The sequence below is a fragment of the Anarhichas minor genome, unplaced genomic scaffold (assembly GCF_050575085.1).
Source record: "Anarhichas minor isolate MPS153535 unplaced genomic scaffold, ASM5057508v1 ptg000136l, whole genome shotgun sequence".
NCBI classification, from domain to species: domain Eukaryota; kingdom Metazoa; phylum Chordata; class Actinopteri; order Perciformes; family Anarhichadidae; genus Anarhichas; species Anarhichas minor.
This window is the reverse complement of record NW_027466582.1, coordinates 3,802,964-3,875,052: the sequence shown is the minus strand read 5'-3', so window position 1 is coordinate 3,875,052 and position 72,089 is coordinate 3,802,964. Positions and strand designations below refer to the sequence as shown.

Genomic DNA, 72,089 nt, shown 5'->3' with positions numbered 1-72,089 from the left:
CTTTTATGTCGAGCTCCACTTCCAAAATGTTTGGAGCTGATTTTTGTAAGAAATGACCGTGGCCTCAGAGTTGGAGGTCTGACGTCTGCTTTATCACATCCACACACATCAGCTCCTTTATCATTAGTAATGAAGGTCATTTTGCACACTCACACGCTACATTTTAAAGTGCTCTGGCAAATATTCAGCTCAATAGTGTGACCAATGTATTGTGTTATAGGTCTAGAACAGAAGTCAGTCGAGGGGAAGACACTGGAGATAGAAATACAAAGTCCCAAAAAAAGCCACTGTAACAATTCAAACTTCTACTCTATTCAGCTATAAGAATGAAAACAGCAACTCTCTTCTTCCCATTTCCCTCCTGACAAGCAAGTTCATTCAAATAGTAAGACAGCTCGAAGATACTCAGAACCAGCAGCAGTGTAAACACATCAACAATGGGCAGAATATACAAGAGAAACCACTATTGATTGTTGTATCGTCAAGCAAAGTGCTCATATCCAGTATGGAATAACACAAGCAGCAAGAACCCTTTAAGCAGCAGCTACATAGCTGATGTGTCCTATCTGGCTAATACAAAAGGTCTGCTTCGTTACTTTGTCTCACTCATTAACAGGGACTTGATGCTTTATCGAATGGTCTTAATAGTATTAAATATTAGAAATAATGTTTACAAGAAAAACTCTACTACAGGGCACCTTTAAGTTGTTACGTACCAAATTATTTAAAAGTTGCTAGATTCGAAATTCAGAGCATACGGCCTCCAGACGGCCCTCAACATGGAGACGGCTGACGCGGCAGCTTGTAGATAACGGTGCTAACAGTTAGCCTGGAGGGGAACCGGAGGGGGGGCTAGGCTTCCGCGACAACGCTGTTGGTCGGGAAGACGTTATCAGCTGTAACTGTCGTATGAGGGCAGAGCAGCCCGTAAACAAAGCACAGAGAAGAGAACACACACAGAGGGAGAGCATATTCATTACTCCACTACATCTTATATCAGGTAGATTACTCCACTACATCTTATATCAGGTAGATTACTCCACTACATCTTATATCAGGTAGATTACTCCACTACATTTTATATCAGGTAGATTACTCCACTACATCTTATTTCAGGTAGATTACTCCACTACATTTTATTTCAGGTAGATTACTCCACTACATTTTATATCAGGTAGATTACTCCACCACATCTTATATCAGGTAGATTACTCCACTACATCTTATATCAGGTAGATTACTCCACTACATCTTATATCAGGTAGATTACTCCACTACATTTTATATCAGGTAGATTACTCCACTACATTTTATATCAGGTAGATTACTCCACTACATTTTATATCAGGTAGATTACTCCACTACATTTTATTTCAGGTAGATTACTCCACTACATCTTATATCAGGTAGATTACTCCACTACATCTTATATCAGGTAGATTACTCCACTACATCTTATTTCAGGTAGATTACTCCACTACATCTTATATCAGGTAGATTACTCCACTACATCTTATTTCAGGTAGATTACTCCACTACATCTTATTTCAAGTAGATTACTCCACTACATCTTATATCAGGTAGATTACTCCACTACATCTTATTTCAGGTAGATTACTCCACTACATCTTATATCAGGTAGATTACTCCACTACATCTTATTTCAGGTAGATTACTCCACTACATTTTATATCAGGTAGATTACTCCACTACATTTTATATCAGGTAGATTACTCCACTACATCTTATTTCAGGTAGATTACTCCACTACATCTTATTTCAAGTAGATTACTCCACTACATCTTATATCAGGTAGATTACTCCACTACATCTTATTTCAAGTAGATTACTCCACTACATCTTATTTCAGGTAGATTACTCCACTACATCTTATATCAAGTAGATTACTCCACTACATCTTATTTCAGGTAGATTACTCCACTACATTTTATATCAGGTAGATTACTCCACTACATTTTATATCAGGTAGATTACTCCACTACATCTTATATCAGGTAGATTACTCCACTACATCTTATTTCAGGTAGATTACTCCACTACATCTTATATCAGGTAGATTACTCCACTACATCTTATTTCAAGTAGATTACTCCACTACATCTTATATCAGGTAGATTACTCCACTACATCTTATTTCAGGTAGATTACTCCACTACATCTTATATCAGGTAGATTACTCCACTACATCTTATTTCAGGTAGATTACTCCACTACATCTTATATCAGATAGATTACTCCACTACATTTTATATCAGGTAGATTACTCCACTACATCTTATATCAGATAGATTACTCCACTACATTTTATATCAGGTAGATTACTCCACTACATTTTATATCAGGTAGATTACTCCACTACATTTTATATCAGATAGATTACTCCACTACATCTTATATCAGATAGATTACTCCACTACATCTTATATCAGGTAGATTACTCCACTACATCTTATATCAAGTAGATTACTCCACTACATTTTATATCAGGTAGATTACTCCACTACATCTTATATCAAGTAGATTACTCCACTACATCTTATATCAAGTAGATTACTCCACTACATCTTATATCAAGTAGATTACTCCACTACATCTTATATCAGGTAGATTACTCCACTACATCTTATATCAGGTAGATTACTCCACTACATCTTATATCAGGTAGATTACTCCACTACATCTTATATCAAGTAGATTACTCCACTACATCTTATATCAGGTAGATTACTCCACTACATTTTATATCAGGTAGATTACTCCACTACATCTTATATCAAGTAGATTACTCCACTACATCTTATATCAGGTAGATTACTCCACTACATCTTATATCAGGTAGATTACTCCACTACATCTTATATCAAGTAGATTACTCCACTACATCTTATATCAGGTAGATTACTCCACTACATCTTATATCAGGTAGATTACTCCACTACATCTTATTTCAAGTAGATTACTCCACTACATTTTATATCAGGTAGATTACTCCACTACATCTTATTTCAGGTAGATTACTCCACTACATCTTATATCAAGTAGATTACTCCACTACATCTTATTTCAGGTAGATTACTCCACTACATCTTATATCAGGTAGATTACTCCACTACATTTTATATCAGATAGATTACTCCACTACATCTTATTTCAGGTAGATTACTCCACTACATCTTATATCAAGTAGATTACTCCACTACATCTTATATCAGGTAGATTACTCCACTACATTTTATATCAGGTAGATTACTCCACTACATCTTATTTCAGGTAGATTACTCCACTACATTTTATATCAGATAGATTACTCCACTACATCTTATATCAGATAGATTACTCCACTACATCTTATATCAGGTAGATTACTCCACTACATCTTATATCAGGTAGATTACTCCACTACATCTTATTTCAGGTAGATTACTCCACTACATCTTATATCAGATAGATTACTCCACTACATCTTATATCAGATAGATTACTCCACTACATCTTATATCAGGTAGATTACTCCACTACATCTTATATCAGGTAGATTACTCCACTACATCTTATATCAGGTAGATTACTCCACTACATCTTATATCAGGTAGATTACTCCACTACATCTTATATCAGGTAGATTACTTCACTACATCTTATTTCAGATAGATTACTCCACTACATCTTATATCAGGTAGATTACTCCACTACATTTTATATCAGGTAGATTACTCCACTACATCTTATTTCAGGTAGATTACTCCACTACATTTTATATCAGATAGATTACTCCACTACATCTTATATCAGATAGATTACTCCACTACATCTTATATCAGGTAGATTACTCCACTACATCTTATATCAGGTAGATTACTCCACTACATCTTATTTCAGGTAGATTACTCCACTACATCTTATATCAGATAGATTACTCCACTACATCTTATATCAGATAGATTACTCCACTACATCTTATATCAGGTAGATTACTCCACTACATTTTATATCAGGTAGATTACTCCACTACATCTTATATCAGGTAGATTACTCCACTACATTTTATATCAGGTAGATTACTCCACTACATCTTATTTCAGATAGATTACTCCACTACATCTTATATCAGGTAGATTACTCCACTACATCTTATATCAGGTAGATTACTTCACCATATCTTTACCTTGCAAACAGTTGTTTGCTGCTATATCCATGCTCTTAATATCGTATAGAGAACTTCAAAAGCTGCTGTGATCAATAGTTCTGGCAATGGTTTCAAAAAACGACATACAACGTTAAAGGGGACAGTGGTAGTGACGAACTCAGTGAGAACCATCACCCGACTCTGCACTCACATATTTCAGTTGTTATTATACTGCGGTCTGTCGGAGTAAAACGACTGTTATTTAAGCAGAGTGGTTAATACAACAACCCACAGAGGATCTGTGTGTGCCTATAGTGGGTTGTAAAAATGCACTATAACCTTAAATACTTGGTAAGTAGGTCATGCTGATGGGGGTTGTTTTCTTATAAAAAAAAGAGCACAAAGAACTTGTTTTTTACTGACCTGTTTTCAGAATAACAATGTTTATCTTTTACCTTTTAGCATACGTTGTTGATGAAGATCTTCCATAATAGATTCTAAACAATAGCAGCACTGTCAAAATGTACTCTTCATGTTATTGATTTGCCCGACTGTGAAAGATGTTTTGTATTATAATCTCTGCAGTTCTTTGTCAGTTTTTTTTTGTTCTCCCTTTAATGTCAAATTATGATAAATCTGCTTTTCTCAGATGTCATTTGTGATTCAGAGCCAGCAGCCGATATGACCAGAACCTCCGGTCCTTGACATTTTCACACTAATTGCCATTTTTTAGTCCCATCATGCAGGATGAGCTCTCCTGGGTTACGCTGAGCAGCTCGGTCAATGGGCCCACCCCACCAGTTGCATGTTTCCCTCAGACCACCACAAAATAATAGACAACTTCTGTAATTATGGTTCTTTTGAAAAATAGGTCACCCTTTCTCTTGAGGGTCCCCCTCTAAACTGTGTCTGACATTCTTCTTCTCTTGCATTTTCTCCTTCCCAGACCACCAAGGCAGTGAACAAAGGTGACTTCCCAATGGCCAACATCGCCTCCAGACGTGCTTTGTTCCTCGCTGCCCTCTCCATCACTATAGGCACCGGTGTGTATGTGGGGGTGGTGGTAGCTCTCATTGCCTACCTTTCTAAACCAGGACACATATAGCAGCCGCACCTTCCCTCCGACACACCTCCCGGGAGCCCAGGTTGAGAACAACCGCCTCGTGGGAACGCCATTGCTCCTGCAGACTTCGTGGAAAAGTTTTTCGGGGGATGAACAGTCTTTCCCTCCGCCTTCGTTTCTCTCCAGCTTCTCTCTCCCTACAGGCCCTCAGTCAGCCAAGATTAGCCACACTGACTGGAGAGAGATCAAGCTGGAGGGTGAGAAGAGGGGGAATTGGGGATGGAGAAAGTTTTTTTTTTGTTGTTGTTGAGACAGGGAGAGGGTTTAAGTAATGGATGTATTCCATGTTGGAGTCCAGTTTGCATCCCATTGACTTTACCCCCTATTGGCTTCATCCTCTTTTGGCTGGTTTCTAACTTCCAAGACCCCTACAGACACACTGAGGAGAAAGGACTGAGACAATAACGCCGCTCACTTCAGCAATTATTAAAGAGCAGAGGTTGCGGAGGGTTAGAAATCAATGCACATCACTCTCAAACCAACTCTATGTCGTCGTCATTTGAGCTGCAGTTAAAATTGGAGCCTCTCTGTGGATCTCCTGTCATCTCAGTATGCCACCCAGGACTGTCTTTAATAGACCATGAGCTGCCCTCCTCGACTCAAAAATACCATGGCTGCCATTTGTCTCTGGGCTACCTGCCTCACACAGTAGATGACCACGCTCACATGTTCTTGAATCATGACAAAGGAGGGCTTTCGTTTTTGGAGAAACCTCAGAAAAACAAAAAAACAGAACTATTGATTATAATTTCAATCAAAGAAGAATAAAGCTCCAAGAGGAAAACAAATGATGAAACATGATTAGAGGCCGTTTCTGTCTCAGTGAACAATATGCACTGGCATGAATAACAAGAATCTCAATGGAGCCTCAGGCCTGTGTTTTACCTCTGAGGAGGTGTCCGTCCATCAAAGACATTAAATCTAACAATATCTGTCCACGCCAGATATGGTTTGCCTGCGTACATGCAAATGTGCTTTGTTTTTATGTTTGTCTTTTTGTGTTCCCTGCTGTCTAAAGGCACCTTCATTGATCTCGCTTTAAGGAATGTTCATTTATAGCCTTTGAAGTAAAGCACCGTATGCGAGTTGGCCAGATGGTCCGGAATTTCATGGGGAAACGGGGTGTGCAGTGTCTCTCAAAAACGCTGCATCTGGAGGGGCAGTTTGAAACGAAACATCAGCCATCACAATGGGCAAGGAAGTTATAAATCAGGTAAATAATGTCATTAAAAGGCAGGCCTTACATATCCTCCAGGGTTGCACATACGAGTGTCGCAGTCCGACAGCTTTGAATTAATCTGTAATCAATTATTCTTTGCATGACTCTAGCTATGCCAGCAGTGTACTGCTACGCATGATTGATTGGATGTAGAACTTGTTTTTGTCAGTTCATAATAAAAACAGCCTCAATTAAAATTGATCCGGCTGTGAAGAGGCTCATGTTTTGTGCAGCGCTTAAAATCACATTCCCCAATTCAGCAATTAAAACGGAGGGTATTCCATAGTAATAAAGCATTGAGACACTTCAATTTGTTCCTTAAGAATTTCAAGAATTATTACTCAAGTTGACAGACAGACAGTCGGCAGACAAGTTCACGGATTCTCTTTATATGAGTGGATTATTGATTACAGAGACTTTGGATTGTGTTGTTGTGTTGTAGACCCAGGCAGACGCTAGTTCAAGCCTCAAGAGGTGACGTCAGGTCCTGCATTAGTCTACCTGACATTCATGGTGCACAATTAGCTCCCTGTAATGACTTTCTTTTCTGAAGGAATGTGTACTCTCTGGAGCATAGCCCTAAAATAGCACAACCACATTAATTTCACTAATAAGCCTCCTTTGGCGTCGCTGGTTGCTGTCAAACCCTGCAAGTAAACAATCCATTAACGCATCCTCGGCTCTGTGAACATTTTAAAATAACCATGTAAGTCGGTTCTGCTGTACTAATGAAGAGTGATTTTTTTGCCCACACTCTCCACCAGGGGAAGTTTCCAGTGTGCTTTGCTTGAATAAAAACTGCAGCTAAGACTCCAAGCTTTTCTTTTGAATTTTATTTTTGGCTGCCTGTGTGAATAAACAACGAGGCAGTCAGAAGCTGAATGCTGGTTGGTTTCCAGGTGTTTGTTTGGGGGCCTTATCATTCACCTCATTGAGTTTCTGCATATCTGAAAAGCTGGTCATTACACTGTATATGTTTGGCCTTACAACCCCTGACCCCTCCGGACCACATGGTGGTAACTCATGAGCCTACTGATTCCACGTCAGTGTACGCACAGATCATCATCATCACTGTAACTATACTGAAAGACTCTGTGCGTCTGCTTTCATGATAGCGATGAACATGCTTTGTGTTATGTAGCGTGTCATTCAAAATGATGTGTTTTTATCTGGCTTCTTTGGCAACCTGGTATTGTGCAATGTGTTACAACAGTACGCGGGTTTCACTGCTGTTATTTCCTTCTCATTGTGATGAGTTAATGTACACATCCACGCGACAAAGACGTTTGCTCAATGCATTCCTCAATGCCAGGGTGATAGTGCTCTCTTTGTGTCGTGCTCTTTAGCCGAATTAAAGAAGATTACGTTTTTTTGAATACGTTTATGTTTTGGGGATTTTTTTTTCCTATCTTGTGTGAAGGCAACGTGTACATAGTGCAAATAAAGACATGTTCAAATGTAATAACAAATAAATCAGAAAGGAAGGATGTCCTTTCTTAAAAGCAAAACATGTTTTTTTTCTCTGTGGTTTATATAACGTGAAGCTCTATAGTCGGATTCATATCCCAAAAACCCTCCACGACCTGAGAGAACTGGCCCAGTAATTGAGATGCTTGAATTGTCCTTAAAACAATAGCAAACACAGACTGAGTCATGGCGTGTAGGTGGTTTCGCTAGAAGGACGGACGAGCAGCTCTGAAATGTGTGGCTGCAGTGTTCTCACAGCTGCAGGAAAGTGCAGCTTTCTCTGTTCTGCTGTCACCATCATGGTTATTGAGCATAAATGCAGAGCCGCACTCACCCTAACATTTCACACACTGAATTATGCAGGTACAGGACAAACTGACATTTCACACTGTCCCTTTATATTATTTTGATAGTCCCAATCATGCAGTCTAACAGCTTTAGTGGGTTGTAATTGTCTGGTATGTGGCGTATTATGTCTGTACCCCCGACAGCCATATCAGAAGAGAAGTACCTCTTCATCGACACCGTCTAAATATGTTTTTATGAATGGATTATAATCTGGATGAAAGATTTCAACTGTTTATTATCTCTTTTAATAACTAACTATTTCCAAATTTAGCCTATTATTACCTAATTACTTCAACCATTTTGCCTACTTTTAGCTATTTTAACCATTTATCCATTACTTTTACTGTTAGCATAGTTCATGAGGCTACTTTTAGCCAACAATTTCAACTAGTTAGCTGAAAGCGAGTCGGCAGAGGCGTCTATCAACTGCCGACGGATTGCCGCTGTGGTGCCGCTCAGCTCGGCAGTTTATCGAAGGGTGCTGAACGAGTGCCGCTCGCTTGCCACTGTCAGTAATCGCTGAGCCAAGCTCCAAAGCTGATATGACAGTTGAGTTGTTATGCAATAAACTGCACCAACAGCAATATCCCGGTGGGATCACGTGACTTTGCTAAGAACAAAAGGCGATTATGGATCCAGGCCATTAAAAGGGCGGATTGGGGTCACACCAATGATAGCTAAACTAAATAATATTGGTTCAGTTCAGTCGGGCGCAGCTTAACTGCCACTGCCAGTAATCACACTCGCTGTCTCCAGTCCATCGTTTGAATCACACGCAGCGCTAACTTACTCGTTACCTAGCTAGCTGATGATAGCAGTAAACTGCCTGTAGGACCACCGGGACCTCAAGCTGCCATTGTAATGGCCTGGATCCATCCTTCTGTTCTTCACAAATGCACGCGATCCCACAGAATAGTAAACATTTTCCATCCAAAATAATCTTCCCATGTAGGTAGGAACTAAACCCAACCTGCAGTTGAATCGTTCTCTGTCAGAGCTGATTCTGAGGTTATGTAGGTTTAACGTGGCCTGCCAGTGAAGGCTACACGGTACGACGGTGGAAGCCACTGCAGCACCAGCTGGGGAAGAGCTCTCATCACTCATCAGTGAAAAAGGAGTGAGTCACAAGTTGATGTCTTTGTCAGTGAACGCTGCACCACAATAGACGATGTTGAGTCGCTTGCCTTGTCATCAGGGGTGAAAAATGCTCATATAAAACAAAACAAAGAGCATGCTCCACTTTTTTTTCCTTCCCTTCACCGGGATATGTTGAACAGGGCTATGCTCAACGCCAGACACACAGGCAGATTGAATTAATAAGCGCTGTAGATCAAAAGAAGACTGTTGTGTTTCCCAGCGTTCAGTGACTTTGCCTGAGCAAACAAGACTGAGCAGGGAAATATTTTGCTGGTCCTCCGGTGTTGTCTGTCTGATTTGTGCAAGAGGGATTTCACATGCTCTCTTTTAAATGTATTACTTGTGAAGTTAGAAGATCTTCAGAAGAAGGGCCTGTTATTACAGAGCTCCAAATAGAATCATCACAAGCTTTCAATCATTGAGTATAGAGTTTTTTTTTTTAGATTTGACTCTAAAAAGCAGTGCGTCTGACTCCCCCGGAGTTCTCATCATTTCAACAACCATTTCTTGGCCGCATTAGTGGATCATGTCGAAGATTATCGTGGGAGAGGGATGAGCCGGGTTTTATTTGCTTCCCTCTTGTTTCTAACTGGAAGCTACAACGCTAAACTGCAGTCTTTTTCTACAAGTGCATTTGTTGAGATTGGTTATTGTATTTCACTCAAGGATGGTGCAATACCCTGGAAGCCTCCACTTTATATGAGCCCACACATGACAAGAACTGTTCACGGGTGGATGAGGCAAAAGGAGACACGGATCAGCTTCCTCACTGTGCTAAACTTTGTGTTTTAATTAGAGCTTGCATTGCACATGTCTCTCACTGATTGGTTTCTGAGTCTGATTCTTTTCTTAGCTGTTTTCACTGCAGTAAACTTCTTCCTAGAGAGTTGGAGACAGAAGCTTTTGTAACCCAGAAGAAAGAGACAAGGGAGGAAAGAGACTGAATGTTATAGAATGTTCTTTGCTTTGAATCATATTGTTTTCCCAACCAGCCAGATAATTGGGGGCGTAAGATGCGATAATTCTGAGGTTCCAAACTCCCCTCAAATCATTTTGAGGTTTGTTTACCCTTTAACGATTTTATACCAACGAGGAAGCTGAGTAAAATAAAATGCAAGCAAGTATGTCTCCTCCCACTGAGGTAATTTCCCTACAGCTGTAAAATACATTTTCTAATATCAATACTTACTGGTTTCGGAGAGGTTCGTGATGCAGCTTTAGTTTTTCATTGATTCGACAACAAAAAAATAATAGGAAAGATGTGCTAATTTAAGGTTTTTAATGGAATAGCTTGGGGCATTAAAAGGTTTTTGGACAGATTGCAACCCCAGATAAAGAGGCTCATTTAGCTTAAGCGACTCAGGCACTTAAATAACTCAATGAGCAGGTGCTGGTTTTGAACATATCTTTGTGAGTTTGTAATGCAAGACTATTAGTGGGCACTGGCGTTTCTGCTGAGAGGAAACTAAATATCTTAAAAGCCCCAAACCAAGAAAAAGCAGATGTTACGTTCTCTAAACGTTCTCATCTGAGATGACAGGACTAGCCGGGCCCCAGGCCGCTTTGGCTCCATTTTCATACCAGTTCCCAAGGCTACGGATAGATCACAAAAGCATTCTGGTCATGAAAAAAACCCTTTGGTGCAAACTTATTCCGTCTTCAAACTGATCGCTGCTGTGGAACTGTACCTGTACCTCCACAACCAGTCTCTATATTTAGACTGGATATTCTTTGTATTTGACTTTACTTATCTCTTTCAATCAGGAATCCTCGGTGGAGGGAAGGACATTCTGTCCCTGCTGAATAACACAGATTAGAAGTGCTGCATTTGTCAGTTATGCATGAAAAATAACTGGAAATATCGGCACGAGATTGAGAGACGTGAATCAAAATCCTCCCTGTAGTTTGGCAGCAGTTAACACTGAAGCAAATGTGGAATTAGTGCTGCTTTTTGTTCTTAAATCGGCAAATACTAACGCACAGAAAGACAAATCTAAACATCATTGGAATCATGGAACCATAAATTGCACCTGTAACTGTGATTTCAGGCATCTTAAGAAATAATGTGGAAGCTTATTGTGAGTCTGGACTTCTCTCTTACAGAAATGCCTGCACAATAATAAATCTGTGGGAGTTTGAGTCAAGGGGAGATGCATGACACAGCTCTTGAATTAAATTGTGCAATTATTTGAACATGTTAACGGTCTTCCTCTCAGTGCTGCATCAGGATCGTTGTTTACCTTGCAGCAGCAGTTTCTTTATGCGGGCAAATATCAGGCTGTTAATGCTGTTGAAGAGCGAGTGAATAATGCAGGTCTGCCTGGGAACCTCTGATACAGAGGAAAAAGACTTTCTCTCATCCATAACCTCTCGGAGAGTATAGGCCGGGCGTTTCCTGGAAAGCCCATTCAAATGCAATGAAAGCGTTTTCCCATAATAATGTTTTCACATAACTTTTATCTTGGTTCTGCACTTGTCAGTTTGTCTCCAAGCAAGGGGGTAAAAAAAAGGGGGGCGAGATGGAACTAATGTTATGGATTTTGAAGCCTCCAGGACTGGAGAGAGCCAGATACCTCCGTAAAGATATATGTATCAACTCAAAAGCAAGCAAGGAAAGGCAGAGTCAGTGAGGGGGAAACATGGGATTGTACAGAGGAATCGTTGCATGTACAGCTGTTGAAAGTTGGTCAGAGGAAGCGACTGGGCAGCTGAAGGGAACATGTCTTTTTCTGGAAGATAAGATGAAGTAAAAAGCTGACAAAGCAGTTAGCAATGTGGATAACAGATTCATACTGCGAGTTATATTCATTATATTCAGCTTTACGGGCCTGCGGACTGTAATAATATGTCTAAACATGCTACAAGATACGAGTGTAGACTTCTTTTGATGATTTATGTCACAAATACAACTGATCAACAGTTGCAAACTGCCGTGCACACACACAACCACACACACAGCCATTTAAATCTGTTGCCTGTGGCAAAAGCACATCAGTTCATATTTTAGCAGAAGTGAAAACTAATCTCTTTTCCCCTCCGTATTGGCTTGTGTGTGCGCTCAGGATTGTCTGCCTCATAAACATTTCCGAGCGGTCATGACTGTCTATGAAATTTAAAAGCTATCTTCCTCACGGCAAAGAGGAGCAGGGCACGGATGAAACATAATAAAATGGACAACTCAAAGCGTCCTGCTCAGAGTAGACCTGCGGATGTCTGGTGACAGATGCTGAAGAAACTGCCTTAAAAAAAAAAAAAGCACCCATTTTTCTTCCACATTAGAGATAAAGAGGACAGGATGGACTCTTCCCTCAGTTCACAAAATGAATGCTTTTCATGCCAGCATGGAAGACAGACGCAGCAGTCTCCATGTGTCACAAGTTGGATTAAAATGCTTTTTCATTAACTGAAACATTAAAAAGGAATCAGCACAGCAGTTAAAGGGGCAAAGACCTTTCACATCGTCAGAGGTATGGCAGAGCTGCTGCTAATCAAAACCAGCAGTTTGCCTCGAGCAGTGACACACTGCAGGGGAAATATGGGCATCCATTGCATTTACGACTGTATGGTGTCAATTTGCACGTGTTAATTGAGAGCATTCGAATGTCTACAAGGCAAAAGTGACTTTCGAATGTCAAGGTTGCAAGAATACCACTTCCATGTGAGGGAAGAGTGAGTCAATTAATTCGTCCCTTTTCTCACACAACTTTCCATCATCTGCACATATCATCAAATGCCACTGTGTGTGTGTGTGTGTGTGTGTGTGTGTGTGTGTGTGTGTGTGCCAATTAGATAAGCGACCATGCTAGATAGACTCATCTCTGTAATAAAGTGGTCATGAAATGTCATTGGTAAGAATGATGACATGCAAAGCTCTCAACTAATAAATCTGTCCACTTCCTTTAACTCCAGCCAGACAACTGTCACATTAATGATTCCTGAAAGATTGCAGCATTTCAAATGACATCTGGACCTCCTTGTCTTCAAGTGTGCTCATGCTTGATTGAATTCACAGCATCTCGGCGGGTGTTTTACTACACTCTCTCTCTCTCTCTCTCTGTAGACGACATGACGCTTACAGTAGCATGCAGCTATAGGCAACATGAAATGGAAACAGTAACACTTTGAATAATGCACCAGCCACCCACCCATACACACCTTCTACTGTCATTATCTTTAACAATACACCCGGCTCTGTGGGAACACCTCCTGCAGCCGCCACTCGCAGCTTCTCTTGTTCCTCGACTCGTAATTTCTTCCTTCCAACACGAGTCTTCCTTTAGTGTTGGCAGATTGGGCCAACTCCGTTATCTCAGCCGGTGAACCAGTGCACAGAGACTAGTTCCAGATGAGATTTCTCTCCTATATTGATATGGAGCTGCACTTGATCTCCCAGCTTACAGCTCAAGAAACAAAAGGTTGTTTGCAGGAAGCTGCACATACCACTCAATTTTTCCAGCTGAAATCAACAGTCTGATTATGAGCCTGGATAATTGCCTTATCGCTAGAGTCTCTTTGATTAGCATCAGCACTCCATTCTAAACAAATTAGGACTCAAACGACACAGAACTAAGGAATTTGCTGCCTCATGTGCAAAAGCAAACTTCATTTCTGGGAGACATGATGTGCTGTATATGTTTGTTCCAGCTGAAGCTCATAGACCGGTCTATTTGAACGTCTCTTAAACTTATCGACTGCTTCACAGCACTGCGTCTGTACAAAAGCCAGCAACTCAATAGAGCTTACCGGGATAAATGCCGCTGCGGTGCCACGAGCGAGCTCAGATCACACAATGACGAGATAAAAGAGGGGTTAGCAACATACATGAGTCAATGTGTGTAGCCCAGAGAATGTTACTGAGACTTTTTGGCCTTTAAGCGGGGGGGGGGGCGGCTTTAAAACGGGGACCACTCACTCAGTCGTCTTGATGGGGCATAGCTCTGAAAGGTTGCACGGTCATACGTACTGTAAATACCATCAGGGGGAGCAGGACGAGATGATACGGGGGAGAGTGAAAGAGCAGGATACTTCAGAGTGAATCGTGTATAAGCTAGAAATAGAGATGGAGAGTGAAGGGAATGAAGAAGAGGCTGGGGCAGCCGATGGCGTCCGACAGACAGGTAGTGATTTACTGCCTTCTTGCTGACTCTAACGTTGTTGTCTCCGTCACCTAATTGACAGTCAATTATCTCCCGATGACAGCCCCATCCAATGACGAGCCTGTCTGCGTGAAGGCTTTGTTGACTCCCCGAGGGCACCGTCGAGTTGACAAGGCTCGACTCCGGTAACAAATCAATCCTGCTTGTAGCCATTCTTCCTTACTGCTGGAGGATCGGGAGAAAGGTGTGTGAGTGATGTCTGGAGACACACCTACACCACAGGAAGAAAGAAAAAAAGGTGCTTTCAAATTTCAAACCGGTTGTAGGCTGGGTGATTGGCCTTGATTATTATGTTTCAGAAGAATGGATGACAATGACTAGGAGGAGAATAGATGTCAGGTAATGGCGTGTTTGGGGGCCACCCATCCATGGCTGCATTGAGCTAACATAGCTGTTATGTTTCTAAATAAATCTACGCACTCTTAGATTCTGTAGGCTCTGAAATGGGCAAGAAAATAGAGATGAAGACCTGCTGAAAGCTCCAGAACCTGGGGGTTTTGAGCATGATGCATTAGCAGACCAGTTGGCTGCTAATCAATCCTTAATTATGCTGTGGGCAGAATAATCCAGCTGTTAGGGTTATCGTAGAAAAACTCTTATCCCAAGTCAAAGGCTGCTTGTGAAGCATGGCGGTAGCACAATCGATGTATTGATGATGTTGCAGCAGCAGCAGGATCACAGCAGTGTAAAGCACTAAAAAAAGCACCCTAACATAACTCTGTTACTGGGAAATGTTAGCCAGGCCTTGCTTTGCGGTGTGTGTGCTGTGCATCTATTTTGTGGTCCTTGAGACGCAGCTCAGGTCCCAAGGACCCCTTCATTCACAGCTGTTGTTGTAGATGACTGTTTTATGCGAGGTCTCATCTCCCATCATCGACGAGAACAGCTTGATAAGGCTGTGTGCTCGGCTTGGTAATGAAAAGACGGGCTGCGTGCTGCCAGGCAAAGAGAGCGCTCGCAAACACCCCCCAACACCTGTCCAATCAGCCAACAAGACCCAGCCTTAAATGTTTTCCATCAGTGCTGCTGGTGTTCAGCAGCTCTGAGCTCACAGGGAAGCGCTATTAATTGGCTTCTGTTTGTTCCTGGCCTTATCAGTGTATTACTTTCATGGATAACTTGGAACTAATTAATCAGGGTATGGAGGGAGGGATGGGATTTGCCTTTTGCGCTCGCTCTTTTTCATTTTCTTTCAAACACCAACTCCTCTCACAGTGTTCTACAAGCCCTTTTGGGACAGTTGGAATTCAGATATGGGAAAAGTAGTCGAGATACACGCTTTGAGTATTTCCCAATTTAAGACGCTTTGTTTTTACACGCCTAATCCTATGTTTGTTTTTTTGTCTAATACTGCCACCGCTGTTTTGTTTGAATGTTTACAATATGTGCCTGCTGGCTGCCCTGCAGCACTTCACACTCATTTGAATAAAAAATAGCATGATTTAATTTAAAAGAAAAATACACACACACACACACACACACACACACACACACACTATGCAAATATTTGCTTCGATACAATCTAGAAATTCCATCTTTTAATGCCTGAGAAAGCCTTTTAATGGAAACTGAGTGTTGTTAAAGAATGATGCTTGAATAAACTCAGAATCACATTGTTACAGATTAAAAATGTGAAAAATATACATAGCACGTCCTTGAAACAGGGGAACTATGATCAAACTTGGTGCTTTATTCTACAATCATCAACAAGCAGACGTGACTCACTCCTCTTCCGTTGTGTCTTGTATGTTTGTATGTGGCATGTGTTCTACATATGGTAATATGAGATACATCTGAGGGTTATATGTTAAGTCACTCAGACTCTCTAATCGTAATCTCGATGCTCTGGAATTATGTCCAATATATGTGCCAAATATTGTAAGACAAAGGCCTATATAAACTTGCACTAAGTATAACAACACATGCTCTTATAACCTTGGTATGTGAACAACCATTGTCCTGTGACCACTGCAGAAATGACGTGTCCAGTCTTTTCCCGCAGTGTTGACCCTTTATGGAGCCCCGTGACCCCCACTCTGCATCCACGAACTGAGGGCCTGTGACCATACAACTAGTCACAATGGGTAAAATTGTATCCTCTCAAAATATGCGCAGGAATCCATTTGGACCAAAAGTGACTCCATATCAAATATGGGATTGTTCTACTCGCCAGCTAATTGAAGTAAATCGGGGGCTAATCTGGTGTCTTATAAATATCCACTTAATGTCTCTAGTGCTGCAACTTATCATGGAGCCTCAGAAAGATCTATTCAATTTCAACAGATAGTAAGAGATTACAGAACAAGACCAAGGCACTGCCACACAGATGTCTACTATCGCTGTTGCATTGAACAGAGCCTCTAAAGTCGCCACACTCTTGGCAGAACGCCCTCCCTCCTTCACGTAGCCAGTGTACGAGCTGTTAGCGTCTTACCCACAAGCTCTTTCTCCATATAAGACGAACAGCTGCTGTGAGATTCTCAGGGACGCCGCATGTTCTGCACAACATGCCAAAGTACACACACACACACACACACACACACACACACACAGACACACACCAGACAAAAGGGCTGCATTTCCTCCGGCGTGGGTTGGAGAGAAAAAGCATTGAGGAGCACAACCGTATATTGAACAATTATGCTCAATGTCAAGTTTCTTCAAATTCTCACAATTTACAATTTCACAGCATGGCAGCTACCGTATTAGGGAAAGATTCATATATGGTCAGAATATGGTTTACAAAAAAATCTTACTTAGGAAAGGTGAATTTAAGGACTGTGATAGGATGAAAACTGGTCTCTATCATAAAAGTCAGACTTGCTACACAGCCAACCACTACTTGGTCCTACACACCCTCATATGTGCTACCTAAAGGGCACACTACCTACAGTGATAACTAACAATACTGGATGCAAATCACGAGGTGCAGATTCATGCAAATTAACATGTGATGCTCTTGGCCTCAAACGATGGATTTGCCCCGTTTGTCCAATCAACCTAAATTAAAGGGGTCGTATTATGCAAATTTTCTGGTCCACACTTGTATCTTTGGTTTACATGCTTTCATGTTCAACAGGCACATTATTTTTCTAATACTGTCCGTCTGAATATACTTGTATTCCCACTCTGTCAGAAACACACGTTCTGCTCTGACTGGCTTGCCAGAAAAATATTGCGCACCTTTGCAAACCTGTGTTGTCTTGTTTCAGTGTGTGGGTTGGAAGGCACTCCAGATACACAAATGTACGTGCACCTTTTCATAACACGTCCCCTTTAACAAGCAACTTGGCTCAAGCAACAGGGCTCATATATTGTGTGCCTGTTTCCACAACAACAAGAGAAAACTCTTCCCTGTGAGAGGTGAAATGGAAAATTGTCACACAACTAAGCCGAATATTATTGTTGAGCGGGAGACATACGTTCGCTGTGTCAGTTGCCATTGTAAGCTTGATGACCTCAGAAGGCAGCATCTGGAATGAGTCCAGGGGTTCTGGTTAAAGTGCTATAGGTCAGCCTGCTTCCTTGTCAAAATGATTGCAGCAAAGGATGCTGGAAAGAGAAAGCTGAAAGCACATACCAGGTTTATTGCTTCAGTGGTTAACCCGTCGCTGCCCAGCAGGGAACCTCGCAGACGATCCATTAACTGGAAGGAACAGAGAGAACGTGAATCATTAAGCATAAAAAAAAAATGTGACCGGAGTTCAATAATTCTCACAAATGTAAATTCAGCTTACAGGCACTTTGTCTGCATTTTGTTTCATACCGGTATTTGTGGCGCTGTCTGAGGAGCTGTTGCATTCCGAATTTTTGAGGACGCCTTTTCTCCTCTCCATTTGGTGAGCCATTTTCCTTGTGTGCCTTCACTTTATAAATATGCAGTATATAAAAACATACATTTTACATAAGGTACTATACTAAGTAATGAAAAGGATAAACACACTGATGCTGGATACTATTTTTTTATGTTTCTAGTAACTGTGGGAAAGAAATTGCATTTGAGTATTCTTTCATGCTTCATTATCGAGAGGGAATTCCAGCCTTACGAAGGTCTATTTAAGAAAGAGCAGGGATCATATTTGGGGTATGAAACACTTTGACACATTTCTTTGGTGATGAAATGTATCCTTATGCTTCTGCCTAACTTCTGCTCTCGCTACAAATCTAGCATTTGAGTAGCAGCTCACGGGAGTTATGCCTTGTCATTTCCTCCCTTCTCTGTCTCCTCAGCCTTAGAGTGTTGGAGGAGTGCAGAAGGGCCTCGCATTAATGCCTCGCGCTTTCAAATGGGAGTTCATCGACTGGGGATGTGTGTTCATTTCATATGCTTGATATCTAACTCGAAGGGAGGGATGGGAAGTGTAAGGATTAGCAGGCAGACAGACACACAGCATGGAGGTACGTCTGGCTCTGTTGACTCTGTGGGATCCCAATAGACTCTGTGCACATATATACGGGGGCCGGAGGGTAGCAACGAGGCGGCTGTTGATGCTAGAAAACACACATGCCGATATGTGATAGGGCCTCCACACATTGCACACAGATAAATGTTAACGCCTGTGAACACATTTCATTCGGATATGCTGCTGTTATAATAGGCTCCCTTACATTTAGAAGTAGCTCAATGTCTCGTTTTTCATGCCCACCCTAATATTAAATGGATTGGTAGCTTCAGACAGGCAGATTGACTCCCACCTACATAAAGCTCAGGGAAAAACTCTCAGCACACTGAGTGTCAGAATTAAACACACAGTATCACAGCATTTGTGTGACAGTGAGAAAACATCCAGGGCTGCACAATTAATCGAAATTTTATTGAAATCACAACATGGCCCACTGCAATTTTCATATCGCAGGAAGCGCAATATTTATTAAAGACGTGATGTGACAAAATACCATTTTGAATTTTATATAACTTGCACATCATATTCTTCATCATATACCTTTATACAGATCCACACAAAAATCACACCATAATCATTTTCATATGTTTTTCAATGAAAATAAGAAATCTTTTTTTTCCTCTCCAATGTCCCAAATCATATCGCAATTGTAAAACCTGTCAAAAATAATCGCAACTTGATATTTTTTTTATCGTAAAGTGTCAAAATATCATTTCGAATTAAATACAGCCAGCACAGATTTGTAGTCCTTGTTGTGTTACGCTTAGTAGCCCAGCCCTCTGTGGCTGAGTTATGTTAGCACAGAAAGCACATGTGGGTGTATATAGAAAGCATCTTTTGCTCATCTCAGTATGCATACTATCATTTGCATTCTTAATGTACTAACTACTTAAATAATTTATCAATACATTCCAATACAATTCATTTATTGGTCAGCTGTAACTTCAATTGACAAAATGTTTGTTGCACGAGCACCCAACCATCGTACCTGCTTCCATTGGCCCAAACTGCCAAACAGGAAGTGAGAGCTTTCAATGGACTTTATAGTAGGTTAACTCAGACTGTACCATTTTGAGTACAGAGGGGGATTTTCATTGTTTCGAGGAATAGTCTTTTTTCAAGTACACTAAACCACCTGTGGTATAAAATATTTGTGTTGTTTTTAATTATGTTGTCATTTGAATGACAATTTAGAAATTGTTTTGTTGTTTTTACATAGACATTTTATTTTCATGTCTATTGAACAATGTTGTGCCGGCACTGAAACATACATATGGATACATATGGATGCTTTTTAGTGCCTTTAACATGCTGTTATTTAAGTGCAGGATAAAAAGGCTGGAATGCAATTTCACCACTGGTTACCCTTTTGAATCAAAATTGACATAAATCGTTTGTATATGTGAGTGCAGCCACGTGTGAATTTTGCACGTTTAGGCTTGCGTGTGCAATGAATATGATCCATGTGGCACACGTGTGTGTGTGTGAGCTAGTGATCATGAGCACAGCTGTGATATGGCAGTATACACAGCATCAGGTTCAGCTCAGGCTATCCATACATCATCCCCACAGTTGGAAGACCCTACAGTCATTTGTGAGGATGCACTCTGGTAACCAGCTCCATCTTCAGAGCCACTTGTCATCCGTGCACTCGACACTGAGATGATGCCTTTGAGGCCCTTTGGAAGTAAAAGTGTGACAATCTTCCACAACACCTTAACCTTAACAGAAATCCATACATTTCTAATCTCTTCTTGGATTATTGAATAGCATTACAAGTTAAATCTCATTGTGTGTAGGTGTGATTTAGTGTCTGCATACATGCGTGATCGTGGTGCTTGATTCTGCGTATATAAGTATATGCGATTGTGGGGGTAGTTGTGTTTTTCATAGCAAGGATGAAAGGCTTTGAGATGAGAAGAACAAGCCCTTTATTAATACCTCACAGAGATTTATGTGCAATCTTCCACTGTGGCTCAGCGGGGCCACATATTGCAGGACAGTAATCTCAACCATGGATTTAGTGCCACAGTCAAAGGGTCAACAACCTCTCCACCCACACAGAACTCTGAACATGTGATTGATGATCTAGACCACAGCAGGAAACAACAATGCTCAGCCATATCATTTCCGTCCGCCAGTACTGACAGCCGCCGAGTGAGCATCATTCATTTCCACTTATATGTCAGCTTTCTGAGAGATTTAGACATACAACAGCATCACAGCAGATAACTAATAAGCACTCTGTCTGAGGAGCTCGGATGTTCTTTCCTCCCACTCTCAAAAAGACATGTTTGTTGACCCATGCAAAATATTATCCGTATCATTGCCTAGCTATCTTTTATACAGTGAGTCATTATTTATGTGTCATATAATTAGTGGTCGGAATCATTTTTTTGTAAATTAATACTAATTTCAGGCACACACTAGAAAAGGCACAATGAGTAGGATTTTTCTTTAAAAACATTGTACAGACAGAAGTGATCCCTTATAACCCACTAGAAGTGTGTGGGGGTGTCTGTATCTGCAGAGACTGCCCTCAGCCGTATAGTTTGAAAGCCCCTGGGACAATTTGCTGAGACACATTGACATGAAAATGTAATTATAATGTCATTAAATGATAATCAAAAACACAGCCATCATAATTCCCGCAGGGCCACTACCTCCACATAGCCAGCTCAGTGCAGGGCCTGGCAGGACCTCAGCTTGGTGCTATTTAGCAAACGTCAGCATGCTTCAACGCTAAATTTAAGATTAGCATTATACCTGCCAAACAACAGCATGTTAGCATTGTGAGCATGTTAGCATTGTGAGCATGTTAGCATTGTGAGCATGTTAGCATGATGAGGGAGCATTAAGATCACAAAGCTGCTAATATGGCTGTAGAAACTGTATAGCGTGTTGAATTTCAATAAATAATATTTAATGACGTTATTTAAACCCAAGATTTGACTGGTGACTATCTACTCATGAATAATCAATGTTATCAAGAAAAATGGGAAATCATTGGACAACCTTTCAGCACATTGTAGCCTAATTCAAGGTCTGAGAGAAAACTAGACTTCTGCACCTCTCCTGGATTCTGTTGTCAGGCTTTAGAAGATCTAGCCTGTGACGGGAGACTTTGGGCAATCGCAGGTCATTTCAGGGAGAGGGCGTTCTTATTATTGGATGTTCTTTTCCAGAAAACTGCCGACTCTGGGCTACCACGTGAATAACAATATGCTGAAAGGTTATTTTGGAAATTTTACCTAAAAAAAAAATTCCTCTATAGCTCATATTCCATAACAATGATCATTACATTACATTACATTGCAGTCATTTTTCAGACGCTTTTATCCAAAGCCACTTACAATTCAGATCCTATCACATACACCGTAGCACAGCTACGGGAGCAGCTACATTTATGCTTGGCAGGATAAACAGTTGATGCCAGTATCTACAGTAAAGTTATGGCAATCCTGGAATAAGCATTTAGTAAACATACAATAACCCCATCTTTATTAAAGAAAACCATATTCACCCTTCAATCAAAGACCCACATTATACTGCCAACCTGGAAGTTGGATATTGTTTGTTGACCCGCTCATTAACCTAAAAAATGGGTTCATCCTGGGTCAGTCTGCAAGTGGTATTACTTAAAATGACCATTACAGTATTGCTTGACTGTTTTTGTCCTCAGATCTCTTTTATTTGTGTGAGTCATGTAGTTGTAGATGCTGATTTTTTCATTTCAAAGTTTCTCAAGCATTTGCTTTTCTTGTCACTGAAGCAAATTTGGTTCAGTTACTATCATTTATAAGTCTTGCATGGCTTGAGAAGCAGCTTTAGGCCTCATCGATATTGACCTAACGTAAGCTTTAGATGTGTTGCTTCTTTGACGAAGATGAGAGAAAAGCGATGCAGCCGTGGAGGAGGCAATTCTCTCTCAATGCTTCTCTCACACTGATTCTCCAGCAGCAGTTTGACAATTTGCCCAACAACAGGGGTTGGCAGAGGCAGGGAAGCATAGATTTTTCTTGAGTGAAGATATAAACATCAGATCATTCAATTCGAGGAGGAGGTTTTTTCTCAGTTTGTTCGTCTCATACCTCAGGCAGATCGGCCCGGACATATTTGTAAACCGAGGAATGCGCTTTTAAGAATCAGACAAAAGGCACTACAGTATTAAAATCCTTCCTTGTTGTGTTTTTTACCTACCCACATACCTTGATCTCTCCAAAAGATATTTATCAAACAAGCCTGTGTGCTTGCAAGCCAAAAGCTCCGTGTCTCATTACTGCATTAAGTTTTACAACAAAGATGTTAGGGATAAAACCATGTGTCTCCTTTGCAGGACTTTTCTTGGACTCTGCAGGATGATTTACTTTAGAAAGTAATCCTTTCAACTAAGTTGTGAGCACATTTTTTATCTGGGTAATTGCCATTATTAAAGTGTGCCACACGTGGGCACAAGCTTAGTGAGGAGAGAAGTGTGTAGAGGTTATTAGGCATTGTGTAGCTCAGCTGGGATTTTACGTAGCTTGTGCCACAACATCAAGTCACTGCCACTTATCTGCTCCATTGACTGTTAACAGACTGCAATAACACTGGACATTGGAATGGGGAACAGCTCCTGGTCTGCCCATTTGGTGATGAACAGTATCTGGCTCATTTCACAATCTTCACATCATTCTCCTGGCTCCTATAGCCGCTCAGAACAAGAGACAACATTCATGTACAAAAACTACACACATGTAGACATTTTCATGACTTGAACCTAGGGACCTTGATCTATGAGGTGTATCCTATGAACAACATTTTAAAACCCACAGATGTTAAATTTACAATGGAAAAAAAGCAACAACTCGTTAAAGCAACAAATAAATGGCCTTTTGCTTGATAAATGATTAAACAATCATGAAGATTTTTGTTGAATAATTGTGTAAAGAACGACTTATCTATTGAAAGAAGCTGTAAACTAAGAACTGACGTATTCAGTTGCTTGTTTACACATGATCCAACAGCTACAGAGCAACATTTAGATGTGTGTCTCTGACCCTTTAGCTCCATTTTGGTCTCCACCACCTCCTGAAGGAGACCTTTGGCTCTGTAGCTGCTAAATGCTCCACTATGTTCACTAGCTAGCTGCTAGTATAGTGTATAGTGCGTACAGTTTTTTGAGCTGAAAACATCTGCCGAAAAATGAGGCTAGAGAGCAGAGAGTGTTTTAAAACAGTAAAGTTGCGGCACAGAAAAACGAAATAGTAAAAGTGAAATGTTAATTGGCTTCATGTATTATGACTTTTTATGATCCAATCACATTACTGAGCTGTCCTGCAGTAGCCATTGTGGCCTCCATTAAACTTGTTGTGACTGTGTCTCATGGTATTACTTTGGTTATGGACATTTTCAAGTTTTGTAAGAAAATGCCCAAACTGTGCTACTGCTTGCACATTAGGATGAATAGTGTGTCCTGTAGTCTGCAGCCTGTAGCAAGGATTCATATGCAATGCAAGCTTTGTTGAGACTGGATTTCAAATACAATACATGTCTATATACAATACGATTATTTGGTTTTCAGCACCTCAGCACACACACACACACATAGAAATGCATAATCGTGAGCAGGTGGCTCTAAGTTTATCCTCCCTCTCTCTTTCTCTCTCATAAAATACAATAACTTCTTCTACTGTGTCAACAGCTGGAATGTCTCGCCTCTGCAAGTGGCTGCAGAGAGCCTCTTCTCACGAACATGGTGGATGTGTGGAGGAATAACTCAGGCAAATGGAAAAGTAAACAGCTGCGGGTGGTGAGGGTATTAGAGGAGATTATGCAGGTGGCGAGCTGCAGGGCTGCCCCATTAGCATCAATACCGTCCTGGCTTTAGAGCAGAGGTGGCATGCTGCTCTTAAAGCCCTGCTCCTGGGGCCCCTCACTCCACTCTAGGTGTGTGGCTACGCTAAGCTCGCCCACATCCAGCGAGGGGTGATATTGGCTCAGCATCCTTTTAAAGCTGGAAATGGGGGGTTGGGTGTGTGTGCAGCGATATTATAAAATTAAAGTTGTGTGTTTATCTCACATTTCATCGTGGGTCCCCGAGGGGAAAAACACATTCACTGCTGAGGCTTATTAAGCAGCTGGTCGAAATTTGGAGGCAACTAAATATCCAGCAGCCTCTCCTCACCTCTGTGCTGGATAAGCAGTATGGCATTGTGGCATCAGATCAATGCAAAATGTCACATTTGCTACAGTATTTGACAAGCTGTGTCATTCTTTCGATGTGGCTAAGTGCACTTAGCTGAGAGCAGCATGTTATATTGACTTATTTATTTGTAAACCATGTGATGCAAATTATTTAGCACAAGACTTGATTTGATGATGTACTCATTGTTTTTGCAGAGCCTATATTTTCCAAATACAATCACAAGGAGGAGCGAGGAAAGAAGGAACGGAAGGTCTTCCAAGACTTCTGTGTGTGTAGATTGATTGCCAATTAGACAGGAAGACAGCACTGTCTTGGTTCAGGTTTAGGGACAGGTATTGACGCCCCAGGCCCTCTCGCTGTGCCTTTGTCTGGGATTTTTTGATAAGGTGCTTTTGTGTTACTAGGGGGGCATAGAAATGAACCGCTCTCCTATTTGCACTCTTCTGTTCTCTCGGAGGGAGCTGCTTTTTGAATGCTAAACAGTGTTGCTATATCTTCAAAAGGCGACATTGGATTGATCCCTCCGAGCAACAGAGAACTTTTCCATCAAATCTGGGATCAATTTACCTCCGTGCCCCACCCAGCTCCCACCATCTGACGGTGAAAACGCAGACCTAAAATAGATCAAGATCTGGAATCTCGGGGTGTTTGCTTTTGTCTGGTTCTTTGAGATTGTCTATTAAGAACATGTGAAGACATGCATATCTCTCTTTTCAAGATTACTCTACTAATCCAGCATCAAAGCAGAAAATTGCAAAGGAAAATACAGATATGTCCAAACGGAAATGGCTCGCATAGCACTTGGGTATCTTAAATAATATTTAATGTTTGAAAGAACCAAACCAATTGCAGACACAATATACAAACTATAAGAATAACTTAGGTCTAACTAACGTATCTATCTTGAGACATGAATAAAGCAGATGATATAACAAATGCAAATGCTGATAATTATATGAACACTTTCATTTTCCAAGTGTTTTTATTTTCCGATTCCAAGTTACTGGAGTAGACTTGGAGTAGACCAAGTAGACTGGAGCAACATTATTGCTATTTCCTCCGTTAAAGTGGTTCCAGCTGTTGGCAAGTTGGAGTAAACAAATGGCTTCATCACATCTTCAAGTGACGGAGTTCAAACGGATTAGGGAGAAGGTGCTGTAGCCAGCTAATGTGAGTCAATTTCTACTGACTGGACGAGTTGAGGAGGGTTGAATATTGAAGTGTGTCGTGAATTTGGAGCCTGCCTCTTCTCTGAGAGGTTGATGAACTATGTTTTCTCGACCTCCACCAGAAGAGTGGATGTTTCAGGGGCCATTGCGTCGAGCAGTTTTCGTGTAGCACAACGTCGCCGGCAATTGCTTTACAATGTGTGCATTTGGTGCATGTTTAGCCATTGTTCACTGTATGCTTCTACATTGTGCCCATGCATGGATGGATGAATCAACGGTACTCAACTTGGAAAGAAATCACTCCTCAAATCATTCATTAAATGCTCAAGGATTTACAAGCATGTTGGAGTGGTTTGTTTTACAGCCTCCATTTCACATCAACAACATCATGCATAATGGTAATTGCAGTCATCTGTGCATTCTAAACTTAACTGATTGCCGTCTTCATAAGTATCCATACGTATGCACCTTTAAGGTAACTCTTCCCCTTGCCCACGTTGTGCCATGAGAGGAACGGAGCGAGGCCTTTGTGGCATGAATGAGGAAGAGATCCTGCTTATCCTATTCCTTTTGGTTGTTTGGTTTATTCACGAGGAAGCATTATGTTCTCTATTGTAGCTCAGATAGTAGCGATAGACTCCTTTATCATCCAAGTGCTCTTCTTCTCTTTCAATGCTCTCTGCAGCTTTGTATGTTTGTCTCTCCTCACCATCTTATGTGACATTTGGAGGATGCTATTCATGGAGACTTTGCATTCTCGTACTAGAATAATATGATAGTTCTTTGAAGTTTAGACTTTGGAGCATTAAAAATATATATTTGAAGACTCATTTGACAGACTAAGTAATTACTTTTTTCTCTTTATTTGTGTTTATCTAAAGACGTTTCTTTGTTCTTCCTCTGTGTTGTTTGGAAGACGACGATGCCGTGGTGGATATGCAGCACAAATAAATCATACAATCTCAGTGTAAACAAAGGCACTAGATAGGCATAGTCATGAGACAGAGAACCAACTGGATGAAAGAAAACCTTACCCTGTTTTTATGTTTGCAATTCCTGAGAGCGCTTCATGGCACACTTCCCAGACTTTGTTTATGTAGTTCAACAGGTAAAAGACTAGATGAGATACATGTTCAGTGGTATCTGTGGGGACATCAAGTTATAAAAGCAGGCAACAGATGCATTACATCTCATTAAGGATCAGATTCTAAATTGTTGAGTCTTTATTAAAAGCTGAACAAAGGGATTAGGAAAGACTTTTGAAAGCCAGAGAAAAGTTTACAATACAGTCGTATTTCGACCTTACCAAGGAGGCTGGAAATAAAGTTTTTGCTAACTACCACCAAAGTTTGACATTTTGGGAACTTCACCTCATGCTGAGAGTTAAATGAGAAGGTCAACACCTTATGTTCTTATAAAGCTACAGCCAGCAGCTGCTTAGCTTTGCTTAGCTTTAAGAGTGGAAATAGGGAGAAACAGCTAACTGGGATGAACATGGACAAAGAATGTTCCTGACTATGTAGTTTCACTGTACATTACAGCACGGAAAATCAGTTCAAACATATTGTAACTAATTGAAGATGTCTTGATTTTCAAATTCTTATAAATTTCATATTTATTAACTACAATTTTCAATGAACTCCTGTACAGGATGACCCTAACTACTGTCTGAAGACATTTAACATCTCATTCCAAACTAAATTGATAAGTTGGTTGGCAACTCTTTTAACTATAGACGGAGCCAAGCTCGCAATATTTCTCCGTTTCCAGTCTTTATGCTAAGCTAAGCTAATCGCCTGCTGGCTGTAGCTTTACAGTTAGCATACAATCGTGAGAGTGGTAGCGATCTTCTCATATAACTCTCAACAACAAAGAGAAGAAGTGTATTTCACCAAATTTAAAACTGTTCCTTTAAGCTTGTCTCGTATCAAAACACAGTTCAACCTATTGTGACCCGTCAATACAAAACCATTTCTTGCTGTTAAAGTATATTACATTTATAGATTGCTTCAAGTGTTTATTATCCAAAGAGTCTTCTTTATTGGAATGTAGCGATAACTAAATTTCTGATTGCTCTGAAGTTGATATCTTGTTTTCTCTCGCTTTCTGCCTCTAGAAGAGCAGTACGAAGACTTGATAAAAAAAGATATAAAGAGGGAGAGACGGACAGAGAGAGATTATTTAAGACAAGAAAGATAGACAGAGAGCGATGTAGCCTGTGATTGCACTGGGATCCTCCCCTCATGCCCAGACATCCTCTTGAGTATTGCTTTTGATAGCTGACTTCATTGAGTGTGAGTTTACTCGCAGAGACACTCTCGGCTGATAATGAGTAATGCAGTCAATATTCTTTTGACAGACGAAACCTTACGGATTGGACACAGCAGTGCAGAGCTGCTACCGCCGCTTGCTTCAAACGAAACACCTGGCCCAGGGGATCGGTTGGTCATCTGTTGCACGGCTCCCAGAGTTTGTTTCCAAGGCTAATAAATCAAGACAGATTGAAGCTCCAGCCTGCAGGGGAAATGCAATTTAATTTACAGTTAATGAAAACAAAGTGACGCCCTCCTCTTCAATGTTCTTTCCTCCTCTCCCGGAGCTATAGTGACTATATTTATATAGAAAACAATTGATTTTCAGCCCACACACAGGCGGTTATGATTGCTTCGGATGCAGTTGTAAATACAGGTGTACTGTAGATTACTAAAATATTGTGGTGCAGATTCAGTAGGTGGAATATAATATTGTTTGAAGTGTTGTTCCTTCTTGCAAAGAGCAGAGAAAAATTCTCAATTGAAAGAAACGTGTCCACGCTCTGGTTTTCAACATGCATTTACTTTTAACCTCAAATATCAGGCGGCCATCTTTGTGTACTAAAGCCAACACAAGCAGAAAGGTCAACTGAGAAACTAAAGTATCCTTTGCTGTAACTTCCTTGGTTTGTTTCAAGTCCATTTCAAAATCAATCTGACAAATCTATTTGCTTGTCCCGCCCTTTGAGCTGTCTGCAATCATTCTACATCCTGCATTACATCCATCTAACTGTGTATATTTGTACATGGGCCTAGAATCTCTGTGGCAGTTGGGAGGAAGTTAGGCTACGTCCACAGTAATACCTTTCTGTTTTGAAACAGGGTTTTAAAACGAAAACAATCTCCATCCACACGGGCGTTTCAGCATCGTTTTAGAAATGTTTTCCGTCCATGCTAGCACACCTGAAAACGAATATCACATGACTATTCACTGGGCATGCGGATGCCGGTGTAAACAGGAAGCAGATTGGTTGCTTGGTTCCAGAAAATACAACAGAAGTTATAGTACTCTTTAATAATAAAAGGTCGTGCTTGATACTTGATCTTCCTCTCAAAGAGACAAATTTCGTGAAAAAGTTTTCAAACTTAGTTACAATGCTGCGGGTCTTGCTCTATCTCTCTCACTCACACACTCACTCTAATATTAACACTTACAAATCAAAGTTTTAATCTATTATGGGTCAATAAATTCTCACTCGTTTCATAATCGGTTACTTCTTCGTTAGCTCTTTGTGCTACATAAATATACACATCAGAAGCTTTGTCCTTAGTTCAGACAAAATGAACACAACTACAGATCAGCCGCTCTCCTTAAAACACGTGTCAAGCCTCCCGATTCCTCAGGAGACTCCCATTTGTATTGGCTTCTCCCGGTTTCAGTTTTCCGATTATTTCTACCGATTCACAACACATTTTCACACCTTTGCTTCCTTTGTGTTATCACAACCTGTTTCTACAACTGTACATTGTGTAGCTATTAGCCCTATGACTCTAGAAGTTTACAGTTCCCACTCGGACAACAATACCACTTCACCAAATGTGACTTCTCATGCTGGGTCTGCCTGCAAAGCGTTGCACTTTTAGCTACTAAAAGCATTTGTAGACGGCGACAGAGCATGCACAGACTCTCTACGGGGCAGGTGCAGAACATGAATAAATGAAAGGATGAATGATTCATACCAGAGGGTAGAATTATTCTTAATTCTTTCCTGAGAATTAAAAATAAAATTAAAAGTACTCAAAATAAAAATGCTATTTCAGTGCATTGTTTATTTTTTTACTTTCATTTTTTTAAAGTCACATGAATGCAGGAAACAAAGTCTCTGAAAATGAAATCTGAAATTCTCCATATTATTAAGTTTATTATAAGTGTTATTATATCCATATCTACCTGTTCTACATTTTAAAAAGAAGTTTGGGTATTTTTTTCCTCCTTATTAATGATGTTCAGGAGCAATATGGTCCAATTCTCCAGACACAATCAAAGAGTTCTGCTTTTAGAGCAGGCAGATGAACAAATGCACTCAGACAGAGGATTTGGGACTCCTCAGCCTTCGTGTGAAATATTACAGACCTGATTGGAAGTGACACAGCTATAATTCAGCATGGTGAGAGGGACCAGCCTTTGCTCCAGCACACTCTCACTCACTCACTCACTCACTCACACACACACACAGACCACACGGTACTTGGAAATTACAGCTAATTGTCTCACATTTGCATCAGTATATTGTCATTTGCATCAGTATATTGTTATGCTTAACCTATTAGAACTACATCATCAATTATTATACAGCCTGCTGGCATGGTGACAGTGCACGCAAATAAGCACTAATATACCCCTAATGTTTGAGACAAACAAAAGCACCGGATGATGTTTCCATAGATGCGGTTAGAGTTAGAACGGGAATAGTCTACAGCGGAGGAGTGTGTGTTTTACTCTTTTTGCTTGACATTCACGGTCTGTGTTGGTCGTATGAAATTTACAAAAATGTCACACAATCCATTTCTAACATCTGCGTTGTGGAGCGCAAAGTTCCTTAACCTTATATGGGAGTTTTTCTGCATTTAGCAGATGCACCTATTAATATGTGGAGATTTTAGATTACACGAGAGTGTCATAATTAAAAGGGATTCATTACAGGCCAAGAAATGACAAGAAAGAAAAAGGCAGGACAGTCTTTTTCATAGGATCAATGTACTTTGCAAGTCGTACGCCTGCATTTTCATTATCAGCAATACAGAAAAGCCTTAGCCCTAATGTTATTAATGTTGTAATCTCATTGGATTGATTATGTAATGAAAGTCACCAGATATTTCTTGGTTATGGATTATGTTGCAAGGAATATGAAATAGTATTTTTTTACGAGTATAAAAAAATCCATAACCTTGTTTGTGTGAAAACCATAGAATCCCTTACACACAGCCTCACACGCTTATCACAAGGAATGAAGCTCTCACAAGGGCAGTCGTGTAGAATGCTCAGCCTGTAGGTGAAAAAAATTTCCCCAATCGCACGTCTAAGATCTTCATAGTTCCCTACATTTCTTTAATTATTACAACCCTGAGGCGGTCTGACTGAAGCTTGAGACGCAGCAGGACTACAACACCTGCAATAATTCAGCCTGATACAATCAGCAAAGGACATAAATCGACACAAGGCACTATTTGATTCAGCTGATTCAAGTCGGCTTTACAGAGGTTTGTTTCGTCTAAAACTCTGCTGCACAATTTAAGTGCAGTCTCTGTTAAAGCTTTTTTTTTTTAACTGCTATTGAAATAGGTTGATCTCAGAACAGCACACATCGCTATTAATTACCTGAAAACATCTGTCCTTCTTGCCTCAGGACTCTTTGCTCTAAAAACACAAGAACAACTGAGCTCATTTGAAGGTGGAAGCTTAAAGAGCAGAGTTGGCAAGACCGGGTCAATTTCAGACAAAAAAATGAATCAGAATCGTTCTGAATTATTTCACATTCCATTAAAAAGACACAAGATAATTAACAGTAACAACTATGAGGTTGTGTAGAGACTGGCAATCATGCTGTCACAAATGCAAAAGCTCTGAATTAAAGTGTTTGCTGGGAGTTATTAATGCAGACAGCCAGTTATTACCCAAACTCTAATTTCCCGCCCCGACTTCATAGCTATCCCCCTGTACGTTGCTCGTCTTTTCTTGTACCGACACTAAATCTGGCAATTAGCTCTTATCTTCTCATTTTGCAGACAGAAGCGGTCGTTGAAATGAGTTCTTGGTTAATGGTCACGATGCTTTTAGTGTAATCGCAACCCTGGACATTAGCCATTAGGGGAACCAACAGCTGTGTTACACCCATCCAGCTCACAATAGAGTTCACATGGTCATTATGGGAGGTTCCTAATAAGACTCTCTTATTGACACAGGGGATCAAAAGAGGACATTAGTAGTGGATGTGGAGGATAGTTCTCCCGCCATTTTGACAAGCACACTTATCCGGCATTCAGCCGTCACCTAGAACACAGTAACACTGAGCCCTGTAGGCAGCTGAGGGCATGTCATTGATGGGCGCGCTTTAAATCTGCCTGTTTCACAATATTTAACCATGAAAACTAGTGTGACATCATGGCACTGTTATGTCTGTATGGTGAGCTGCATCCAGGAGAGGGTTAGCTTAGCTTAGCATAAAGACTGGATTAAAGGGGGGGGGGGGGGGGGGGGGGGGCCAGGCAATCACAAAGGCAGGAAGTAAAACTAAGCACGGCACTTAAGGTGAGTATATCAAAATAAAGGACTAAACGTATGAATGAAACAAGGAACACAAAAGAAAACCCCCAAAACAAAATCTTCAACAAGCAATTATCTCCTTGTTGCCTTAATTTCACTCAAACTCAGTTTTCCCAAGATGTCAGGGTAAGACCCAAGATAGATGGATGAACAGATGGATCATAGAAGTTTCAGTCTGCCTTCTAGTCTTTGGATCCGACTTTATTGAATTTAGCAGTCCGGCTGTTCTGCTCTCTGACTTGCAGTTTGGATGTTGCATTGAGGGATGAAGCCTTTGGCTCTCCCTGGCTTGCGTTGAATCAAAATTGAACAGGTTGTAGCACTGTACGAGACCACGGAACAAACATACACAAAGGATTATGTGACCGCAAACATGGATTACCCATCGAGGCCTTTATTTACCTGATCTGTAGGCCTGGTTATCATCTGTCGACATGTGGTCTGGTGCTTTAGCAGCAACTGGGATCAGAGTTGCTTTAACTGCTCTTTTTAATCCCTCATATCGCTCTGTCTTTCACACACAAAACATACTCACTTTCTCTGTCTGCCTTCATTCATCAGCGAAAAAAAAGAATCACAGAAAGATTGATTCAGCGCAAAAACAAAGCGTGAAACAGCTGCAAGAAAAACAAGTCGCAGGAGGTTGTCAATGCAGGTCTCTGATCAGAACCTATATGTATGTGTGCGTTTGATGACATAGGAGTCTCTGGATGCAACAAAAATGGCAAACTTCTAAATAACTTCACAATGAATGTGAGAGGAAATTGATCGGAGCAATATGAGGCAGCAGTAAGTAAATAATAGTTTCTTATTGAATTAACTAATGCTTTCCTCCAATGGTTTGCGATATTAGAATGCCTTCGAGTAATGCCTTCCACAGGCACAACATTGTGCAAAATTAAGCATAGAAATTGCACATTACTCATGGAAAATTCACAAAAAGCTTCTTGTCTCCTCGACTGACATGAACAATTCAGAACCCCCATTCCTCAAGACGTGCACCTAGAGGGAAATTAATTCACATCAGCCTCATTTTTAAGTCAAATATAGTCACGCTGTCCCTGTGTGACTGCCCGGGTTTAATCTCTTTCCTTTTCACCATAACATCTTCTGATGCTGCTAACAGAAGACTACATGTACAGTCTTCTGCTTTTGCCAGCTAATGCGACATGATGCTGAATCACATTCAGCTGTGCCGGCTGGTAACGACAAAAATATGGATATTATTTATGATGATTGAAGGGTATCTTTAAAAATGGTCTCAGACTATCAGACTATGGGTAATCCATCGAGGTTCAACCAGTAAAACTTTAGTTTTAGGGATGGAATAGAAAACTTGGGGGGTGTCAGACCCATAATAAGCTTTGTATCTACCATCTTACCTCTAGCTCACTGTTAAATCCTGGCATTTGATGCAAATTATTATTTTAGTTTTGCATTACTTGCATTTAATAACCTTAAAAATAACAAATACAGGGAACGAGTTTGGAGTGTGCTGGGACAAAATAATCCCTAACTAGATCTCACAGATGTCGTCTCTTTATTTGTCTCCTTCCTGTACTCTTTAATCCCTCATTATACAATTTGTTTCCCAGACCTTATCTGGTTTCTGCATTACTGGCTGCAAAGTTGGATTATGTTTATTAATGGAGTTATCACCAGAGATATCTGCACTACACACCCTGAGCCATGCAGTAACACATTTTCGGTCCAATCCAAAAGTGTGTGCCAGAAGCGAGTCTTTTTATAAAGGCAACCAAAACCAAGGAAGCGTCTGAAGAGGACCACTGCCACCTAGTGGGCAAACTGTCTACATGTGTTTGAAACAAAGAAACTTACTGAGGCCATTTGTATACATGAGATGTACTTAAATGATTGTTGTGAAACACATACATGTGGGATCTGTACATTTATAGTTATGCATGAAACGAGGTTCATTTAGAGACGGCTCAATTTTGGAGTTGTGGTCATTATGTGCAAGGATAGATTAGAAAATGTCACCCTATTTCAAAAATGTCAGTTTGAAATTGCATTGCTTTTCCACTTCTCTCCTTCTTCACTTTACACAAACCGGGGTCAAATATCAGAGTTCTTGTGAGTTCAAGTCGCTGCTCCTACAGAGGGTAATTGGCAGCAAACCACGAGCCTCGAGAGTCTCACAGGTCTGTTTTGTTTACTGAGAGAATGTGGCATCCTTGAGATGCCTCTCTGCTTCATCGCCCTGTCTTTCTGAACCAACTGCAGTATGCTAATCCTTGAAGACGTTCACTCCCACCTGCCAACCCTCATTATTTTCATGCTATTTTTAAGATAAACAATGTAGAATAGCTCGGCGCCAGTGAGACTTACTCCTATCATAAGTAATGAAGATGGAGATGGCAAACTGGGGAAGAAAACACAAAGATGTCATCAAATATTTGCTCATGCCAAGTTGCCCTGGTGATTCTGAGACACCGACCACATGAAAATAAACTGTTTAAAGTTGAAATATGTCTTAATTGCCAGTCAATAGTTCTCACGTGGCTATTGACTGATCCAGTGTATGATAAATAATGTGTACTTCATATCACATTTTATATTACTTCATATGTCACCAGAGCACTTAAAGTATAAGTTAAACTCTGCCATAAAACTATTAGATGACTTTGTAACATGAATGATGTATTTCTAGTGTTTTAAACTAATATATACCACCATGAGACTTCCCCAGTTGATTTACTTTGATTACAAGTTTTCTGAAAACGTATGTTTAAATATGCAAATTATATATTATCTTATTCGCCATTTAGCATACATTTCCAGAACAGAAATCTGAACATTGGATGAAGCCAGGCTGAAAATTCCTGTTTCACTTTGTTGACATTTTAGAATCATAGGTTTTTACTGAGGGAATTTTGAATATGTATTTGTATCACTCCATAAATCAGAAAATACTGACAAAGGCCATAAAGAAAAATTTAAAAAAACATCTTTACCATGTTTTTAGTAATAAAATGTTTAAATGAACTCCCCACAACTCATCCGACTAACCGGACGAGCTACACGAAGTTCAAGCCTCGCATCTCAATCACGTTAACCTTTAATAAATCCTTTTTTTGGTCCTTGCTTTTGAATCGGGCTGTAAATTATATATAAACAAACCCCTCTGCAATAACCTTCAGAATATAAATAGGAATGAAACTGGAGAGTAAGGTGTGTGTCAGTGCTACTGGAGGGGAGAATTAGCTAGCTCAGAGTCTGAGAAAAAGCTAATTTAGAGAAAACTTTAAAATACATGTCATTTGAAGATAGTTGAATAAGGTAAAACATGTAGCTTGAAGATGTTACCATGAAACTACCCCAGTTGATTGCCTACAATGACAATTCTTTTTCCAAATTTTTATGTTTGAGTGTGCAAATGAGGCATGAACTATTGCTAACTTCTGGTGAATAATTTAAAATAAATCTACGGACGTAAATAGACAAAGTAGTAAAAATATAAAAACACCCAAATGTATATTTTGAATGTTACCTTTCCACTAGTCTGAAAGAAAACATGTTATGGAAGCCAAACAGCCCAAAATTGTTGTTTTTGCCTGTGGTGTCTCGCATTAAAGACATTTATAATTGAACAGGTGAAAACAAGGACGACTATCCAGACGTATTACTGTAAAATTCTACTCAAACACATTAAGTGGTGCAGTCACCGGTATCACCTGATCGGAACAATGGTTTGCCCCCCTGGCCTTCTCTCTACACCTCCTGCCCTCCCCCCAAACACTTGGATGTTCTTGGCCTTATCTCAAACACCTCCAACCCATGCATACAATTAGACCCTTCCCCCCTCTCTCTGTACTCCACTCTTGACCATTACCTTCATTAGCATGAGCACAATTGGCTACACAGAGAAATGTCAGTGGGCAAAAACCACAAAACCGGTCTCAAAGCTCATTCCTATTCTTTAGCCGCTGGCTCGGTTTGATCTCGTTTGCACATTTGGATGTGGTTACACAGTGGGAGTGATTTGTTCTGTTTGTTTCTCTTTTTTTTCAGCACACTGGTTGTCAACATGAATTAACTTAGCAAGACCCGGCATGTCTTTTGGGTCAATAGTACTGCAGAACTCTGCTACTAATGTGCGATGTGTTAAACTGTCCAATTTATCCCAACAGAAAATCAAATCAACATGCAGCTGATGGGGCATGAGATTAGGAGGGCTTATTGGTATGCTTCAGCAAGAACAAGGGCTCACTGACTTGGAAGGAGGACCAATTGATTCGAGAAAATTACAGAGATGATATACAGCGTTAGATATTGTGGAGAATAACACAACTGTTGGCTTTAACAATGTTAATGGTCTGCGTGAATGAGCTGACATGATGAAGCAGCATTAAATACCCCGGGATATGAGAACTTTACAAGCAAGCTCGAAGTAAAAGGCTGATGGTTTACTGGTATACAGCCTAACAGGACACCTTACCTACAGACCGACGACAATGCAGACGGCCAGTTTCAGACATGCAATGATTAAGAAAAATAAAAACTGAAATATGATATTTAGGGTTGGAACAAAATGCGTTGGTTCACGTCGTGAGAAGAGGAACTGGAACTTTATTTACTGAAAAACATTGCATAGTTAGGCAAATATTCCCCAATATCACAAGGAAATAGGTCGTTTAGAAATGAACGTAGCGGAAAAAAAATAAACTATTATCATTTATATTCAGTTTTCAAGACATTTTTTCAAAAATAGAATTGTAGGAAAATTCAAACTTCACAAAAGGGTGCATGGTGGTTTTAAGGCAATACATTCAACAGTGTCATGGGAACCATTTCAGTGCAAATACAGTGTGAGCGTGACAAAACTCAGTTTCTATAGTGTTCATCATCGCAAGTCAAGGAGGCATTTTGAAAGTATGTCATCAAAAAACATCCAAATCTTGAGACAACCCACTTAAAACTTCACGCACAAAATGTGAGTACATTCAATAATCAAAAGTAGAAGTATGAAAAAAAAAAAAAAGGACAGGAACCCTGTTTACAGAGGATGTTTGAGGAAGGAGTAAACTCATCTCCGACATCAAATACTGACAGCCCTTTACATTAAAAGAACACAACAAAATAAAAACATTAAATCTCCAGGAACCTCCCAGATCAACATCACAAACATCGACAAAAGGAAATTAAAAAAACAAAAAAACATGCATTTAAGCATCGATAATCCCACTACAATGAAAACAAAAAGTACAATGCTTAGCAAGAATTAAAAGAGAACGGAGGAGAAACGGCTTCAAACTAAATGCCATTGAACAGCTTTGAACTGCCCTTTTGCCTGGAGGGCAACATGCAGGGTTTAAACTCAGTTTCTTTTCACACATGTGCAAATGTCCAGGAGGGAGGAATGAGCCGAGGTGTGGCGGGGCAGAGGAAGGACACAAAGCATTTAGATGCTAAACCAGTGTACTTAACAGAACGTGAAAACATGGCGACTGCAATGTGTAGGTAGTGTGTTTACAGTTAAATGCACAGGCAGAGAGATGCATGAGGTTTTTGTGGCTGAGAAGTTCTCCAACAAAGCATTCAAGTAGCTCCTGACATCCAATTTATTTTATTAGATAAAAGCTTTTACACATTTACCCATGAACCAGTGACACCCCGTGATGCAAGGCTCGCTTCCACATGTAGTATGTCGAGCGTGGGGTGAAGGGGAAGTAGGACCTGAACTCTTTGAACGTGGGGAAAGATTTCTCCTCGAAGCGTTGCTGCAGGAACAGCTTGGCCTTGGCCTTGAAGTTGGCCAGAGCCACAACATCCATCGCAAACATCTGCTCCTGTATGGGTGCCTTGCCGGGAAGGGTGTGCTTTGAACTCGGGGCATCAACGGGGGACGTTTCTAGATATTTAGGACGTTCAACAAATGGGAGCACATGCTGACTATCCATCCTCCTCTGCGTCATCTTGTCTTCTGTAGCAGCGATCTCCAGACTCTCCGGGAAGTTGATCTCTGCGTTCTGTGTGACAATCTGCTTCTTGCGTTTCTGACTGCTACGCCAAAGCCAGTAAAAGCAAGGGGACATGGAGGGGAACTTGAGCTTGAACTTTGTCAGGGACCATTTGGACTTTTGGACATGAAGCTTTGCAGCATCTCGGAGCTGTTTTTTACTCATGTACGCCATTCTGAAGATTTCGTGTTTTCGCCTCCAGATTCTCCCTCTGGGAACGAAATGCTGGTTGCCGTTGAGCAGGACTGGTGACAGACTTTTTGGACTTTGGCTCTTGTCAGCATCTGAGCTGTCCTCACTGCTGCCAACGCCGCCTTTGTAACCGCCGTTGAACAGCATGGCCTCTCTCCTCCAGTTGTAGTAGGTTGATCTGGAGATCCCCGGGAAATTCCTTTTGAAGATCCGGAAGGGGAGAGAGGCGTTAATGGAGATGCAATTTTGCAGACAACGCTTAGCTTCCTGCATGTGAGCTACATTCTGGGCCCGCTCCAGATCCAGCTTGCCGAGGCTGAGGCCAAACATGCTGACCATGCTCTCATGGGGGTCCGGCTCATCCGGCTTGGTTTCGGGCGAAGACCAGGCCTCCTGTTCCGTGCTCTCTCCGGGGCTTATCTCTCCGGTCGACGATGCGGTGGAGAAGTTACCGCCGGATTTCAGGAGCTCGTGCTTCCAGTTGTAATACGACGACCTTGATATCTCAGGGAAAAACTCTTTAAACTGGTGCAGCGGGATGAGCTTGCCTTCTAAGTAGCAGGCCTGCAGGAAATACTTAGCCTCGTACCTGGCTGCTGACTTTTTGCAGTGCTCCTGCGTCTGCCTCTTCCAGCGGTAGAAGGTTCTCTTGGTGATGTTGTACTTGTCCTTCAGACCTGGGTAAGAAAACTGCGATTCCTGGTTCAGCAGCTCTTCGCTCTTATACTCACTCTGCTCGCTGTCAAGACTTCCAATCGCGAGGTCACTTGTCTGGACTAGTGCCACAAAGTGGTTCGGCTTGAACGATGACCCGGACTGCAGCTCGCCAGACCACATGATGTGGAGGGTTAGCGTCTCACAGCCGTTAGGCCAGGTCCTTGGACGTATGATGCGGTTGAAATAGGGTCGGATTTTGAGGTTGAACATGGGGTAGATGGAGTAGACGTTGAACTGTAAGACTGATGAGAGCGCGTACACGTGCCACATGTTGGCGTAGGAGCCGGGGAAGCAGGACGCTTTGACATCTGCATCAAAGATGGCCTCCAAGACTGTTACAGGCAGGTTCAGCATGTCCTCAGACTCTTCAGCAGAGAGGCTGAAGCGAACAGCTTGAAGCATCATTTTTGAATCGATCATCCCAGACAGGTAGTATCTCTTCCACAGCACCATCTCCACTACTGTCCGTACCTGTGGGGAGCAATATTAATATTACAAAGTTCACGTCTTAACAGATAGAAAGAGACCGTATTGATTATATAAGTGCAACAGTGTACATTTAGATCATACAGCTCAAGATTATAAACCATCACTACTCACCTGTAGCTCCAAGCTACGTCCAGTGTTGCCCACTAACAGCATGCTGACTGCATCAAACAGCAGGTTGCCCTCTCCATGGCATTTTAGAGGCAGGAGGCCCAAAGGTGCATCGGGTGGGTACAGGCTATGAGCTGTGCTATCCACGCCTGTCCACTCAGGGAAATCCTGACAGGGGGTCTCTGGGAGCTGGAAGGGAGCGAGGAACTGGTCCACCTCCAGGGCCACTGTGGTCAGGGCGTCCAGGCCGGAGCTCTCTGTGGCATCCTGGAGATTCCCCAGAACAGACAACACAACCTCCCTCCTCTGAATCATACCTGGTTATTTGGTGGGAGATGGAGGGAAAAGGGGGGGGGGGGGGGGGGATGGTGAACAAAAGGTAATGGAGGAGAGGGAAACTCTCTGATTCTGAGAAGTTTAGTGATACAAAACAATAGGGGGTAAAGTTTAGAGAATATATTCATGCCCTTGTAATTTGTAGAATAGATTATGTAGATTACTGTGCTCTATCCACACTCAAACAACAGCTGCAGCTTAATCACTGTGCTGCTGGTGCAGTTTAGTGTCAGAACAAAATAAATACATCTCACATGTTCCGAATTCATTGAACTAGATCAATTCCTGCACAATTAAACTGATCTACAAATGCATTGGCTCCGTCACTCACCTCATTGAGCCATGTCTAGCCAGTTTTTGTTTCATTTCAGCAAAAGCCAGTACAATTTGATTATAGTGCTGTGTTTTTTTTTTGGCTGTAAAATATTACATATTGTGATATTTAAAACTTAAAACTAAGTATCGCTTCCAAAGTCATTACCTACAAGGCACAGTTTGTGTTGCCTTATGATTAATAGGCCAGTTTCTGTCATTTTAAACACTCAACCTAACCTCCGAGGTTTAAATCAGGCGTTTAACTTATTAACCCCTTACAAATAAACACAACATAAATGCGCGATTTAAAATGAAGAAACCGCAAAGCAAAACGATATTCGAAATAAACATTGTCCTACCTGATCGTCCAGACACTTAAAAATAGACTAAAAAAGAAAGTCACTTGTTTGTGGCGGGGGAGGGGGGGGGGGGGTTCACAGCTGAGAGTGTGTCTCTCTCTCTCTGGGAGTTTTTAGTCCATTGTATGCGCGCAGCTCCAGCGTGCCCTGTCCTCCGGTGAGCACTGGAGCTTTTGGGAGTGATAAGCAGCACCTCCCTTCAGGAAATGGTTAATAGCCAATTCGCTTTTTTTTGTCTCTGCGTCGAGAGACACCTCCTTCCTTCCCTCCCCCTCTTCGCTCCTCCTCAGGCAGACTACAGCCAGGGTCAATTTCAATGTAAAGTGTTAACAAAAGCCAACGCGTCAGGGGCCTCCAGAGCACAGAGGCATCCTTGTAAGTGAACAGGTATCGGTGCTTTTATGTTTCATCAACACGCTTTTGGACTTTGTGTGAAAACGACAATAAGGGTTATGTTTTGCCTCATAGCTAAACTATCTATGTTCCCTATGTGGTTTGCACACATATATTCTGAAGTTACTTTCACGGCTTGCTAGCCTCCTCTTCAAATCCTTAATGCAAATTTGCAGCAACTTAGACTGGCACAAATAGATTTTTGTATTTATTCTTCAGTCTGCGCTCCACGGACAGTTTGTGGATTGAAGTCAATGTATGTGCAGACAGGGTGTGGACATGAGCTTCATGAGAGGAGAGGAGGGCTCCAGTTCTGCTTGTTTCTCCACTGTATCACTTTTAACACCTCCTCTCCTGCCTTTTGCAGGATTTCAGTAATCAAGGCCTTTTGTTCCACGCACGCACAACAATCCCAGTGACTGTCCCCAACCCCCCATTGCCCCACTACTGTAGACACACACACACACTCTCTCTCTCTCTCTCTCTCTCACTCACTCACACACACACCAGGGGACAGCGGCATTTGTCCCCCACTGATCTGTCCACTCCAAGCGCTTGGCAGACAAGCTGGTGCCTGAGTTCACTGAGGTTCAAGACTTTGACCTAAAGCGAATCAGCTATCTAGACAACGTGTGAGTGTGTGGAGGAGGGGGTTACAAAAGAACGGGCCCGATTTCACCACTTTGGTTTGTATTTCTGACATTGCAAGCTGAGCCACTGCGTATAGACACCCACTTGTTAAAAGGTATGGTAATATGTGTGGTAATTTAGAACTCCTCTGTCTTGAAAAGAGCTTCCTTCCCTTGCCGTCATTGACCTGAAATATTTTGTAAATCACAGTATGTTAAAAAAAAAAGTACTGTAAGTGTTTAAATGAGGATGACGACATGTTTTGTAAGGAAAGGTCAAAGAAAGTGTGTAAAGAAAGTGTCAAAGGAGTGGAAGAGGGGTCACACTGATACCTATTTCATTGTAGATGTGTCAAAGCCTTTTTTACAATTTACTATTAATATATACAATAATATTATGTACATTAAAATAATACTAATATAGGTATGCTACGAGGTGTTCCCATGTTAGGAGGCAATCAAAATGCTCGCTTCATCCTCTATTCACCCTTTCACTTCTTTAGACAAACCTTTAAGGGACATATCATACATCACTCCTCTTACCTGTAGTGCTATTTACCAATCTAGGTTGTTATAGTTTGAGTTACAGATTGTTGGAGATATCAGCCGTAGGGATGTCTGCATTCTCTCCAACATAATGTGACTGTGTGGCTCTGTTTTGGCTGAAGAAGATGGTTACAGAAGATAATTCAAAGACCTTGTTGTGAGCAGTTTCTATTTCTTTCAACCAGAGTTCCTTGAGTTCTTTGAGAGAAGGCCGACATCTCTACGGCCGATATCTCCAAAACAAGGCAACTCACACCAAAACAATCTAGATTGATAAACAGCACACATTTCAGATAGAGGCAGCCGGTATGCTTTTTATTCTTTGCATCCTTTTCTTGAAGGATGAAATCAGGAAAGGAACATCTTCCATGTGATATGTAACAAGGGACCTTTAACCCACCCCGGTGAGGCCTCTCCACTTTTATCATCTCCCCCCTTTTTTGTCAATGTTTGTGTCTTCACCGTCTCCTCAACCCCCTCAGACTCTTGGCTGTAGCCAATCACACGCCTTAGGTGTGTAGATTAGCTGTGCTGCACTGCACTGTGAACAGAGTAGTGGGCTGGCTGCAAGCATTTAAAATGCAAATAGGGCAACACTGGGACCGGCTCCGGCAGTCTCTCACCTGCTGTGGCTGTGTGTGTGTGTGTGCGTGTGTGTGTGTCTGCGTGTGTGTGTGTGCAGGTGTGACTCTGTGTGTACTAGCAGGGGAAAGAAGAAAGAGATGAAGCTTGAAGATCTCCACACTATTTAATTCAGCATGTTGACCACCTGAATTGTTGAATGCCAAAACACTATCGCATGCAGAACTACCATGGCACTGAACAATGGCACTCACACATCGTGACTGGTTAAGATTTTGCACAACAAATTCAGTGTTCTTTGAGCTATGTTCCTGCTTTTTTAGTCAAGTTGCCTGCCACCACTTCTTCCAAGTTCCTCCACCTGGTTTGGACAACAATTAATAAACAGACCAGTTGCAGTCAGTTTACTATAGTTTGCTTACGTAGCTGTCTTACCAGCTTGTCCCAATATCCCAAATAGGATTTTGTGCAGAGTTATTTCAGTCAAACAATAGAATGAAATAACATGAATAGGACGACATATTATCTTTAAATGTAACACAATGTTTCACCAAAGTTAGTTTACTGGAATATCTTTCTCTCCACAACTACAGTAAGGCTTTTAATAAAATAACTGCAGACTTAATTGCCAAGATTGTCATCTTTACATTTATTTTAGACCTGAAGACAAGTTTTCAAACAAACACCATGAATAACAATTAATGCTGATGTCAGTGAGAAGAACATCCTCACACGTGAATGTGAGGATCCTCATCCTCACATTCATTCAGGAAATACTTTGCTGCATTAATTACCATATCTGAAAAAAGAGAAGTCAAACATGTTGAGGTAGACTATTCAAATTCATGTCACATTTTTCTAACGTTAAAATGCAAAATAGCAGAGTCAAAGGGAAAAATACTTGTTAATTGACGACGACAGTTACATAAAAGGGATTTGGTGTGGAGCAAATCCCTTTATCAAAAAACACATGGCAGTAGCACAGTAGGAGCTCGCAAACAAAGGAATGATACACTGCAGTTTATATGTTGGACTATTTGTATCGGACACAGGTGTATTCAGTTGACTCGCACTCATGGAGCCACACTCTGTCAGGATCAACAGGAAGAATGATGTCAGCGTAGACCACATCGTCTGCGTCCATAACCTAAAGACGCGCACGGCCAATTAACTTCAAAATTGGCCAAAACCACAAAAGATTTTGTTTTTGAAAGAGACTTGACTTACATTGTTGGTACTGGTCGTGTAACAAGACTCATCCGGCAGCTGGCTCCCTAAAATAAAGATAGCAATGCACACATTTATGTTTTACTACTATTGTGTAAAAAAATAGCCACTAAATACAATGGTACAGACTACAGACTGGTGTAGATTTCTCAAGTTCAGTTATGTAACTCTACAATTGCAAAATAGTTACCATCATGTTCGGAGAGGTGAAAACAGAACTTATAGGTTATTTGTAGCACATCTCCCGTAAGTGATTGCCTCAAACACCACAAAGTACATTGTGCAAGGAGACGTGTGTGCATGTGGAAGTGATTGTGTAGCCTATATGTATGGATGGGCGAGTCCGCGTGCAGGTATGAGACAATTCTCTGCAGCAGCAGTTTCAACAGACCCTTTCTATAGGTTCAGGATGTTTAGCAGAACTTACTTGTTCTTCTTCTGTTCACAACAAACAATGCAACCAACGTGACCAAAACCACACATCCCACCACCCCCACAGCGGCGCCGATCGTGTCCTGGTTGCCACCTGAAAATGCTAATTATAATCATTCAACAAGTCAAATTTTTGTATGGTGGAAACCCTAAACGAGTTAGATATGAAGATTGTTACCACTCTCATCATGTCTGCACACTAAATATGAAACTATAGCCAGTTAGCTTAGTTTAAATAAAAGCTGTATAGAAGAGGAAACAGCTACCTTGATTGTGTCAAACGGTAAGAAAATCACTTACCAGCACCTCTGAAGCTCAGGAATTGACATTCAATTTATTTAGTACTAAAAATCACATGCAAAGATGACATTATTGTAGTTTTATATGGGGTTATTTGTAGTATTTTGGGGCCAAGCATAATAACGTTGTGGATTAAACTGAAGTTGCTCATGATAAGATAAGATAACTACCTTATCAACTGTCTCCAGCTTCATATTTAGTGCACAAATGTAGAAAGTGGTAGCGATCTTCCCATTGGACTCTTGCCAAAACAGTAAATAAGTGTGTTTCTTTTAATATTTCAATTGAAATGAACTGGAAACTATTTAGTGAACCCTTAGTATAATAGCATCACTCAATAGGCATACGCAAGATGTGTATAATAATACAGACGATACCCTGAATGTAAAAATAATCAGCTGGAACATTATTAAAAGCTCTGCCTTTTTGCTGTAGGAATATTCATTTACATATTCAATGATATTTATTGGTTATTCAGCATATCTGTAAAATAAAAAGTTAAGATATGAGCAACAAAGCTTTTTTGTAAGAATAATACTGTACCTTGATTTCCAGGTTCTAGTTCTAAGAGGATTCCTCTTCCCTTCCCTTTACGAGCTTCAAAGAAAATACCATTTGTTATTATTCATTCCTTGCATTTAAAAGCTAGGAGCCCACTGGTAAGAATATATCATGCAGACCTGGGACTCGGACCTGCAAGTTTGGACTTCTTCACCCACAGTCGCCTGGCACCTAAACGTCTTGTTTTCAGGACTTTGAAAAGTGACAGTCAGGGTGCCATCGCAAGGAGACTCCTGTTTGATCTGATGTTGTGAGTCCTCTTGTATCTCAGCGCCGGCTTCATCCACCCACGACAGGCGGTGGATGAAGCGGTGATGAATGCAGAGTGCATTCTGAGTCCTCACCCTCTGATGTAGGCGTCTGGATCGCTCCATTACTGACAATCGCAATGTAATCACTTGTTTGGCTCATCTTGAGCTGCCATATATGAAAGCAGACTAGATCTTCCTTACATGGAACTGTAATATCATAAGCCCGTTCAGCAAACACCAGACCATCTCCTCCATTTACACCTGGAGGAAGAAGAGAAATAGGGTCAGATCTTCTACTAGATGTCCGAGATTAGATTATAAAACTATATCACAAGATCAGATTTGGTAAATGTTGCACTTGCCCGTTGTGATAAAAGATAACAGCAACAGCCTCATCACCATGTGGACAATTCCAGGCATACTGTGTGCAAATGTGCACTGTGAAAGGGAACCCTATAGGTTCACTGTTCTTACCCTGAACATTAGTCAATAGAGGTGTCACTTCCTGCATTTGCCAACTTCCTCAGCTAGATAAGGAAAATCAGGGTTTAGTTTTGTGTTTGGTGGAAATGAGTCAATAGTTAGGTGGAGTAGCAAATCCTATACCTTTTCTTTTTTTTTCTTTTTATACTTGATATTTTCAGAAACTATATTTCCACACAAGAATAAGAAGCAGAAGCAGAATAACAAGGAGAAAAAGAAGACGTAAAAACAATGTAGGGATTGGGGATCATTTAAATAGAGGCCCCTTCACACAGGACATTGTCCAGTATCCTTTGTTAAAGTGTAAATGAAAGGATTGATAAAATGGTGAAAATGTTCTCTCAATTAAGAGTGAATCACTGTAAAAAACAACATTTTAGACGTTACATGTTATCTTTGTAAACCAGCAAATATGTTTTTGTGATTCCAACTTCATATCTGGCATTTATTTGGATATCTACATATAGACATAATAGTGTTGTACAATATGTGTCATTTACAAATAAAAAGTGTCTCCACTAAATGTTGCACCGGTCCAAACAATACATTGAGGTCAGATCAGTTGATGCTACTCAACATAGACAAGAGATTAGAGCAATCCTTGTCACAGGAGGGGCCCATGGTTATCATCATCTGATAATTATGGGGACTACTTTCATAACCCATAAGAACAATAGATTCTGTGAATGTGGAATACTGTATTTATCAGTAAACATGTAGCGAGGGTACACACAAACAACCAGCTGCTGAATCTCTTTTATTTAGCCATTTGTACAGATCCTCAGTGACAAATAGGTAATGTATGACTCTGTCACAAAAATATCACGTCTCAGTTTTCCCGTTACAATCTCTTCAGTGTAACAGCTAAATCAAACTGGTCAAATAGAGACTTTAAAAACTGCTTCAACACAGACATTTAGGGAACCAAACAACTACATTAGAGTGAAAAATATATGTTATATATGTATATATTTACACCACCACTTCAACACAATCTCACATTAACAGTTACATCCTGTACATATTGCATCGTTCACATCAGCTGGACTACGTGTTAGCTGTCAAATGGCAATCACCAAAAGTTTCAAGATAAAATCTGCCGTAAACTCAGATAACAGTCGCTGTTCTAGAGGTGGAAGTATCGATTCAACTCAAGCGACCTCTACAGACGTGCCAAAGAGCTCCACTTTCGCTTCTCAAGCCTTGGAGAGTTCCATGGTTCTCAGCAGCATTAGACAAATAAAGTTAGTGACATTTCAATTTAGACAGAAGTTTCACATTCAAAACACCCGTGAGTGATTACAGTCTTACATTCAACATACTGAAGGTCTAGTGCATCTGTGACTCCTTGCTCTCAGTCAGCCCGTCAAGAGATTCTTTATAGACAAATGAACAGCAGGCATTCAGCAGTAACCCGCTGACCATTTACTGCAGCGATGGGCACCGACACCTTTTTGCACGGGGAAGAGATTTGATTGCTTCACAGCGAGATATTCAACATTCAGGCATAAATATACAGAAAAAGAAACATCAGATACTGACCACACACACACACACACACACATGCAGAAAGCAGACAATCCCCACTCATTAACAATACCTGTACATTATTAAACAGATATAGTCACTCACGAAATAAAGAAGTTGCATTAAAGCCCCAATCCAGATGGGGTACAGTCTATCTACCATGGGCACATGCGTCAAGTTTCAGGGAGCAATTCCTTAAACATCTTACACAGGGGCATTAGACGGACGTCTTTCTGCTCAATAAGTAACTTTATAAATTATCTTTATTCAGAGGGCAGTTTTCTTCACATATTAATATGTGAGTTGAATACGAACAGAGGCAAGTCAATTAGGGCCATCTTAAAGGATAGATAGATAGATAGATAGATAGATAGATAGATAGATAGATAGATAGATAGATATATATATTCCACTTCTGGATCAGGCCTTTGATACAGCAGTGAAGTTACAATGATAAAACGTCAGTTTGGTCGAACACAACATGCCAAACGGACAACTTAACATAACGCCATCAGTCCCGTTTCACACACAGATACGCTTTACATTCCCCCCCCACCACCACCACCAGACCAGTGGGTTTCTGGTCACGGACATGTGCTGTAGTGAGGAGTAGATTTCAGCTGCAACATGTTTTGGTTTGAAAGCAAACGCGCGGTAAGAAGTTCCACGCACATATTAAATGCTACATTCCATCCCTCTCTCTTTTGTTTGGCTCCTCATAAGATACAGTGCAGGTATGCCAACAGGTGCTTCAGCTTTCTTTCCCAAAATAAAAGTATTCATACTATATTATATACATATTTCATATAAGGCAGGATGTTTCCAGTCTACATTATAAAGAAAATAATCTAAATCAATGATATGTACAAGGAGAGTGGGGGCGACTGTAGCTAAGTGGATAGCAGGGCCGTCTTTCAATCAGAGGGTCGGTGGTTCGAACCCCGGCTCTGGCTCTGCAAGTCGCATGTCGATGTGTCCTTGAGCAAGACACTTAACCCCAAAATTGCTCCCGTAGCTGTGCCTACGGTGTAGAAATGTGATAGACTCTGAATTGTAAGTCGCTTTGGATAAAAGCGTCTGCTAAATGACTGTAATGTAAAAATGTAATGAGAGTTAAACACTGCACATTTCAACAGATGTAGATGTCAATAGAGATATCAACCTTTGTCTCTAGACTGTGCACACTATAGCCACACCTTTAGTCTACTGGATCAGTAACTAGTTTAGATCAGTGGCTTGTCAGAAATGTCTTACAGATAAAAGCTGCTGTTAAAAACCGGTTTCCTTTTTGACATCAAAGTAAAAATAATATAAACCGGGTGTTTTTTGACTCAAAATAGGGAATGACTGATCTGATGCGAGACAGAGTCCGACAGTAATAAAGGGTTTGTGTGTATTTTGTCTCTCCATGCTTGTAAAGTGCCTGGGCTGAGGCCTCTGTGCTGTCACAGGCTGGAGGGCTGGGCCTGCTGCTGGGCCTGCTGCTGGGCCTGCTGCTGGGCCTGCTGCTGGATCTGTGCGTGGTGGTTTGGCTGAACCGCCTCACAGTCTATAGGTCCCTCCTGCACCCCCCGAGAGTATATGAGGATGAGGGTGACGGTGGCAAAGGTAGCTGCATTCACAGGGAAGGCTCGTAGCAGCGTGGAGGTGAGGCCTCGCGTGAACACCATGTAGCCCTCTCTCCTGACGCTCTGCCGCACGCAGTCGGCGATGCCGCTGTACTGGTAGACTCCACCCACCCCGTCCGCCTGCAGCCGCGATTTGATCACGTCCACAGGGTAGGTGGAAAGCCAGGAGGCGATGCCGGCCATGCCCCCAGCGAACAGCAGTTTGGGGATCATGTAGCGGTCGTCCGGCTCACAGCCAATGCTGCGCGTCAGCACGTCGTAGGACAGGAAATACACTCCGAAGCCAGGTGTCTCGCGGATGAACGTGGTGACCATGCCTCGGTTTACACCCCGTAGACCCTCCCGGTTGTAGATGCGTGCCAAGCAGTCCAGGGAATTCTTGTACAACTTCCTAGAGGACTTCTTCTCTCCAGTGCCCTGCAATTGCATGCGGGTTTTGGCCAACTCCATGGGGCAGCAGATGACAGACTGGATAGCACCTGCTGCTGCACCAGCGAGAAAGTGGTTCATGGGGGTGTCATGTGCCAGCATCCGCATGGTGTTTCCCTGAACACCAAACACTATGGCATTGATGAATGTCAGGCCCATCATGGGGGATCCAATGCCTTTGTACAAACCAAATGCCTGCAGAGGAGGTCAGAGACGTCACATTAGACAAGATAGTTTTACGCATCACGAGAATGTTTTTAAATAAACAAAAACATTTAGGTTCTTACTTTAACGGTTTGACGTTACGCAACTTATTTAATAGATAAAACGCAGGTTTTTAAATCACCTTTTGTGCTCATAATTTCAAAAAGGTTACCCAGCATGCAATGTTTTCAGAACAAACAGAACAGCCATTATCATAAAAAAAAAAATGTAAGCGCTCCTCCTAACAGCTGAATATGCTCCAAAGTGTTTTAAAGTAAACAAAGTTACAGGCTTCCTGTAATGAAGATGCCTGCAGTAAAAGCCCCGAGGCTGCTTAAATATTCATCCTGGAAACAAGTGCTCCTTCAGTTCGCCCAAAGCAGTGATCTGCTACTGGTTATTCAGTCAATTTGGATAACAAATTCTATGATGTGTATACTTCTCAGGCTGACAAAAAGTTGTCCTTATTGCTCGGGAGAAAACATAATAATAAAAGTTATTAAAAGAAATCCAGAATTATACCAAAAGTAGAAATAAAAAAAGAGACTAAATGAATCAGGTCAACAGAGGGAAACTAATAACAAAGCTTGTAAATAACCAAACGTGTCTGAAAACAGTTAACAGAACTACATTTCAAGTTAAGGTGAAGTACTCCGTGTTAGGACCAAGAGGGACATAACTCTGCTATCAGGTCCCTCTGACCTCACAGACTTTTAACTGGAGACCATAATAACAGCCATGGTGGCTGGACCTGGCTAAAGTTAGCTTCTATCAAACAAAGCGATTGCATAGGTGTCATCGTGAGCAACAGGCACAGAAAAGTAGATGCCACATAACAATGAGTCACCTGAAGAAAGAACAGGAAAACCTTCACATGCTTAACAAGCGGACATACTGTACATACCATAGCCACTTAGTAATATTACTGCGTGGCATATATTAGCAATAAATCCACGTACCGTCTCCTGCCGTATGATGGACTGGAAACAATGAAAGGTCCCACGATACAGCGGCTTATCAATACTCTGGACCTGCAGCCTCACCTGGAAGAGAAGACATTCAGTGATCATTTAAACCATGGAAAGACAAACCGTTCATAAGAGAGGACAGGGCGTAAGAATTTGGTTGGCTGTCTACAATGTACAGTGACGACATGGCAACTCAATGTAAAACATTTAGCATGAGGCATTCAATACATATGTTGAAAACAGATCGACATATCTGTCTAACAGTTAATGGAAAGTTTCAGTTTTTAGTTGTTTTTTTTAACAGAGAATTACCTAAAAAAAGTCTATAAAGTTGTTATCAAGTTCTGTACCAACATGGTGCCTGAGAAGAAAACGTTTCCCCACCTTGACTGTGTCAAAAGGATGTCCAACCAACACTCCAGCAGCACCTGGAGACAAAGGAAACAACTGTGAACATATTCTTAGTCTTCATTACCCTGACAGTGTCTACACATTCCAGTTTATCCGATTCTTTTCAGAGATCTGGACCACATCGGGCCTTTTTAACTTTGTCTTTACAAGACAATAAAACTCTTGCTGCTGGCACTGTTGTGTAATATTAGAGTGTGCCGCCATCTCCTCCGGGGTAACACTGCCTTATTGAGCCTGAGCCAGCTCGCTGGGCCGACCTCACCCTCTGAAACTTCCGTTAGGGTGCCTTTGAACGTTACATAACCAGGAATCTTGCAGCGCATGCCAACGTTCTGAAGTCTCATCTCAGTCTATGATCAAACCTGACAACAGTTCCTGGACAGACCACAAACAACACTAAAAGAGCTAGCCCACAAACAAAGGAATGACAGCATTAGGTTTTTACAGGCAAGGTCACGTACAAATTTGACATTTTGCAATACTGTTTATTAATAGTGTGGTAGCTACGTATGGATGTGTCAATGAGTAAGACGGCTTTATGACAGATTTTCATTGTATATGATCATGATATCAGATAACGGTTTTCAATGGATTTTGTACTATATCATGATATACTATATCAATATTGTGACATGATGATTACAAAGAGGATTTTATCTATATCTTCCATTCCAAGGAGGTTAATAACATCTAATGCTGCAAGTGTTTTCATTCCTGACAGATGTAATGTTTAAATGAAATAATGAAAACAGTGGCATATATCCGTCACAAGTTGGTAAACAAAGAGTTGAATTACCGGCCCGCCTGTGTCACCCACAGTAAACAAACCACGGCCAGCTTATCCGTCATAAGCAGCTGCTTTGTCACCTGCCCCATTTGTAAATAAGAGCCAATCATGAATGAGTCCCAGCTGTAAGACAGGAAAGGAACACAAGCAGGCGTCTGACACAATGAGTACAGGTCATTGACCTCGATGCACTGGGACGATCCAAGTACAGGAAAACAAGACGAGGGTGTTGCATCACCATGGCCAATGTGTCACCACCCATCTTTCAATGTCTGACCATGAACACAAGTGTGACGCCACTTAACTAAACTTGTTTTGAACTAAGCACAGACTAGGCCGTCCTAAACTGCAACAACCAGTTCCCCATTTGTCTGCCAAGCCAGGTCTCTGTTAAGAAAAGAAAGCATGAGATTGGTCTGTGAATGGGGTGTGTACTGATTCATGATTCATGGCATCTGACAAGCCATAGCTTGAATGCTCAGGTTGCACTTGCGTAATGTTTGCATCCTGTTCTTAACAGGGTGACACCAGTAATGCAGAAGGTTGGAGCACCCTTGGTTAGCAAGGACATAAATATTTATTTTCCTAGAAGACCATAATATGCTGTAGACCTGGTAGGCTCAATTCATTACAAATTATGTATATGACAACCTAATCTTCTGGATATCTTTACACTCCCTCAAAGATAAAAGTCTGCCACTGTGTGACATGCAATCAGTGGTATTTACAGCATTTGCTTTGATGTGCCGACTTGCGGTGGAATTTGAAAAATGCAATCTTGTGAAGGAGTTGCATCACATTAGTTAAGGAAGGTTTTTTGCTACCTATAAAGAGAACTAGAGAGGGGGGGCGTTTCACCACAGACAGGGCACGCTACAGCGTCCAAAATCAACTTTGGCTATATGTCAACTTGAACGTTAAACATATAACAAAATACAAGATAAAGGGTCTGACAGAGACTTAACGTACCTCCGATGCATCCAGCAACGAAGTCCATCACCGCTCTTCAACGTCACCGAGCTGGAGGACTAAATATCACGTTACCTAACGTTGACTGAAGAGGCCCTTTAGCAAATCTGTGAAACGTTGTTTTAGTTTCTCAAACCAGTTTCCTTCGTTGTGCAGCTGACAGTCACCGTCCCTAGCTGTTTAATCTCGCTAATAGACTAACTGACACTTCCCTTTAGTTTCTATTTAGCTAGCACTGGCTAGCTAACTCCGAGTCCCGTTATTATGCCCTGACAGTCCACAAATGCTAACAATTGTATTTTGTTTTTCAATGTATTGTTTAGCTTGTTCTCAATCCTCTCCTGTTCACCTTAACGACCTCACAAAGCGGACACCCTCTACACTTGTATTTATCAACGGGTTTTTTCTTCTCTATAGCACGCAAACTAGCGTCGGCAGGAAATTATTATTGGAGGGGCGGGAATTACCGGCCTTTTTATCCAATCAGAGTGAAGCAATGACGCCGACGCCCCACTTCGGACGTAATGCTCGTCATTCATTGGCTGCTTAACCACCAGAGGGCTCCCAGTGTTGAAATGCGTCATAGCGCTCGTGATGTGTTGCTTTTGAATGGACTGTCCCAGAGCCGTGTTTATTGAATCAATTAAACGGCTCGTCATCCACAAATGTGTTCGATACGTTTATGTACTGATCATAACGAAATTGTATAATATGATACCTGGCAATACGCTTTAACAGTTCCGCTGAAAATGATTTGAAAAGTGTCGTTTTTTCGTGGTTCATTATGAAATAATTACAGTGGTAAAATGGTGTATTTTGTTCAACTTTAATCGTTGTTGTACGCCATATCCACAACTTGCCTACGCTGACCGTTATGTATTTCAGTTGAAGGCGGGACCAACGATTATGTAACGACCCAGTTCATCCAGTAGTGAGCTGCTGCTACGTCTCATAACAGCAACACATTCAAGGTTACCGATCCACACTCGAGGCAGAATGGGCTCACACCTGAACAGTATCTGTTGGTCAGTCTCCATCTGACAGGATGCATATCGTCGATTTTGTGTCTGGATCATTTGCAGGTAACAGCTGACGCTAGTTTGTAGTTACTGTCAGTTAGCATCAGCAGGCACGTGTTTGCTAAATGGCTAACTACGGTATTAGCATGGACCGATAAACATGTGACAGTTTATGGGAAGATTAGATTAACCGTGACGTTAACTTGTGACGTTATGTGTCTTGTAAAACGGGTTCTGTATGTCCTCTTATACATGGTATATCTGTACTTTACCCTGTAAATGTAGCCTGAAGAACTTAAGGAGTAGCAGAAGTAGTATTTGACAAATACCTGTCATATGCACACTTGACAAGTATCTCACGTGCATGGGGTAACACAGTTAGGTCTCACGTTATTCAGCTCAAAATCATTTCTTAGATTTGCTTATTTTGTGTTTTCAAGGCTATATGTTTGAGATGAAGATGGTCTTCCTGACAGCTGCACATTATAAACAGGTTTTCAGTTAAAGCCCATAACCTTGTGCATCACTGTGTTTCTGCTGTGTCCTTGATGCTCCCTTTCCTCTGGACACACAGGAGCATGTGGAGTTGCAGTGGGCTACCCTCTGGACACTGTGAAGGTACACTATTTGTATATATAATAAATTATTATAATATAATAAATTGATGTCGTTTTTACGTCATATTCTTGTTTTTCTTTAGGTCCGGATCCAAACCCAGAGACAGTTCACCGGGATATGGCAGTGTGTAGTGGCGACATTTTCAAAAGAAGGGGTAAGTGGAACAGGTGTAGACTACATACCAAGTGTGCCTGCTACTAAATGTTGTCAAATGACTCTGACAAGAAACCAGAACCAGGACTGAGTGGAGCAGTCTGTAAGACCCTTGCTGCAGTAAAATTAGAGCTTTTCTAAAGGGGCTCTGGTGCTCGGAAACACTACCCCTTTCGTCCACAGTGACAGCTTGAATCAACACAAAGTGAGAAATCCTCGCAGTAACACATGGTCCAGGGGGTCAAGAGCATCCTGCTGAGGTATATGAACATTATTCAGGGTGTCTGCACATCATCAGACACCCTCTTTAAAGTCAGAGAAATTTGATCTTTTAGCAATACAGGGAAGATTACTCAAGCTTTTATTTCCTCATGACTGGACTACTGCAATGCCTTGTTTACCTTTCTCAGTGCCTGAGATGTCAGCCAAATGTCAGACTGTGTGCAAAAACTCTGCAGCCAGACTGCTGACAAAGACCAAACGCTCTTCTCACATCGCATCAGTTTTAGCCTCCCTGCACCAATTTCCTTTAGAATCCATTTAATCATTACTTACAATGCTTTGCATGGCCAGGAGCCAGAATACATCAGTGAACTTTTAACTCCCTATTGTCCAAAAAGGGACTCTCAGATCCGCTGGGTTAGGCCTGCTAGCTGTTCCAGAGTCCAGGTTAAGGTCTAAGGGTGATCGATTTATTTTCAGAAAATGCTCTGTTGTGCAAACTTGATTTTAAGTTTGTTTTAATAGTTTCACCTGTCCTACCTTATATGCTTCGGAATGATTCATTTGTAAACTTATTTTATAAAGTCTTTTTTAATATTTTGTATTTGTATTGATCTGCTGTCTATGGAAAGCACTTTTGTGCTCCCAGCTTGAAAAGTGCTATACAAATAAAAATGATTATTATCAGATTAGATATGGACTTGGATGCCAATTAGCTCGCATCAGAATGTAAAGACAATTTAATTGCTGACAACAAAGTCAAGTGACAGATGGGGAGTAGGGTGCTGTGTCTGCTACGTCTCTGTGGTTCATCATTTGTTTTTCCTCTTTTGTGTCATCAGGTGCACGGCTTCTTCAAAGGCATGACCTTGCCCCTCATCACGATCTCTATGACTTCTTCGGTGGTGTTCGGCACATACAGGAACTGCCTGCAATGTCTGAGTCAGGCGCGCGGAGCTGGTTATGGTCCAAACACCAAACTAGATGTCTTCCTCTCTGGTATGACGGCGGGGGTGGCTCAGGTAACAGATATTTTTACAAAAAGTGCTGCATTATTTGCATCAATAATGTGTTTCATTCCACCTGCAATAGAGGCTGTGAAAGGAAATGCAATGCGGAGATTACATCCATGTGTATATTTGGCATATATGCCAGCAAAAACACAAATAAAATACATTTTCCAACGTATCCCCAAATGTTTATAGCTTTGCGGTTTTATTTACACATGTTTTGAGGTATCTGCTTCTGAGATTTCTGCCTTTGCATCTCTCCTGATCTGCCTCCAACAGACATCAGTGATGTCTCCAGGTGACATAGTGAAAGTGCGTCTGCAGTGTCAGACGGCGTCAAAGCGAGGAGGAACCAGCACGCCCAAACCCAAGTACCGAGGTCCAGTTCACTGTCTGCTGAGCATTGTCAAAGAGGAGGGTCTCAGGGGGCTTTACCGAGGAGCGCTCCCACTTATGCTGAGAGACACGGCGTCGTACGCCACATACTTTCTGACTTACGCAACGCTCTGTGAATGGCTGACAGACAGCGGCAAGGACAAACCAAGTGAGTGAAGTCAACACCGCATTTTCTTAAAATATCTGCTCTAAATTGAAAATGTTGCATAAGCTGTAATGTAGCTCATATCCTTGAGGAGGAGCACTATCAAGGCCAATAAGCACTTCATGGGGCAGCTTAAAGGCAGATAACAAAACTCTTTCTTCTTTATGTTACAATGTCCTTCAGGATTAAAAAGAGAAGTTTACATTTGAAATGTTAGTGTATCCCTTTTAACTTCAGCGTCTTTCTTTTAACCTCCTCCAGGTTGGAGTGGCGTGATGCTGGCCGGTGGATTAGCAGGAATAGTAGGCTGGACCTTAGCAACCCCCATGGACGTGATCAAAGCGCGCCTGCAGATGGACGGAGCGCTGGAGAAGAGGCGATACAAGGGTTTCTTTCACTGCATCACTGAGACGGTGAGGTCGGAGGGTGCAGGGGTGTTCTTCAAGAGCTTAGGCATCAACTGGCTGCGCGCATTCCCCGTCAACATGGTGGTGTTTGTTACATACGAGGGTCTCACCAAGTTTCTCCGAGATAGCACTCGCTGACCCCGTTCTCAAAGCCTCATATTCTGTTTGTAATGGGGATGTAAGTTTATACATAAGGGCAAAGACGTTTGGCAAGGAAATGTCTGGTGCAATGTAGTATTTCCATGGAAGGATTGTGTTTACAGCCGTGTGTAATATTTAGTTAGGTCGAGTAATGTATTCTAAAATGCTCAGGGGGTTATTTGTCAGTAATAAGTAATGTTGGACCAGCAAACCTTTCACCACTAGATGGCCTCCCTGGCCTGCTTGTTACATTTTTTTTCTCCTTTTGCTGTATGCTTATGAGAAGAGAACATTCTGCACGACTGGTGTAGTTTTTCACCAGAAGAGAGTTTTTAGACTGACAAACCATATCTGTATTCGACTGTATTCAAGAGCCATTTAAGGCCTTGAGGTTAGCGTTGATGAATGAGCTGCTGCACGCACACTTTACTTTGTGATACCCGTCCAGTCCCTCGCTGCATGTATACATATATCATCCATGACTCATTTCCAGCTCACTAGCAAAATGGAAAAGCTGGACAATTGAAATAAAACATATCTTGATATTTTCTTTTGAGTACTGATGAACTGGATTTATGAAATTATTATTCTATTAATAGAATTATAAGAAGAAACAGTGGACTCAGGATGATCAGTGAAGTGGTTTATCACTGTTACACACTACAACCACCTTTGAAATCCTCAAAGCACATTGTCTGTAGTCAGAAGACGGCGCACATCTGTATATTTATTTATTTCATTCCATCTTCCTCTCAAACATTTATAGAAGTTTGAAGTACTGCTACTGAGTGGCGTGCAGACGTTTTAAGGATAAAGGTTTGGTCTCAGAGTGGGGGACAGTGAAATCAGGGTTCCTCTACCAGGGGAAAAATGCAAATGATATTTTGTGTAATAGGGCCCATTTTTACCTGTCACAGCATGGCGGACACAGTTGTAAAATTAATTATGGTTCCATTTTAGTCAGTGTGTCACAGACATTTCAAAGAGCCAACATGCACGACGGGGGCCCTGGCCCACATAAATGGGCTGTAATTATTGTCAATAATTACACCTGTGTTCACCCTGCAGTGACATGTAGAAATGGCTGTTATTAAAGGCACTTATTTATTTGTATGATTATCATGAAAATGCATATTGTGCCTTCCGTTATAAAGGAATTTAAACCAAATAGCTAAATACTGTATTCATCTCTGTTTTATTACTGCACTATCGTCACTAACCCAACATATTCCCCGTTGCACCAAGAGCGTTCTCTTTACGACCTGAGCCTTGATAAATATTAGCTTCGAGGATCTTTATATGATTATATTATAAATACAGCTGTAAATAGAAATGAATGCAGCAGTCAGGAAGTAAGCAGTGTTCTGCGCACAGCGCCCTCACCTCAAGACAAAACCAAATGAATGTTTTTTTATGAATATATAATGTGTTCTACTGTATATGTAACACAATGTCGATCATAATGGTAAAGTGCCAGTTGAGGGTCCATGGCACACAGATATACACACGTAATCATAAAGTATGCAGGTGACTAGACAGAAATAGACTCATACAAATACACACAAAACAATGAACTTCTTCACAACAAGGCCCCCTAACACCCTGTTTACAGGCGCTGCTGAAATGTGCCCTGTGTGTGTTGCGCGGATCATAGTTCTATGTGCACTGTGCTAATCTGTTCTGTGGGGTTCTACCACCATCTACTGTACGAGTTGGACACCACCTTGATGTAATGTCATCCACATCAGTGTCTGCAAACCCACGTAACCAAATTGCACAGGCTTTGCTCCGACCAAGACCATGCTCATGTATGCTTCCATCATTTAAAATGCTCTAGATCTACCCGATCCTAATGAACTATAGAGGAAAGTATGCAATGTTGTGTGAAGCAAGAATCTATTTTGTGAGCAATGTGAAAATGTACATCTTATATAAGCCATTATGTTAAAGAGGAGAACAAGTTGTCCAGTATAATCTTAGACACCTCAGAAAATATCATTTGCACGACTACAAATTAAACTCTGAAACATCGCCACTGTTTTATCTGACTTGAGGTGGACTGTGCAACATCGGTTTCATTTTCCAAAAAGGAACTACTTTTTATTCACTACTAGATGTAGTAAATGTATGTAGATTTGGTTGTAAGTGGTGTGTGGAGAAAGGATATCAAAGGGAAGTCAAATATCAACATCTGCCGGAAATGTCCATAAATGTCCCTGGGTGACATCCCTCGTAAAAAGCTTCTCGAATAGAGCAGCCACCTCTTACATTCCCCATCAAATACTTAACAAGACAAGCATATGTATTGTTTATTAAATAATTAACTGAATCACGTTATCCCACAAGCAATATCGAATGGAATCCAGGAAACATTTTAAGAGCTGCTTGAGAGAGTGAAGTGCCAACGCTCCGACCGGCCCACAGACAATATCACTGCAATAACTCCATCTCTCTTTCCAACTCTCGGTATTTGGGGAACTTGTTGTGTGAACTCACAGTTATGAACTCCACACATGAGATATGGGTTAAATTATGTTTTAATTTGTTATACATGTGTAATTAGCTCATGTTTATCCCCCGCCATGAGTGCAATGAAGTCCCGAACTCAACTGTAATGATTGAATTGCTTTACGAGTAACAGATTTACTCTATGGATGAATGGGGGTCATATTGGGTGAGAGGAGATCTGTTTTCAATTATTCTGTGGCAGGCCTTTGGATTACACACTGTAAACAAGAACAAACTAAACATAAAAGGAGTGTCTTTTTAGCATATTTGTTGTTTGTTGTTCGACTGGCTGCATAATCTTGAATGTGTTTTACAACTTGTAAAGATCCATTGGTCTTAATAAGTAGTGACCAAACAGAACACGTGCGAGACTTTCTGTGTAGTTCACAGCCTTTGATCTGCAAGAGTAAACGGTTTGGCCGTACATAACACGGTGCTGTTGCTGAATCTGAACTCTTTTTATTTCAGTCCAGCAGGCTCCAGGAACCAGGCGTTTTCACGATTGGATGCTTGCTGAAATTCTAGGAATTGCAGACTGCGCTGTGTAACAAGAAAAGCCCTGAATGTTGCCTTTGTAAGCTGCTTTTAATTAAACACTGCATGTCTCTCCCCCCCCTTATGCAACACCAGCCTGCAATTATGTATGCATCTAAAGATTTCATTGAATAAATTTACAGGCCAGTTGGTCGAGTAATGACTGGAATTAAGTGACACCTTTTCACAGACTTTCAACATGTTTGCCATGCTTCGATGTTACTGTATTTGCTCACAAAACATGCTCCAAGGGATGAAGTAAAACCTACACAAGAGACGTGTCCCGTTGGTAATATTTGTCAGTGATGACTTTCATGTCTTTTAACTGTATCACAGTATACATTTCAATGGCCTATGTTGTATATTCTTGCATCACATAGAAGCCCTCATCAATAGGCCCTAATTATCAATCTAATTCATTACAAATCTTACGAATTCCAACTGTCTTTCCAAAGAAGTGCACAAACACATGATAAATCAACCAGGAGGGCGACTCATTAAATGGCGTTCACATAATGTTGGAAAGCTTCATTTTGTTGTCAGAATCGGTCCTCGGCAACTACCACTTGGGGCCCCCATTCACCAATTGCTGTTTGGGCTATTTTGGGAGCTCTGCACTCCCCTGTTAGTGACGTGTGCTGCTGGGTAAATTTGCAGCTCCGGGGGCCTGGGCCTGCAACCTCAGATGGCATCAATTGGCAGAACACAGCAGGGTGGGAGGGATGAGATGGAAGGGTAACAGCGAGGATGCTAGAAGGAGAGGAACAGAAACGAAGGAACTTGACAGAAAACACTAAAAAGGCCCAACAAGCAAGATGACACAAGGACATGAGTGGGGTTTGAATGAAAGTACACAATGTTCAAAATGATAAAAAAAAAAATATAGAAACTAACCAAATAACCAACTAATCCAATAGAAATAGGTATTTTTTAATTAATCTAATAGGAAAATCAGTTTGCATCAGATAAGAGTGACGAAGGCAGCATAAATGAGGATAAATTGACTGTGATTCTTACTGATGACTAACAAGTGTATGGAAGTGTGAGGTGATGACAGAGGTGGATGAGTGGGGGTGCTGTTGTACTTCATACTAACCAACTGTGGCAAATGGAAAGAGGTAAGGACATACTGAATAAATCTGTTTGATGCTCAGTGCAAATCTGCCTGATATGCAGATTGGTAATACATTTGTTTTGTTCCTTCCATGAAGCACTGCTTTAATGACGAGCAAAATAGATTTTAAATGGAAAATCACTCGTTCTTCAAAGTAATTCCTCTTTAAAAATAACAAATCACAGCTGTTGGAATGTATTTATTTGGGCAGAGACATACTCACTAATACAATCATTGATTGCTTATTAAATATTAACTATTAAAATCCATGGCAACTCATTCAAGTATCCAGCTGCATACAATAGGAACCAGTTCAGATCTCACCTTCACGCAATGAAGCCACATGAGGCCATTTGCAATTATGCCAGATAGAAAATTGAATTAAAAATGTATAAAACTGATGTTTTGATGTGATAGCAAACTATCAACACGCTATACAACATAGAGGGCTAAGTTGTGGTTTTGTGGTAAGTGGTTTGTTTTCCAGAATAAGATCTACTAAAAATGATTTAGCCAAATTCTTCAACTCATTGGTCTGCATGTTTTGGACATTAGCTGAGACAGATTTAATTCAAACCGGGTCTTTCAGGTTGTCTGAGGTGCTGGAAAACCATAATAAGCAACTCAGAGGATCCATAAGGTCACCATAAATTCCTGAGACCTCCACTAATTACAGAGGTGGGGCAGTAAACTCCCATAATAGGGATTCGCGTATTCCCTCCAGCACAAATATCCCAATTACCCCCACTCAAATTTCTCAGCACTGAAAAAAAGTTTGCCCAACCCTGTCTCATTTAGAGAGAAATATACTGCTCTCTGATTTGTGCATAACATAATGGTGATGTTGATGAACATTTCTGCAAATTCAGAAAATGGTCATAACGAATCTGCATTCATAGCAACATAGCAATTGAAGCATGATTAACTTTGTTTTATGTTTAGGCACTCTGAGTACATGGTTGAGAATGTTGACCAGTGAAAAAGTCAAACACAAGACAGGACATGCTTACCTGAAACCACAGTCTCCCCCTAACCAGTACGCAGTATTCAAACGAAGCGCCTGGACCACTTCTCTCACAAGCTCTTTTTGAAATTCCTAAAACAATTACTTTTGTCACCATCTCATAAACAAGTGCAACGCCATGAATGCTTTCTAGAAAAGACTGCCCGCAAGTATGTGCCCAATAGATTTGTTATGTATTGCTATGCATGATTTTTTATCAGGAACAGCTTTAAACATTTTTTGCTTTCAGATGTGGTCAGTCAACATGTTGTATCAAAGCATACTCCGACCACATCAACAGATTGCATGCAACATATCACTCGATTTTCTGGAGAAAAAGAAAAATTGGTTTGTGGCAAATCAAATTAGTTGTATAAATGACCCAAACAATAGGACAGCTGTACAATGCAGAAAACTGTAGGAATGCCAATGTGATTGGAACTAATTCACCCCAACTGTCACTTGGGAGCAGCCTTAATGTTGCATGTTCATTTGGCTCCAGCTTTGTAAGGGTCAAGTCAATCTCTGCCATACAGTTGTCCAGAAAAGGCACAACCAAGATATGTTAGTTTGATATTGATTTATGTCTCTGTAACAAGGGACAGGTGAGGATCCAGCAATCACGCAGCGCTTAAGAATGCAAGACGGTGGTGACGTGTAGTCCTCTTTTCGTTTTTGTTGACTGTTTCAGCCTAATGTCATTTGTTCTGGTATACAAGATAACAGATGGCACACAGGCTGGAGGCAGGCAGGGAAGTGGGCCATTGGCTCGTCGGAATAAGAATTCTCCCAAACGGAGCCCAGAATGATCAGGCTTTAGTTAACAGGGGGAAATGAAATAGGCTTACAATTGATAAGGATTGCACGCAAAAATGTGCAAAATGGAATCTGTATTAGGAGTCGAGGGACATGTTAGAAACTGGAACAAAAAAAAAGATGTGGATCAATGATCAAAGAGCTTTCTGCATGTCTGTTTAAACCCAAACTATGATCTTTTCCTAAATATCACCTAGTAGTTTTGTTGCCTAAACCTAAGGAGATTTCTGAAGACGGGTCAGTGAGTTAATCGGGTCAGTGAGTGCCTTGGATCATCACTACCCGGATGGAGAACAAATCACCTTCCACAACTCCACATGTTGCACTAGCTTGTGAACCAGGAAGCCAAGCCACCCATAACTGCATGCACAGAGCGAGGGAATCCACACTACGCCTGACCTCAAACACTGATCAGTAATACTGATTGCCACAGCAACCAGTCTTTGTTTAAAGGAGCAATAACAGGCCAAGGGAGGTGCTTGAGAAAGTGAACTGAATTGAACCGTGCAAGGGTCTTTAGAGTGCACGAAGAAACAGGGAAAAGATTAGTGAGAAGGAAGGCCGTTGTTTTGCGAGACAAGATAATGAGCATGCATGGCAGAAAACAGAGGAGGCACGAACAGAAGAAACACAGCAGCAAGCCAAGGACAACGAGAGAGGGGAAGTGAAGAGGAAGAGAAGCAGAAGCAAAGACAGAAAGAGGAGATATCAGAATAAGAGAGGGGTGAGTGGAGGGAGCCGTCACGCAGCGCTGGGAGCGAGTCTTGATGAGGGCATCTCTCATCGCCAACTCACTCTGACAGCCTGGTGCGATGGTGGAGGGCGCACACAAACAGGCAGGAGATTCTTGACTCAGACGACACTTATGCAGAGGAGAGCAAGAAAAACAAACCCAAAATATTAAAACCATGTGTTGAGCCAGATAAGCTGTAGATAAATTCCACATTTCCCTCGTTAGTTAGGACAATCTCTGCAGCGTAATGTTGTAAATGTGCTCAGACTTTATAAGATGACGGAATTATTACATCTTCTCCGTAGTGAAAACTCAGCAACATCAGACTGTATATTTGTAAACCGACCTTGATAAAGTTGCAGAATAACAAAAAACATTGGAGCACATTGGATTTTACCGCGAGTGTTCAGCTCAGAGAGGAAACAACTGGGATATGGGTATGACAGGGGAACTACAATATCAGAGGCAACAGTCAGAGTTAACATGTTACTCATTAAAAGTGTTGGAAGAAGACACCAAATCAGTGTACTTTCTCACTCCCAACTCATCAAACCAATGCTTATTCAGTGGGCCTAAGCTTCGAACCCGCATGACTAGCGGGTGACAAGCGAGTCACCTGATTGGTCAAATATACCAAATAACCCGGTCAAAAAACCAAGTCAAATAGTCCTGACCATGAAGATCCCAGTTTTTCCCATGTTGACGTGACTTACGACACTAACGGCTCACATGGCTAACGATTGATGTCAATGTTTACTTTTAGTTTCACACAGGACACGAAAGTCCTGTGTTTGTTTGACCCATCCCCACCGCTTTATACTACGTCAGATGGTCTGAGCGTCTAATATTCACACGGATGGGTTTATATTGGAGTTAGTTAGGTGCGTCAATATCAGACATGGAAAGGGCACTGACCAACCGTCGTTATTTGACAGGTTGGGAGTGAGACCGGGTGTGACCTGGACACGAGAGAGAGCTGTTTGTTTCCAGATTCCTAAAAATCATAAGTACACATTGCACAGTGTTAAACTCACAGTGAAAAAAAGATGTGTGTGGGGAAAGGGTGGATGGTTCCAACAGAGCTCAGCAGGACAATGGGCTCGTGACCAAACCCACTTCAAAGTTATATGCGGCAGATCAGAAAACAGTCATGTGAATCATTAAAATGAGCGTTTGTAAATGTTTTGTAAGGCGCCGACGATCAACGTTCTTTCTAATTGGACATCAGATCAGAACATCGCAGAACTTGTCGGTCTCTTCAGCCTCTATCCTCTGCAACAAATGTATTATTCATGTTGCAATCTTGTTGGAGTATTACATTACTCTACATATAGCAACATTTGCTTCATATATTGATATACAAAATGATTCTGACCTCCACTAGTGATTATGTAACCTCACGCATACTCAAGACCTGCAAGATAATTAAAAGGAAAATTAACATGTGAGCAAATCAAGACTTATGTTTTTCTGGGTTGAACTGTCACGTCTGTACTGGTTTCTGTACGGTAACGTCTGACTCAAGAGGCGAAGCCGTTCAAAGTGCACAGAAAATGTACACAGCACACTTTGTTGTGACAAGAGTTAAGAAAAGCGTCCTTAGCAATAATTCTAAAATTGAAAGTTAAGTATGGACTAATCTACAAATTAACAAACAATCCCTTATAAGGACAGAGGCTAATCCCTCTTTGGGCTTGAATAAATGTTCAAGCTGATAAAATCGTAACAAGCATGCTGTTAATAAGGATCGGGTTGAACAAACAGATTGTGGGTTGGTTGTAAGGACAAGTATATATTGTCCTTACATATATGGACTGCTCTGACCAGTCTTTGTTCACAGTAAATCAACAAACAGTTTGTCATCGTTGAATCTGTTGTATATTTTCTCCATAAATCGGAGAAAAAAAAGAGGACAAATGTCCACTGTGACATCTTCAAAGGACTTGTTTTATCTTAAAACTATTCGGTTGTCTCTCAAAGAACACTGAGAAGAACTGAAAGTATCATTTCATTTTGATTGACTAATCTATTGATGGACTGCTCATCTCAGTTCAAATACAGTTCAATTGTAGTACAAACATAGGCCCTACCACAGGATATATGAATGATGGTTCCGCTCCAGTAATCAGTCAGTCAGTGTGCCAACAAGCACAATGGCGCTGTCCAGGAAATATCCTGTCGTCAGCCAAGTGTAATGTAGAGAAAAATATGTCAGAACACATTGTTCAGACTTATAATAAGGGGGGGATGAGGTCTGGTGGGAGCCCTGGAGGTGTGATCGGGGTGGTTTGCTGCACTCTCATGAACCCCGTAGTTCTAGCAGAGCTCAGGAGGACATTGGGCTTCTTGACAAAGAAGCCTTGTATCCTTTTGGAAGACCGCATGAGGCCACAACCTTTTGTTTCCCTCGGCTCAGCTTCAATACATTGTTGGCACGGGCAGCATTAGTTTAGTTTCTTGTGCGGTCATTATGTGGCTGTACATTCCCATGCCTTCTTTGTTGCTGAGCCACCTTATAATGGTGAATAGTCTTCTTGTTAGACTGAGCTGTGTTGTAATTTACCTCTATCCTGGAGTAAAAGGCTTTCGTAGTAGCTGGTTTTTACTCAAGACCGTACAAGTACTGATTTCCATTACTGAGAATATCAAGACACAAATATTGATATGAACTGTTTTATTGTGCAATATGATCATGTCTATCTGCTTGTCACCTTTTCACGTCGTCATTTCTCGTGTTTGGTGAGCTGAGATCACTTTAAGCCCTCAAACCATTTCTCACAAATCATTTCATAAATGATTGAGAAAAAGCAGCCAGTGCTTTTTTATTGTACCCAAAATACCCAATGTTCTCAAGTCATGGCTCATGAAGCACTGAATTGGACATACGGAGGATGTAAATTGGTACGGTTAATGGGTGACATTCCTCTGGTGATGGCTTTTATTATCAGATAATGGCGCCCTGATTATAAATCAGACCTCTGATCTCTTTTGTGTCTTGTCGTCCAGTTGACCGACTCACAGAGTAAAGCAGAGGGAAGAAGAAGAGAGGCAGAGGAAGTAGAGCTGAACGCGATGAGGATGTAGAGTGATATCTATGCTGTTTATCTCATTCGGACAATTGGATTCATTTTTATGACTTTTAAAAGTGTTAAATAGCGAGCTGGTTTGGTAGATAATACCATTTGCCAGTGATTTTCCTCTATATAGCCTGTACATTTGCACTTTGCATAACATATATATCAATATGTTTTCAATGGGTGATTTCATTTTAAACTAATAAAAAATGTGTGCTTCCATCAAAAGGGTGGTGAAGATAATTCTCATGAAAAGATTCAAGAGAAGTGAAAAGATTTTTCTTTTCAGCATCTATAAATATGCAAATCATTTTCATTTCAAAAGACACTGGACGTCTTCTGCTTTACTCAAACGTTTCAAAGTTCAACATCACACTTGACGCAAATCCTGCTTGCACGTGCGAGACTTGAAATGGGCTTTAAGTGGAACACAGAGAAGCCTTCCTCCGTCAGCAGATTAATTAGTAAACAGCCTTCTGGGGTCAAACCCTGCACATACATCAATCTGCTTAACACATGCAAGTGAAGGAACAACAAGCAAAAACCCGTGTTATATTACATCAATTTTCAAGTTGGTTGACTCTTGAACAGTTAAGGACATGTTAAACATGTGACAACAGTCATCCTGCATACACACGTAAAGAGAAGGAGCTCAGTTTAAAGCTCACGATAACAATTTTTACCTCAACGAAATACAATTCCAACACCAACAACAACTAAATGAGCACACAGCACAAACATGTTAACGGTGCATGCACACATAGTGGTGCTGGCGATTCTGCCATTTCATGATACCTGCACACATGACATGTTGTTACGGAGGCTGATACTCCACAGATTACAGCGGTATAACTCTTATCACTCTACCACCTGCGGTCAAAGAAGAGAAAAAAATTAATTTCACTGTATACAACCATAACCATGAATTATATCGTATTTTTGCTGTTTTGTGATCTAAAGTTGTGTGTGAGGGGATATTAACTCTGCTAGTAGCAGCTGCTTTAGCTTACATTAAACCTCTGACACAAATATTTTGAAGGACTTTGGTTCCATGAAGCCTTCGTCAGTGGATCAGCAACATATAACATTAGAATTGGATGCTAACCCACCACTCCAAGACACAGCCTGTACACACAGCCTGTACCCTACATTTTTCTGAAGAGTTTTTTTTTTTAACTACAGCTGTGATAGAAAGCATATAGATTCAACTGTTGAAGTCCCATCCATCTCCCTGGAGAAGGTAAAGATAAGTGACATTGTTGACAGTACTACACTGTGGTTCAGACTATATGGAAAATACATTAAAGTTTCATTACCAGATGATAACGAGCTTGTTGCAATAGAGGTCATGCATCATAATGATGCAATGTAGGACTTGATGTGAGTAATAACAGGTACAAGATACTGCAGTGCGTCATTGTCTTTCTCAACCCACAACATCAGTCTTTTTCTTTTTTTTCTTATCTCTGTTATTTGAATGAAATCTCCCAGAACATAAAAGCATCATTTTCACAGTTACATAAAGCCTGGCAGAAAACTGACAATGCAGATGAAGCATACATTGTTCAGTTCAGTGTCTGAAAGGAAAAAGGCAAAATAAATTGCATTTATTTGCATTGACTTAATGTATTTTGCCTTAAGTGCATGTATGCTTAAATGCTTTGACCTTGTTTTCCACATCCTGACACACTATCCAGTCCTGTTACAGAAACAGACGGAGAAAGACTGTTTTTCTTCTGACTGTCAGAAACTGGCATCAGAACATCAGCGCTGACACACAGACTGAACTCTTTGTCCCTTTGTCCCTGTTAAGTAATTTAACATATAATGAAATGATTTCAACACCGGGTCAGCTCTTTCTGTGATCATCGGGGGTGAGCTGTGTACATTTATTTAGACTGTGTACACAAACATACCAGGTGCATTCCCTGTGTGCGCCCGTCTCATTACCTCTAATGTGTAGGGCTAAATTGACATGCACATCTTAGTAGTATTTGGCCTAACTTCCGTTTAACAGAACAGAACAAACTGTTGGAGAGAAGTAACCTGAAGCTGATGTTCTCTGTTCTCACCCACATTCCTTTTTCTGACCGCACAAGGGGATCTGATTTAAAACAGACAACTTATGTTCGGCATGGGTCACAAAATTGCAATTACTCTCCAAAACATCAACAAACTTACCAAAATAATAAAGACTTCACAAAATGCATTAGAAAATAGAATACAAAAGACAAGATAAAATGCATACCAGCATACACCACAAACCAGGAAGTGGTAGGACCCCAGACAACAAGAGCTGGCCATGACTATGACTTTGTTTATGTCCTGTTATGTGGGTGGAGAGTTACACCAATCATTGGTTACACCTGCCCCACTCACCAGTCCCTGGTGGCTACACATGCATAATTTCAAAGCACAAGGATGAGTGACCATAGACTGTTTATAAGAAGTTGACGTAGCCGATGTGACGTCACCGATTGGTTTGTGAACTACGGTTTTGAAGCCTTGAGTATGGCGATTTGGTCAACGCTATCTTGTTTTTCTTTTTGCAATGAATGAACACAAGTGACCATATTTGGACTGTGGAGGAGTGATTTTTTTTTTAAAGTGACCTTTACATTAGAATCATTGAGACAAGTTTAGATTTCAATTGATAATGAACACCAAGAATAATGCACTCCATGTTCTTTCTGTTTCTGCTTGACAAATGTAAAGTCACAGATGCCTGGGACCAGGCTAGCCTGTAATGAGGCCAATGGAGTTAACATACCGGAACGTAAAGAGGTCACACAAGCCTACATTTCACTTATACAAAGGCTCGACACAGCAGGCTCGCATCATATTAATGCTGGTGTTATTTGCATGTCAAATGCTCCAAAACCTTCTCTGCTCCACTTAACAATTGTTACGTCTGTGAAACCAACTGTCGTTTCGTTTCTAGCTTTCAGTTTTACCCCTTATAGGGGCGTGAGAACAAATGGAGGGGCCCTATTATTCCTAATTGTCACCATCATTCTGCTTTGGCACAGGAAAATACAAATAGCAACGTTGATTGACTTTGATTAAATTAATTTGTTTTGGAAGGTTAGTCCCTCTTGCATTAGACTCGCTCAATGAACCTTCATCTCGCTGACCTGATTCAACCTCTGCGTCATTGCTCAATTTGCCAGTTTGTCTAACTGCTGTATTTGAAGATACAGGGCCTTATTTTGCAAATAGCACTCTGCCAGCAACAGGCCTTCTAATTTTTTTTTCTTTAGGAGACCACCAACCCAAGCCTCATTAGGGAAGAAACATTCAGAACCCATGCAGAGCATTGGAGTGTAGAAAAAAACTTAAATTAGGATACACAGAAAATTTGAGTATTATTAATTATTTAAATTTGACTAAGTAAGCATTTCCATATCAATAGAACTCTATTTCATTTTGTTTTGAACTTGGATTGACTGAAGAGTGTTTAGTTTGTATTTGTGCAACAGAGCTAAATTCTAAATCTGGATTTACTCATTTTAAAGCTATAGTTTTTCTTAACTGATTAAAACTAATCTCGGATTAAATTAATCCTTGCTGGTGCAACACGCCCTAAGAGGAGTGAGATGTCAGCAGTCACTGACAAAACATTTTGAATTCCCATAACCAAGAGAGATCCTTGAGCATAAAGTCATAAATGAGCAGAATTCAAGATTAGCTTTGGACAGACAGATCTAATAAACTGAGAAATCTTTGTGTTTATGTTTGAAATTATAAAAACAAATGATAAGTTACAGGATCAGAATTAAGAGAATGATTCACTGCAGCAGGCGCCAACAAAAAAACAATTCTATGAATTGTCCTCTGGTTCTGGTTAAGGTCAATAAAGAGCACACAGGAAACACAACAGACTTGTGGAATGAACAACCAAAGTGACAGAAGTCTGGTGACTAAATGTCTCAAAGCGTGCAGGAAATGAACAGCAGTGTTCACTTACGTTTAAAAATAGTATTCACTCAAAACATTCAAGGTTTAAACTACAAAATGACCCGACGACGCGGCTGCTCCACGGAGGAAATACCATCCGACTCGTGCATGCAGTGTCTGATGGTCAAGGAAGTGCAAGGTGGCGTCAACCAGCGTCCAGCCAGCACCCTCGACATGCGCAAGGGTGCGAGGGCCCGATCGATGCTGCTTGGAGATTTAATTTGGTATTGTGTCCATCTGAAGAATGTTCATCCGCATGATAGGACATCTTTCATATCATAAAACAGTCATTGATACAAAGTTCAAACCAGGATGACATTAAGAGAGTTTGCAAAAATTAAACCTCTCATTTTTGTTTTTCTGGTTCTGAACTCAATATTTGACATCAAAGAAAATGTCAGAAGAGAAAAGGGCTAGAGCTCATATAAGCATCAGAGGGAGGAAGCTGACTGAAAGGCTTTTGAAGTGCTCATGACAACAGCA

General features: G+C 41.0%; 4 protein-coding genes across 6 annotated transcripts in view; 2 read left to right on the top strand and 2 right to left on the bottom strand.

The window, feature by feature from the left end:
• The window catches only part of syndig1l (synapse differentiation inducing 1-like), a 25,502-nt gene extending 20,250 nt beyond the window's left edge, over positions 1–5,252 (top strand). Inside the window, exon 3 of the mRNA XM_076084546.1 lies at positions 5,094–5,252. Within this exon, the coding sequence (XP_075940661.1) occupies positions 5,094–5,252 (159 nt within the window). The remainder of the gene's footprint in view (positions 1–5,093) is intronic.
• Positions 5,253–38,544: 33,292 nt separating this feature from the next.
• Positions 38,545–40,734, bottom strand: vrtn (vertebrae development associated). Its single transcript, XM_076083684.1, has 2 exons — positions 40,423–40,734; positions 38,545–40,293 (listed from the first exon to the last, which is right to left on the bottom strand). Exons 1-2 carry the CDS (start codon positions 40,732–40,734, stop codon positions 38,545–38,547), a joined length of 2,061 nt encoding a protein of 686 aa, XP_075939799.1.
• A 6,843-nt stretch (positions 40,735–47,577) lies between these two features.
• On the bottom strand, positions 47,578–54,164 carry LOC142942161 (mitochondrial basic amino acids transporter-like). 3 transcript variants are annotated; one of them, XM_076084375.1, is made up of 4 exons: positions 53,757–54,164; positions 51,974–53,174; positions 51,581–51,664; positions 47,578–50,612 (listed from the first exon to the last, which is right to left on the bottom strand). In XM_076084375.1, the coding sequence occupies exon 4, from the start codon at positions 50,577–50,579 to the stop codon at positions 49,806–49,808; it is 774 nt and encodes a 257-aa protein (XP_075940490.1). In that variant the 5' UTR covers positions 50,580–50,612; positions 51,581–51,664; positions 51,974–53,174; positions 53,757–54,164; the 3' UTR covers positions 47,578–49,805. The 3 variants fall into 3 exon arrangements, with proteins under 3 accessions (XP_075940490.1, XP_075940491.1, XP_075940489.1); XM_076084376.1 differs by having other exon boundaries at positions 51,974–52,910; XM_076084374.1 differs by having other exon boundaries at positions 51,974–52,017.
• A 543-nt stretch (positions 54,165–54,707) lies between these two features.
• slc25a47a (solute carrier family 25 member 47a) lies at positions 54,708–61,184 on the top strand. Its single transcript, XM_076084377.1, has 6 exons — positions 54,708–54,838; positions 55,350–55,393; positions 55,476–55,547; positions 56,611–56,790; positions 57,058–57,322; positions 57,581–61,184. The coding sequence occupies exons 1-6, from the start codon at positions 54,802–54,804 to the stop codon at positions 57,862–57,864; spliced, it is 882 nt and encodes a 293-aa protein (XP_075940492.1). The 5' UTR covers positions 54,708–54,801; the 3' UTR covers positions 57,865–61,184.
• The last annotated feature ends 10,905 nt before the right edge of the window (positions 61,185–72,089 follow it).

What these genes read in the sequence shown, in the direction of transcription:
- vrtn (XM_076083684.1), bottom strand. Translation starts at nt 40,734, where the DNA reads ATGATTCAGAGGAGGGAGGTTGTGTTGTCTGTTCTGGGGAATCTCCAG. An exon ending in GACGTAGCTTGGAGCTACAG is followed by an intron (nt 40,294 to 40,422) that starts GTGAGTAGTGAT and finishes TGCTCCCCACAG; the next exon opens with GTACGGACAGTAGTGGAGAT.
- LOC142942161 (XM_076084374.1), bottom strand. Translation starts at nt 53,784, where the DNA reads ATGGACTTCGTTGCTGGATGCATCGGAG. An exon ending in ATCCTTTTGACACAGTCAAG is followed by an intron (nt 51,665 to 51,973) that starts GTGGGGAAACGT and finishes CTTCTCTTCCAG; the next exon opens with GTGAGGCTGCAGGTCCAGAG. An exon ending in CCATCATACGGCAGGAGACG is followed by an intron (nt 50,613 to 51,580) that starts GTACGTGGATTT and finishes CCTCCTCTGCAG; the next exon opens with GCATTTGGTTTGTACAAAGG.
- slc25a47a (XM_076084377.1), top strand. Translation starts at nt 54,802, where the DNA reads ATGCATATCGTCGATTTTGTGTCTGGATCATTTGCAG. An exon ending in TGTGTCTGGATCATTTGCAG is followed by an intron (nt 54,839 to 55,349) that starts GTAACAGCTGAC and finishes CTGGACACACAG; the next exon opens with GAGCATGTGGAGTTGCAGTG. An exon ending in CGACATTTTCAAAAGAAGGG is followed by an intron (nt 55,548 to 56,610) that starts GTAAGTGGAACA and finishes TTGTGTCATCAG; the next exon opens with GTGCACGGCTTCTTCAAAGG.